General features: G+C 41.2%; 1 protein-coding gene and 6 non-coding genes across 7 annotated transcripts; 2 read left to right on the top strand and 5 right to left on the bottom strand.

The window, feature by feature from the left end:
- Window positions 1-7,827: 7,827 nt before the first annotated feature.
- On the top strand, window positions 7,828-13,273 carry POM121L2 (POM121 transmembrane nucleoporin like 2). Its single transcript, XM_070585113.1, has one exon. The coding sequence runs from the start codon at window positions 7,872-7,874 to the stop codon at window positions 11,673-11,675; it is 3,804 nt and encodes a 1,267-aa protein (XP_070441214.1). The 5' UTR covers window positions 7,828-7,871; the 3' UTR covers window positions 11,676-13,273.
- Window positions 13,274-24,341: 11,068 nt separating this feature from the next.
- TRNAS-GCU (transfer RNA serine (anticodon GCU)) lies at window positions 24,342-24,423 on the bottom strand. The gene has a single exon. It is a non-coding gene; the product is annotated as a tRNA-Ser (tRNA).
- A 2,388-nt stretch (window positions 24,424-26,811) lies between these two features.
- TRNAQ-CUG (transfer RNA glutamine (anticodon CUG)) lies at window positions 26,812-26,883 on the bottom strand. The gene has a single exon. It is a non-coding gene; the product is annotated as a tRNA-Gln (tRNA).
- Window positions 26,884-33,180: 6,297 nt separating this feature from the next.
- TRNAI-AAU (transfer RNA isoleucine (anticodon AAU)) lies at window positions 33,181-33,254 on the bottom strand. The gene has a single exon. It is a non-coding gene; the product is annotated as a tRNA-Ile (tRNA).
- A 5,009-nt stretch (window positions 33,255-38,263) lies between these two features.
- On the bottom strand, window positions 38,264-38,336 carry TRNAV-CAC (transfer RNA valine (anticodon CAC)). The gene has a single exon. It is a non-coding gene; the product is annotated as a tRNA-Val (tRNA).
- A 17,442-nt stretch (window positions 38,337-55,778) lies between these two features.
- Window positions 55,779-55,851, top strand: TRNAV-AAC (transfer RNA valine (anticodon AAC)). The gene has a single exon. It is a non-coding gene; the product is annotated as a tRNA-Val (tRNA).
- Window positions 55,852-63,037: 7,186 nt separating this feature from the next.
- On the bottom strand, window positions 63,038-63,111 carry TRNAI-AAU (transfer RNA isoleucine (anticodon AAU)). Its single transcript has one exon. It is a non-coding gene; the product is annotated as a tRNA-Ile (tRNA).
- Between the last annotated feature and the right edge of the window lie 142 nt (window positions 63,112-63,253).

Here is a 63,253-nt window from a genome sequence, read left to right as displayed (position 1 = left end):
TAGTTCTCTTTAATGTTTTATTATTTTTGTTTTCTAAAATAAACTTTTAGGGTGCTGGCCCCATGGCTGAGTGGTTGAAGTTCTGCGCTCCGATTCAGTGACCCTGGGGTTCTGACCCGGATCCTGGGTGTGGACATACTCCACTCATCAGCCATGCTGTGGAGTCATCCGACATACTAAGAATTGATTCATAATATACGTATATACATATTGATTTATAACTTTCTTTAAGCTTTTTTGGAGGGAAATAAAGTATTTTATTTACTTTATTATTATTTTTTAAATTTTTATTGCAGCAGTAACATTGGTTTACAACGTAATATAAATTTCAGATGTACATCACCACATTTCGATTTCTGTGTAGATTACATCATGTTCACCACCCAAAGACTACAATCCATCAGCATACACACGTGCCTAAGCACCTCTTTTGCCTTCTTCCCTACCCCCCTCCCCTCTGGTAACCACCAATCCAATCTCTGTCTCTATGTGTTTGTTGTTGTTTTTATCTTCTCTTTATATGCGAGATCATATGGTATTTGACTTTCTACCTCTGACTTATTTTGCTTAGCATAATACCCTCAAGGTCCAACCATGTTGTCACAAATGGCCAGATTTCATTCTTGTGTATGGCTGAGTAGTATTCCATTGTGTATATATACCACATCTTCTTTATGGATTCACCCCTTGATGGGCACCTAGGTTGCTTCCAAGTCTTGGCTATTGTGAATAATGCTGCAATGAATATAGGGGTGCATATAAATATATATATATTTGCATTTATGTTTTCATGTTCTTTGGATAAATACCCAGCAGTGGAATAGCTGGACTGCATGATAGTTTTATTCTTAATTTTTTGAGGACTCCCCATACTGTTTTCCGTAGAGGTTGCACCAGTTTGCACTCCCACCAACAGTATGTGAGGGTTCCCCTTCCTCTACTTCCTCTTCAACATTTGTTATTTCCTGTTTTGTTAATTATAGCCTTTCTGAAGGTCATGAGGTGATATCTCTTTGTAGTTTTGATTCGCATTTCCCTGATAGTTAGTGATGTTGAACACCTTTCAAGTGTCTGTTGGCCATCTGTATGTCTTTTTTGGAGAAATGTCTGTTCAGATCTTTTGCCCATTTTCTAATTTGGTGGTTAGTTTTTTTGTTGTTGAGACATATGAGCTCTTTATATATTTTGGATATTAACCCCTTATCAGATATACGATTTGCAAATATCTTCTCCCAATTGGTAGGTCATCTTTTCCTTTTGTTTATGGTTTCCTTTGCTGTGCAGAAGCTTTTTACTTTGATGTAGACCCATTTGTTTACTTTTTCTATTGTTTTCCTTGCCGAGTCAGACATGGTACTTCAAAATATGCTGCTATGACCGATGTTGAAGAGCATACTACCTATGTTTTCTTCTAGAAGTTTCATGGTTTCAGGTATTACATTCAAGTCTTTAATCTATTTTGAGTTAATGTTTGTGTATGTTATAAGATAATGGTCTATGTGCATTCTTTTACACGTGGCTGTCTCTTTAAGCTTTTAAACAATTAATTTATAACATTTTTAAGCATACAAATCATATGGATAGGTAAATGAATTTTCACACAGGGAACCCACAAGTAACTTCCATCTACATCAAGAAATAAAATACTACCAACACCTCAGATACAATCTTTATGCTATCTCTCAGTCACATTTTCCTTGCTCTAAAGGTAATCACCATTCTGACTTCTAACACCAAAATTCAGTTTTTCCTGTCCTTAAAATTTATGTCAATGGAGTCATATTGTCTGTGCTCTTTTGTGTCTGGCTTCTTTTATTCAATTATATCTGTAAATTAATCTATGCTATTAAATGTAGCAGTAGTTTCTTCATTTTTGTGGCAGTAGAATATTCCATTGTATGTATATTATAAAATTTAGATATTCTGCGGTTGATAGACATTTATGTTGCTCTCATTCTGGGACTATTATAAGTAAACACAACAAAAGGAACATTTTTGAATATGTCATGGTTCACAAATGTGTGCATTTTTTCTGGGTCTATATTTAGAAGCGAAATTTTTGGATTAATGGGTATGCGTAGGTCCAACATTATAAGATATTGCCAAACAGACTTCCAAAACAATGATTTGCATTCTTTTTAATTTTGCTATTTTGCTAGGTGTATAGTGGTAACTTAATGCATTTTAATTTGCATTTCCTTAATTAATAATGAAGCTGAGCATATTTTCATATATTTATTGGCCATTTGGATACTTTTGTTTTGGTAAAAAGACCTTTCAAATCTTTTTGCTTTTTCTATTGGGTTGTCTGTATTTTTATTATTGATTGGTATTATTGATTTGTATCCATACATATTATGGATAAGAGACTTGTATCAGTTATATATGTTGGAAATATCTTTTCCCATTCTGTAGTTTGACTATTAACTCTCTTAATAATGTCTTTTGATAGACAGAATTTCTTAATTTCAATTTAACCCAAAATATCACTATTTTCCTTTGTGGGTAGCCTACTCAATATTCTGTTTAAGAAATCTTTGCCTACCCCATGATCATGAAGATATTCTCTTGTGCTACGTTCTGGAAGCTTTCTTTCACCTTTCATATTTAAGTCTAAAATCAATCTGGTATTGATTTTTGTTTGTATAGAGAGAGAATAGGATTCATTTTTCCCCATTAGATATCCAATGGATTCAGTATTGTTTATTGAAAAAAACATCCGTTCCCCCACTGCTATACAGTGCAATCTTTTTCACAAATTGTGTCTACAAATGTTTGGTTCTGTGGTTCTGTTTTTGGACACTATTTTGCTGCATTGGTCTATTTTTAGCATACTGTCTTACCACAGCATTGCAATAACCATTGATATCTATCTATCTACATCCTCTCATTTTGTTCTTTTCAACATAGTATTGGCTACTCTTGGAATTTTGCATTTCCATATAATATTTAGAATAAGCTTGTCAATTTTCACAATACTGTCTTTTAATTGTAATTGCATTGACTTTATACTTCATTTTAAGGAGAATTGTAATCTTTACAATACTGTCTTCCATTCAATAAATACAGTGTATCATTACATTAATTTAGGCTTTCTTTACATTCTCTTGGCAATGTTTTATGGTTTTCTGGATAAAGATCCTGCACAATTTTGTAAGATTTATTTCTAGGTTAAAAATGTTTTTTGGAGCTATTGCAAATGAATAATTTTTAACATTTTAATGAAGTATAAGATAGATATATACGTGAAACTCCACATATAAGTATAAGCTTTGATAAATTTTTACAAACTGAACATATTCACGTAAAGAGCACCCATTGAATTAAATAGGGGTGCGATCTCAGGACAAATTGCTTAGGGGAAGAAAGTGGGAAGAATTTATCCACCAGCCACTGTCTCCAATTGGTCAAAGTTTTGCTCCATGAACCATTAATAGCTTCATACAAAAGAAGAAGTCCGCTACGTTCCTGACTCTTTTTATATCTTTTTCTAAACACCTTAAAGATAATCATTCTTTTAAATTTGACTTTTACCATCATCTTGCATTTCTTTATTTTAACATTAGAATTTTTTATTAATATAATTTTCCACGTTTTTAGAATTTATATGTATGCTGCACTATATGTACTCATCTGCAATATCCTCTTTTATGCTTGAAGAGACTGTCATAGGTTGAATCAAAATGAATTAGCATTTCTCGAATTTTTATCTTGGTGTAGTCAGGACTACTGTCTATATTCACAACAATTCTAAAAATATCTTCTCTTGCAATTAAAAGAATTTTCATCAGGAATTTTTTTTACTGAGGTTACGTTGGTTCATAACATTATATAAATTTCAGGTGTACATCATTATATTTTCATTTCTGTGTAAACTACATCATGTTCACCATCCAAAGACCAATTTCCATCTGTCACTGTACACATGTGCCCTGTTACCCTTTTGGCCCTCCTCCCTTCCCTCTTCCCCTCAGGTAACTACCAATTTAACCTCTGCAGCTATGTGTTTGTTTGTTGTTGTTGTTATCTTCCACTTACAAATGAAATCATATGGTATTTGATTTTCTCTGTCTGACTTATTTTGCTTAGCATAATACCCTCAAGGTCTATCCATGTTGTCACAAGTGGCAAGATTTCATCTTTTTTATGGCTAAGTAGTATTCCATTGTGTATATATGCTACATCTTCTTTATCCATTCATCCATTGATGGGCGCTTAGGTTGTTTCCAAGTCTTGACGGTTGTGAATAATGCTGCAATGAACATAGGGATCCCTGCAAATATCTTTTTGCATTTGTGTTTTCATGTCCTTTGGATAAATACCCAGAAGTGGAATAGCTGGGTCATATTGTAGTCCTATTCTTAATTTTTTGAGGAATCTCCTTACTGTTTTCTATAGTGGTTGCACTAGTTTACATTTCCACCAGCAGTATATGAGAGTTTCCTTTTCTCCACATACTCTCCAACACTTGTTATTTCTTGTCTTAACTATACCCATTCTGATGGGTGTGAGGTGATATCTTATTGTAGTTTTGATTTGCATTTTCCTAATAATTAGTGATGTTGAATGTCTTTTCATGTGCTTATTGGCCATTTGTATATCTTCTTTGGAAAAATGTTCATATCCTTTGCTCATTTTTTAAGTGGGGGCTTGTTTTTTCCATTGAGTTGTATGAGTTCTTTATGTATGTTGGATATTAAGCCCTTATCGGATATATGACTTGCAAATATCTTCTCCCAATTGTTAGGCTGTGTTTTCATTGTGTTGATGGTTTAATTTGCTGTGCATAAGCTTTTTAGTTTGATGTATACCCATTTGTTTATTTTTTCTTCTGTTTCTCTTGCCTGGTGAGACATAGTATTCAAAAAGATACCACAAAGACTGATGCTGAAGAGTGTACTCCCTACGTTTTCTTCTAGAAGTTTTATGGTTTCAGGTCTCACATTCAAGTCTTTAATCCATTTTGAGTTAATTGTTGCGTATGGTGTAAGATAATGGTCTACTTTCATTCTTTTGCTTGTGGCTGTCCAGTTTTCCCAACACCATTTATTAAAGAGACTTTCCTTTCTCTATTGCATGTTCTTGGCTCCACTATCAAAAATTAGCTGTCCATAGGATTTCTCTCTCTCCCTTTTTTTTTTTTTTTTTTTTTGGATGCAATAGAAAGCTCTATGGGGAGCAAGGGAAAATGATCATATTTGAAATGGCACAGGTAGATCTGGAAACTCTATTATCATGCTTAATCAACATCAAAGCACATATCACTGGGTAACAAGATGAAAGAAAACTAGTGGCATTCTCCAGCATCAGGTTTTTCTCATATATAGAGGACATATGAATGGAAAGACACAAGCTAGTTCCATAAAAGAAAACAAAGCAGCTCACCAGCAAGAGGACAAAATGGGTGGCTTTAGTTTCAGGAAAAGATTGTGGAGAGAGGCTGGTACTGTGAATATGCAAGATGACCTTGTGATGCCTGAACAGGACAATCACCATGTAGAAACTGGCCCAAATCATGAAGAACAACAAGAAGACATCTTGAATAAATATGACACTTTGAAATAGCATTTCATGATGGTATATAAACTGTCTTGTCTTACAGTACCTCAGAGAATATAAAAGTCCAACATTAGTGGAATTTCTGGTGGCAATGCTTATGATGACCCACACATTGATTAGCATGTTGCTCATCCAGGAATAAATCAACAAGGGCAGAATTTGTGTGAAGATTTTGGGTTTGAGCCATGCCCATTTAGAATAAGCCAGACTGATAATAACGGCCTGAAATATACTCACTAGAGAAGAAGTACATAGAGAAGCACCCCATGTCACTTTATAAATGTATAGCACTGCTTTACAACCAATATCCTGCAAAATATTTCTAATTCCAAAGGATGACATTATATATGGAATGCGCCTGAAAACAACTGTTATAACATTAGCCAATGTTAGCTGAGTGAGAATCACATCTAAGGGCTTCTTCTGATGAGGTTGAATGAATAAGATGACATATATATAATGAAAAGCAATAAGTTCCCCATAAGCCCAATACCAGTTTGAAAGATAACTAAAATTCCCAATATTATGTCACTTGAAAACAAAATGATCATGGTTTTCTTAGAACTTTAGATTGAAGCCAGAATAGCTTAAAGAGTCACATAAATATAATCCAAATATGAAAGCAATCACTGAATCCTTGGAAAGAAAGTTCAAACATTCAACTACTCAGGAATTCACAGCACATTTGTGGCATTTCCAGAGGCTCGATGTCGTGTATTGTTCTAACATCTAGAGAACAGATTAGGTTTATGTAACAACTGAACTTCACATGTACACTTTCACCATTTGTTCTAGCCCATTTTCCAGGAGTTGTCTGTTTTGTTTTAAAGAAAACTTTGCATATAATGAAAAGCAATTTTTCTTCCAAGTCTAACATTGTATTTTAATTTTATCTTAAAATTTTGCATATTTTGCCCTTTTTATCAACAGCAATCTTTATAACTTATAAATAGTAGTACATGTATGTCAATCCACTTTTCAAAATGATAATTGCACCACACTGTTCTTTCATGAATAATAAAACATATTTAGAGCATATAGTTAATAACTATTGCATCATTCCTGCTGTTAAAATGCTAATTTTGCTTGTTATGAAAAGTTTCCTTTGCTTAGGGAGCATATTTATTGTGTTTACAAATATAGTGATGGTTCAGTTGAAGTTGATAAAGTGACCAAATGTAGTAAGGTATTAGACAAATTTACTTTCCAGTCAGCCAACAAGACAATGAAGTGTCTATCATTTAATTAACAAGCAGCCCTTCTCCTGAGACTGAATTACCATTTGTAATTATATAATTCTGCTTCTTCACAACAAGGTATATTTAAAAGTCTGACCTCAAAAAGTTATGTCTTCTTTTGTGAAACTAACGCCACCCATGTTGTCCTCTTGCTGGTGAGCTGCTTTGTTTTCTTTTATGGAACTAGCTTGTGTCTTTCCATTCATATGTCCTCTATATATGAGAAAAACCTGATGCTGAAGAACGCCACTAGTTTTCTTTCATCTTGTTACCCAGTGATATGTGCTTTGATGTTGATTAAGCATGATAATAGAGTTTCCAGATCTACCTGTGCCATTTCAAATATGATCATTTTCCCTTGCTCCCCATAGAGCTTTCTATTGCATCCAAAAAAAAAAAAGAGAGAAATCCTACGGACAGCTAATTTTTGGCAGTGGAACCAAGAACATACAATGGAGAAAGGAAAGTCTCTTTAATAAATGGTGTTGGGAAAACTGGACAGCCACAAGCAAAAGAATGAAAGTAGACCATTATCTTACACTATACACAACAATTAACTCAAAATGGATTAAAGACTTGAATGTGAGATCTGAAACCATAAAACTTCTAGAAGAAAACTAAGCCAGAGTCAACTAGGTAACTAACATTCTAGAAAAGTCAGAAACAGGGAACTTTTAAAGATTACTAAAACAATTCCTTCTAATAACAATAAAATAGGCACGAATTGAGTACGACTCTTTCAAGAACACGTTAAGGTCATCCTTGAACTAGCTCTCTTCAAAACCCACTCTGTCCAAAAGCGAGTCCAGACATCCCCCACTTCTTGGCTCCGCTCCAGGAGCTCCGACCCACTGGGCTACGTGTGGACTGTGAGTGGAGAGATCGTGGGGGTGCGCTGAGCTAGGGACTAAGCCCGGTGGCTACCAAGGGCTCAGGTTCTGGGTCGATAGACAAAATATCCCTTCGGCCTCCTGCCGAGCCTCGAGTCCCCGCCAGATGGCGATCTTCCTTGCATTCTCAAAGTGCAAACAATCGGAAAGCGACCCAGATTCAGCCTTGGGGAAGCGACCCTGGATGGGGCCGGGAGGTGGCAGCGTCAGGAGTTTGCATTCCCAGCAGATGACTGGCGCCTACTGGCTGCAGAAAGGAAAGGGCAGCGGGAAAGGAGAAGTGCGGGAATCGCCATCCAGCAAATTAGGCCTCGAGTCTTCCTGGCTGCTGGTGCCACGAACGCCACCTGCGCTGCTAGGGTCCTCCCGACCGGGTCTCCAGTCCTGCTCCGCGACTCACCCTGCCAGGCTCAGACTGCATTCCGCACTCCGACTCCGGGGAACCCGCGGGCGGAAGGATCGGTGCCGGGGCCGGGAGCCCGGAAGCCCGAGGCTGGCCGCAGCCGGAGCCTGGAGATGCCGCGCCCGCTGGACTCTAGCTCAGCGCCACTCAGTGAACTCGGCCCGCGCGGCTCCAGGCTGGCGCTGCGGAAGCCGGGCGAGGCGCCGCGCGCTGCCGCCAGCGGAGGTGAGAGCAGAGGTCCGAGCGCCCGGCTTCGGCCTCAAAATAATACTGGGGCTGCCGCGGCCCTGCGTGTCCTCTTTCCCACGGGGCGCTGACCTGCGAACGCGGAGCCTAGGGGGTGTCGAGCGCCCAAAGGTCCTTGCCCTTTCCTCGCGCCCAGATCCCAACCGTCATCCGAACACTACGCCCTTCGGCTCAGGCTGGACCACCAGACATCAGAAACTTCGTGAGTCAGGAGACGAAACCCTATTCAAAGTCACAGACCTCGCCTCATTGCTCCTCATGGGCAGTTACCTGGGCAAGCCGGGACCCCCGCGGTCGTCTCCAGCAGAGAGGTGCACAGACTTGCCCCAGAGGCCGGTGAACCGCCGACCAGCTCAGTCCCTTCACCAGGTTCACCGCGTTCAGCACATCCATCGCGTCCATCCTGCCCCGCGGCATAGACCTGCGAGGAGACCGATGAACTGGGATCCTACCAATCCCACTGCGAGGGTGGTCAATGAGGCTTGGAGGCGATTTCCCATGAAAAGGTCCCAGAATTCCATCATGGGGCCTCTTCCCTCAGACTGGTGGGAAAGTTACTTCAGGCGGAGTATCTGGTCTCTTCGGCACCCCAGGGCAGTATGGAGCCCGGTGACCATCAAGATCGCTCCTCCTCAGCGGGGAGTGCCCCCCTGCACTTCCCCAGCAGAGGTAATAAACTCTGCAGGGTCCTTACCCTCTGAGAAGACCCCAGACCCATGTGCAAAGGAGTCAGTGCTGAGGGCCCTCAGAGAGTGCAAGAAAGGGAAAGTGAGGCTGGAAGACCCGCTATTCCCTGAGAGCTTGGATAGTAAAAGAAGGAGTGCAGAGACGAGACCGTCTGCATTTAAACTGCTGAGGAAGAATGGAGTCCTCCCTTCTTTTGTGCCCAGGCCTGGTCCTCTGAAGAGAAGCCTCAACTCCTGGAGTTCAAACCACAGCTTGAATAGGAGGCCCAGTTGCTACTCCGTGAGCTCCTTGGCCAGCACACACACAGGTGGCCTCATCAGCTCCAAAAGAAATGCTATTACAAGCTCTTATAGCTCTTCTAGAGATTTGTCTGTTCCTTGGAAGAGAAGTGTTTCCAGTGTGTCATTCCAGATACCAGAGTGGCCAGTAAAAAAGAAAGAAAAAAGCCGTCAGTCTCACTCTCCACTGATACCACTATTGTCGAATGAGTCCCCAGCAGCATATGGCAGCTCTGGGCAGCAAAATCAAGAGATTCCACTGCTGCTTTCTAGCCCCGGGAACCTGCTGTCTCTGAGTCCACCTCCCCAGCTTGGTAATGCAGTCCCTGAAGAGATCTTGGCATTAGGGAAGAAAGCTGGACTCCAATGGAGCAACAAAGCCAGAGGGGATACAACTGAGGCCACCACAGATTCTGTCCCTGAGACTCACTCTGCCATTCAGCCTTCCCTGTCTCTCACCGTGCGTTCTGTAGGCACAGCTCCAACCCAGGGCAAAAATCCTCAGTTGGAAAGCTTAAAGAAAATGCAGAAGTCTCCAGGTCCACTGGCCTTCCCACAATCTACTGGAGAGGCAATCAGTGTAGGACATTCACCTCTGAAGACACCCAATCTACTGTCTCCACTTGGGTGCTCACAGACAGAGCCCCTTTCAGGCACCTCTTCAGACTCTAGGCCCACAGCTAGTTTCATCCTTCTGACCCCTATTTCTCCCACATGGCCACCTTTGACCTCTCAGACTAATAGGTCTGCCATGCCCCCAGACCCACCTGCCATTACCTCTGCAGCGCTCATTAGGCAAAGTTCTTTGTTTGGAATGAATAACCCAGCTTCTCATCCTGCATCTGCATTTCCTGCTGCAACTTCTGCTGACCCCATGTCAAAACCCATTTTTGGTCTCCCACCCAACGGTGAGATTGGAGGCTCCTTATATTCCAGAATTTCAGTCACAGCTGCAGTATCTTCAACTCCGGGTATCTTAACTCCCACCTTCAAGCCTATCTTTGGCAACACAGAACCACTTAAAACTATGCCCATGATAGCTCCTTTCTCTTTCAAGCAGACCACTTCTCCAGCTACTCCTGCTTCTACCCACCTCTTCCATGGCCTGGTCAAGGCTACCTCTGTAGTCACGTCCACCAACTCAGCTAGCACATCTGAAGACTCTTCTTTCAAGCCACCTTTGGATTTTGGTATAGTGAATGTTACCAGTCCCATGGGCAACGCTTACTCCATCCCTTCCACTTGCCACACTCTCCTTCTTGGGGCTGCCCTTGCCTTCAGAGCCAGCTTCTCCCCAGCCACAGGCTTCATTTTCCCACCACACCAACGTCCTACCATTCCTACTGTACATACAGTCACCATTTTCAGCCGGGTTCTTCCCAGTGCTATCCAGATATCCTCTAGTAGAAGCACTGCCAATTTTAGAAGTATGGGCAGCCCTCTGTCAGCCTCAGCCCTAGTAACCACAAACCAGCCTGCACTGTTGTCCAGTACCTCCAATTTGACCTCCACATTTACAGTTCCCTTGGGGTCAAACTCAAGGCCACCTTTCTCACTATCCCTAGGAGCCATGCCCCCGCCTGCATTTGGGGCTGCAGATGGGCAGAAGCAAGGGGCCCCCCAACCAGCCATTGGCCCAAGCTTCAGTAGCTCTTTCATGTTTGGAAATTCAGCAGTGGCATCCCCAACCCCAACCGCAGCCCAGCCAGCCTTCAGCAGTACCACACAGTCAACCGTCGGGGGTTTGACACCCTCAGCCTCCACCTTTCACATCCCTGCCGGCATCTGGCCAGACATTGGCAGCACTCCAGCAGGTTTTCGCTTTGCTCAAGCTAATACAGCTGGCTTTGGAGTTGTCACCCAGACCTACCATAGTGGGGCTTGTGGCTCAGTGTTTGGCAGCACAGCCCCACGACCTTTTGCCTTTGGGGGCTTAGTGACTCCTATGGACTGCGGGGAGTCTGGAATCAGCATGACTGCTCCAGACACGAACTCCAACTCTGGAGCATTCAATGTTGGAGCAGTGCCAAGTGGGAGTACTAGCACCATCACACCCTTTGGAAAAGGCTGGAGCCAGAACTCCCAGGGCTTGACCAGCCAGAGCACATCTTTTGTGTTGGGGCGGGCTAGCATTTCCTCAAGAAAGGCTATGTTTGGGGGCTCCTCCATGGCCCCTTTTGCTCAGAGTACCCTTGTCCCTGGGCCAGTTGAAACAGGCCTTGGCTTTGGGCTGCCCTCTCCTCCTGCCCGGGGCTCTGGTGGAAGAGGATCTTTCAGATCATCAGCTCCTTCCTTTTCCATTGGTACAAAATCAAAAACCCCAAAGAATCGGGAGCAAAGGCGTTCCCGAATGCATCATACCCACAAGAAATAGCCTGTGTTCCCTGTGACCCATACCCTGATTTGGACCTCAGTATTGTTGTGAAGAGCTTTAGTCTCTTCCAATTCTCTAAAGCAAAAATACCCCAGATCTAAGGTTAGGGTTTTACATGCTCACCTTGTGGGTCCTAATCTACATTCTAGAAGAAGATGGAGGACCAAGGCTTCTAGTGGTGATAGCAGAATGAAACTGGGTGGAACCAAACCTTTGAAATTGAATAGAACCTTGCCTTCCCCTCCCTGCCCACTCCTCTCTGTGTCAGGTGTGAACTCAGGACACTGCCTCCTGCTTTTTCCCAGATATGCCAGGAAGCCGGCAAGTACAGCCTATATCCTCTTGCATCTTTGTGAGGAGGAATAGATTCTCTCTAAATCCTAACCTGCTTTATTTGGCTCTAAGAAGTGGTTCCCTTTCTCTGGTCCCCTGGGGATGCCAGTTCCTCATTTCTTGCTGCTTTATTGCTCAGTGGATTCTTGGAGGAACTTTTGATGTAATTTGACCTTGAATCCAGCTTTTCCTTGAGGATCAGCAGTCAGCCCTTAAGGGCAGCCGTGTGTGCTGCTCTTGAGGGGCACCCACACAGGCTGCCCTTGCTGTGCCACTTCCTGTCACCAAGTTGTTTTAATCTTTGCCCAAGAGAAGCGGTGTTCCAGTCCCATCCTTGTCTCTGCCAACTTAGCCCTAAGAGATTGGCGAGTCAAGACTCAGCCTGTCAGACCCCAGAAAATGCCAACACTTAGCCAGCCTCCCGCCAGGCTTGGAGCAAGCGGCTTGGCCTTTCCTGCTTGCAACTTCATTTGTCTCTCTTTGTGTTGGGGCGGGCTATCATTTCCTCAAGAAAGGCTATGTTTGGGGGCTCCTCCATGGCCCCTTTTGTACATTTATATAGAGACTTGTTCTCTTCAGTTTGTCTGATACTGATGTGTATTTTGTGCTTTCAATGGAGTTTAGAGGAGAAATGACTTGCGGGCGTGGTTCTATGTTGATAGAGCCAGATTTAACTGTGTAAAGCTTCTGGGACCTGGCTAACTGGATGAGGCAAGCAGCATCAATTAATGGCTACAGGTGCTGATTCCTGAATTTACAACAGTATTTTGACTTTAAGGAATGACATCTGAAGAAATAATAGGGTCCAGAGAGGGAAAGACAGGGTGGTGCAACCTTCTTCTTCTCTCTCCGCTATAGGTCATGAGCCCTCCAATATAAGCCAGAGATACTCAGTTAGGGAACCAAAGCTTACACTTCAATTTTTCCTTTAATTTCTACCTCATGAAATCACTCCTCCACATTCACATCTCTCCCAGATATACGAGGCAGGGCCGGAAGCCTCTTGGGCCTGAGAACAGAGGGAGAAAAGGAAGAACAGCGGATTCCCAAGCTGACTTCTGCTCTGTACCCAATGGGCGGTCTCTGAGTGAGCTGTGACATATTCCTCGGCACTTCTTATCATCTTGATGGAAAAAAAAAAAAAGGCAAGAATGACTCCCTGAACACATCTATCTCCTGTTTTACGGTTATCTTGGAAGACGCCTAATTGCAAAAATAAGCAATTTTAAATTGGCTGGTACAATAAAAATAAATTGTTTAAATAAGTCTATGGTATAGGAATTACTGTTAAACTCATCAATTTGGAGGCAGAAACCTGTGAAGAAACTTGCCCAAGCCCACTCAGTAAAGGTTAGATTCAGGATCAAACTCCAGTGGCTCCAACGTCTGTGCTCACTTCTCCCTCACTATAGCAAGTTGCCAAAGTTAGAACTCTAACCTGGGTATGTCTGATTCTAAATATCCATGCCCTTTCAACTTTTCCAGGCCTCCCATGACCCAAGATTGTCATCTTACAGAAGGGGACCAGAAGAAAGTATTAGGCATTGTTTACTGCTGTCTACATTATAATTTATTTAACATTTATCTAGTGATGACTATATGTCCTGTATTGTGCTTTGCACAGGACATTCAGAGGTGGAGGACAACTTCTGTTTTGGAGATTACAATTTAGTGGGGAGACTGATAAGTAAGCTAGTGATTCCAATACAAATGACAAGTACCAGGGGAATGGAAGCAGGGCAGAGGGTCATCTTACCTAAGACTTGAAACTTGACTTCTGTCTTAAAGTGTGTGTTCTGGGTATCAAGTAGAGAAGGGCATTTCAGGCCAAAGACAAAACATGTGCACAAGCAGGTCTGGAAGATAGAGCAGATCTATTGAGAAAATTTCCAAGGAGTCAGGCATAGCTGGGGAGCAGCAGGGGGAGATCATGGATATGCTTATAAACCATGCAGTGCAGTATGGACAGTGTTCTAAATACAATGGATAGTGATAGAAAGATTTTAAGCAGGAAAGATAAAAGCTTGGACTTAGACTACTCTGGCTGTCACGTGAGGGCGGAATCAAATAGGGACAGACTGGAGCTTTGGGAACTGGTGGGAGACTGTGGAGACACCAATGAACATTAAAGATGTGAGTTTGAACTAGGTAGTTAACGGTGATTGCTAACCAGGTAGTTGACAGCTGGGATGAGGAGACAGTAGGGAGAGGAGGAATTAATGAGCAGAACTTGGTGACGGATTGCATGGTTCAGTAGAAGGCACTCAGAAAAGATTTATTGAAATAAAAAACTTCTATTTTACATAAGTTGTATTATATATATGTATTTTAATACGTTACTTTTTATTTAATATTATACACATTTTCTCACTATGACAAATGTTCTTTGAAAATATACTTCTAAAAGTTCCATATATTCTACTGAATACAGGACACTTAGGGACCATAAGCTTCATGTCTGTTCTGAGCCCAGAGTAGAAACAAATTAGGCTCACAAATATTTGCTACATTGACCTGAAGATTATAGTTTATTTATACATTCCAAATATTTTTACTAATATTGCTAAGATGAATATCTCTGCCTGGAAATCTGCTTCTACATCTGTATTTCCAAAGGATTGAAGCTTGAAGTGGAACTATTGGGTATATATGGAAGAATACCTTTAGACTCTTGCTTTGCTTATTGATTTCTAACTTCACTCTGTTGTAGTTAGAGAAGATGTATTGTATTATTTCAATCTTTCTAAAATTTATTGAGACTTTTTTTTGTGGCCTAATGCAAGGTCCATTCTGGAGAATGTTTCATGTGCACTTGAGAATGTGTATTTTGAGGTTGTTGGGTATAGTGTTCCGCATATGTCTATTAGGTCTTGTTGGTTTATACTATTGTTTAAGTTCTCTATTTCCTTCTCAATCTTCTTTCTAGATATTCTATCCATTATTTAAAACTGAAGTCACCAACCATGACTGTAGAACTCTCTATTTCTCCCTTCAATTCTGTCAATGTTTACTTCCTATATATTTGGGACTCTGTTTGTTTGATGCATATATTTTTATACTTGTTATATCTTCTTGATGAATTGATCCTTTATCAACATATAATGTCCTTCTTTGTGCATTATAGCAATTTTTTGACTAAAGATATTTTGTCTATGGGCTAGCCCAGTGGCACAGCAGTTAAGTGCACACGTTCCACTTTGGTGGCCCGGGGTTTGCTGGTTCGGATCTTGGGCGCGGACATGGCACCGCTTGACAAGCCATGCTGTGGTAGGCGTCCCACATATAAAGTAGAGGAACATGGGCACAGATGTTAGCTCAGGGCCATCCTTCCTCAGCAAAAAGAGGAGAATTGGCAGCAGATGTTAGCTCAGGGCTAATCTTCCTCAAAAAAAAAAAAATTTTGCCTAATATTAGTATAGCCACCCCAGCTTTCTTTTAGTTACTATTTTCATGGAATATCTTTTTCCATCCTTTCACTTTCAATTTAGTTGTGTCTTTGGATCTAAGGTGAGGCTCTTGTAGACAGCACATCATTGGATCATTTAAAAAAATTCATTGTACTAATCTCAGCCTTTTGTTCAGAGAATTTAATCCATTTACATTTAAAGTACTGATAGGGAAGGATTTACTTCTACCACTTTGCTATTTCTTTTTTGTATGTCTTATACCTTCTTTGTTTCTCTTTTCTTCTATTACTGCTGTCTTTGGTATGTAATAGATTTTTTGTAGTGTATCATTTTGATACTCTTCTCATTTCTTGTTTTGTGTATTTTTTAGATATTTTCTCAGTTGTTACCATGGAAATTATGATTAACATCCTAAATTTATAACAAGATGGTTTGAGTTGATACCAACTTACCAACTCAGCTTCAATAGAATACAAAAACTGCTCCTATACAGCTCTGCCTCTTCCTTTATGTTGTTGTCGCAAATTACTTCATACATTGTGTGCCCTTTAGTACAGATTTATAATTATTGTTTTATGCATTTGCCTTCTAAGTCATTGGGAAATAAAAATAGGAGTTACAAAAAAATATATAATAATACTACCTTATATATTTACCTATGTAGTTACTTTTACTGTTCTTCTCTATATCCTCATATAGCTTCAAGTTGCTGTCTGGTATCCTTTCATTTCAGCCTGAAGGATTTTCTTTAGCATTTCTTATAGGGTAGGTCTACTAACAAGAGGCTCCTGCAGCTTTCATTTATCTGGGTAGGGACCAAATTAACAGAGTGCATTGGAAGCTGTCTAGCAAGCTACATGACACACTATCCCCTTTTGGGGACACACAACCTTAATGGCTACTTTGAACTACAAGTCCCTGTGACTGATAGTTTTGCTGGAGGGGGTCTCTGGAAAAAGACAGCAGCCCTCACTCAGAGGTACTCCTTGGGGTGTTTGACTCACTGCCTCCCTGGCAATGCTGTCAGATTCACCCTTTGTGAACAGCAGCTACTAGCTTGTTATGGAGCTCTTATTGAAATCGTATGCCTGATCCATGGAGCCTGATATTCCCATTTTGGTGTGAGTCAACTCAGGCTCAACAACTAACAAGGAGAAAGAGACAAACAAGCATTGCATGCCAAATGGAAATAGTATGTTCAAGGACACAGCTATTTTGGCCCCAATAACATCTCAGCTTTAGGTGAAAAAATGGCAGCTATCCCTCTGAAGAAAATGTCATCCCCTTCTTTAATACTTGAAGCTGGGCCATTGCCTCAGTGAAACCCTCAACTCACAGAGATTTCCTTAAATGCCTAGGCCTGGACCACTGATGGTTCAGCTAAGCTGAAACCCCGTGGTGTCTACAGGTTACTGTGGCTGTTAAAACTCAGACACAGCTATGTAGAACCAAAAATGTATGTGGTTACTCAACTCAGTAGGCAGAACTCAAGGTCATTCTCATAGCTCTAGCCAGTTGTCTCCTCAATGAACCTGACTGTTCCAGAGCATGATATATCTTTCCTTTCCCTAAGAACAGCCCCAGGGTGGCAGCCTAGACAAAAGGGGATTTAGGGTATGCAAACTTAATTCTGGTTCAACAACCTGAATTCTCTTGTTGGACTGACATGCTCTTAGATAAGGATAATGAACACCTGGAGGAGTATATTGCTTGCCAAGTCTCCCTACAATGATCCTACATGTGGGAAAAATGGGAGACATAATATGTTCCTGTGTTTTATAAAAGTACCTTTGTCCCTCTTTCACCTTAAAATGACTCTTCCAAATGAAATGTCTGAGTGTGAGTAAGAGGTGATTGACAAAAAGGGAAAGTTATAGCTACCTGAGTGGGATACGCTGGAGCGAAACAGCTACTGAGGCAACTTGGAAAAGAACACCTTTGACTTGGGGAGGCACTAAGGAGGAAGGGACATTAAGGATCTTTTCTCTCTCAGAATTGTCCCTTTTGCCCTCCTCATGGATGAAAATGCCTTGGAGTGGCTCTCTCAGGCTTACTAGCTACTGGCTTACTTAGATGGCTCTGACCACAATTTGGTCACCACTCCTGGTAAGTTTACCAAGAAATTTATTGGAATCTGCCACAGCTCCTGCACCTCCATGCAAAACACCTGTCAACACCTTCAAATATCTTCCCAGCCCATTTTTCTATGATCATCCCTCTGTCATTCTGTGGATCCAACTCTATGCTTCAGATTCTCCTCCCTCATGCTACCTCATTAGCTTGCTCTGAACACAGGTATTCTCAGCCGAAGGTGAGGAACTGAGGAATGAGTCTTTTAGCAGAGCTATGCTCCAAACCACCTGCCAGTGTTCAGGATAGGTGCACCACAGGAACTCCAGCCTGAGAGCTAATTTCGTGACTCTCATGTTGGATCTGTGTTCCTAACCCTTTGTGAGCTTCAGGCAGGGAGAAACGCTGGTTTTTGGGGGGCATATTCAGCTTCTTGTGAATTGCTCCATCTCTGGCCTTGTAACCACAGATCTGGAGTTGATGATGAGAGCTGTCCAAGCCCTCCCTCAGCTGTTTCCTTTTCTACTTGTCCTTGACTTCAGACATGCTAAATCCTGCAGTTTTCAGAAATGATTATCTCCTTTCTGGGAGGTGCCACATAGCAGTTAGATATCAGATTACAGATCATTTTAGAATCAAGCTAAGATGTCGTTGTTGCCAGGGGGTTGAAGGTGAGAGTCTCAAGACAGGTCTTCATGCCAGTGAGGTTTTTGGTATCTGGGCTGGAGGCATCTGGTCGAATCTTATCTTAAATGGCATCTTTTTTTTTTTTTTTTTCTGATAAATCAGTTCTCCCGGGAACCACTAGTTCATCACAAGTGAAAGATTCATCCTATTTTATGACCCCATAAAAGATAGACTTTCTAATGCAGTGTCACTTTCAATTACCTTCCTTTTTCTCCCCACAAAAGCAATTATTTGCAATAAGGGTGTGACGTCTGAGCTAGTTGGATTTGTTGGATTTGCAGACGTTGTTTTATCAACAAGCCACAGGAAAGACAAAAAAATTAACAATAATAGTCACAATAATACAGTTGGAGCCCCCGGTGACCTACCAGACCACTCTTTTTGATTTAAGAGCTTTTCTGATCAGCTTTGTACCACTATTATCTTTTAAATACAGAACTAGTAAGTGCTATTATAAAAAAATGACATCCTCATGTCTAGATTGTTACAAACAGAAAGTTAGCCTTTGGCAAACAATATATCTTTAAAGGCTCAAATTTTTTCTTAAACCATGCAAGCCTATGCTACATGAAACACACTTTTCTATTCTTCAGAAAACTAAGTTTCCAGTGTGGTTGTAACTTCTCATTTTTTTATTATTCTTCCATAACCTGAGATTTCTGCTCAAGTAGAACATCCTAATAGAGTCGAGACATATATCTGTCAAGTGTAGAGACAAGATTTTTTGTATTTTAGGGGTCTCATTTTACAGGAGTCTGGACTGTACCATAAAAAATACAAATAGTTTTCATGCTAAGGAGGAAGAAGGAAATTCTAACCAAGGTGATATTGTCCTCACAGGTGTGGCCAGGGATGAAGCAGACAGCTTCATTTTGCAACCTTATAAATTAAAGCATTTTCTTTGGGCATATGCAAGGTTCTAGTCACATCACATTGGGTTAAGTTAGGGAAGAAACTATGTGAAGGGCATTTGGCTATGTAGAGGGCCATATCAGGATTGGCCTCTTCACTATTTCTTCTCTCCTCAGTATTTTCTCCTTACTCAAATGTCTGCATTATGAAGTACCACACATATATATATATATATATATTTTTTTTTTTGGTTTGCTTTCGCTCTACTCTTTGTGGCTTCCTAACAGAAACCATGAAGCTAGACTTTAGAGACTCCCTAACTTCTCAGAGGTGGCATTACAGAGTTTCTGAGCATGTGCCTTTGGGCAGCATTCTTTATCAAAGGAATGCAAGACCAGCTTCCCAATTCAGCAACCACTACTTACAGCTTATAGATTTCCTAGTGTTGATGGAATTGTGACTTGTGGACAACATAGAGAAAACCTAAGTCTGTCTTTGCATACATAAGTCTTGAAAATATGTTTAGCTGAATGAAAGGACATAATTTTCACCTGTCTGAGAATGTGCTTCCAGAAACTGAATACTCTTGTTTTAGTTTTGATCGTCCCTATTTCACCTCTTAGAATTGTTATGAAGGAAATGGATTCCTGAAAGTAATACTTTAAAAGTAAACTTCCTTTCTACTTATTTAGGAGAATGCTTTCAAATCTATCAGAGCCTGCATCTCTATTAAATCTGTCATTGTTTCATGCATTAGGGGTTTTGAGGAAACCTACCATCCTGGGAGGAAAGCAAGGTTTGACGAAGAGGCATTTTGCATTGAGAAGGTGATGTCAGCTGGAGGCAGTTTCCCCAAAGAGTGTTGTGAATTTTCTCCTGCTTCTAAGGACCACTTCATGGTTCTACAACTTAGTTTTGGAAGTTGTCCTCTGGTGGCCTTAGCTACCTGAAGTATACAAAGAAGGTACTTTCTTTTCTTTTCTTCCTTCCTTCATCCTTTCCTTCCCTTCTCTCCCTCCTTCCCTTCCTTTCTTGGTTATTATGTCTCTGTGGTTCCCGTTTTTCAGTACTTTTTTGAAGTATATTTTGCGTGCAGTAAAATGCAAAGATCTTAAGTGTAGAAGAGCTCAATGAACTTTGCATATGTATACTCCCGTGCGACCACTACCCGGGTGAAGATTGAGAACATTTCCATTGCTCCAGAAAAATTGCATTATGTCTCTTTACCCGTCAATACCACATCCTGGAAGCTAATCACTATTCTGATTTCTATTACCAGATAGTTTTGCCTGCTCTTGAACTTCACATAAGTGGAATCATATAGTATGTCCTGTTGTGTAGCATATCTTTGCACAGCATGATGCTTTTGAGATTTACAGTTATTTGTGTCATTACATGTATGATAATTCACAGAGGTTCATTCTTCTTACTGTTAAATAGGATTCCATTTCGTAAACAAACCACAATTTATCTATATAAGGAAATATGAGATAGCTGATGATACTACAATTAAAGGAAACAGTAGGACAGGAAAACTAACAAGCAGAGTGGCGCAGCGGGAGCGTGCTGGGCCCATAACCCAGAGGTCGATGGATCGAAACCATCCTCTGCTATGGTTGCTTTTGTAACACAGAGATTCTTTCTCCAGCATTGCAGGTAGAAGATAGTGGGAAGAAAGTCAATTTGCAGCTGTGCGTCCTTGTTTGACCACTCCTAAAATGTATTGCCACCCATCACCTAATCTCTAATAATTGTTAAGCATCTGCTTTTCCTGTTTTTGGAAAACCCACCCTTCTCACTCATTTCAAAAAAGAGACAAATCTCTCTCCCTTCTTACTCAGGAAGAGGTGACAAATTTACCGTTAACTTCCAAATGATCAGTGTTATGTCTTCCAGCGAATGAAATACACTCTTGTCTCTGGTTATGGTTTTATATTTTCTTTACACTTGAAAGAAAGACATATTTATTGATTTCTGCCCAATGATTATATTGCATTTTTACTTGGGCATCAGTCTCCTGCTCATTGTCACTTCTTTATTCACTCCTATGCATGATTTATCAAATTTAGATCAAGGTAATGGGAATGTTCTGAGAATCCTTCTCTAAAGCAATGCATGTTGCAGTAATCATGAAGACACCATTTTATGGACTTCATGCGAAAAACAGAGGCAAAAATCTGAAATGGTGAGAAAAATGGAAGGAATACATTAAAATAAAAAAGTTTGTGCATCAAGATCCCATGGGCAAACTCAGGGAAAAAAAACTGCAAAACAAAACACAGAAGTCTTAGGATATTTGCAAAAAATTGTTTAATTAAAGTGTTCTCTAGTGAGTCCCTACATTATGACAAGAAAATATAGATTCCTCTAAACAAGAAGCACCTTAAATAATGAGAATTTTAAAAAATCAAAAGGAAAAGTAGAAATAAGGTGACAGGGGAGAGACCTGTGTTGTTCCTTTACTTTGTTGCTTTGAAGATGTTCTTATTTAAAGGTCCCCTAAACTAACAGTCTTCAACTTATTTTGCCTACTTACCCCCCAAAAGCATTTTGACTAACTTTAAGTATCCAGGATTAGGAGATTGGATGGATAGCTTTGGTACATGTACACAATGGAGTACTACAAAGGAGAATGAATAAAAAAGATGTCCATTAACTGATATGGAGTAATTTCCAGGAGACATTAAATACAGAAAAAGTAAAGTGCAAAAGATTATATATCGTATATATATACATAGAAAGATAAATCAGAAAACACTGAAATTGATTACCTAAAAGGGTCGTGGTCATGGGGAAGATGGAGTAGAAGGGATGTGGGATGGAGTGACACTTCCCTGAGCATGTTTTTTTTTTTTTATTATGAGAAGGTGTAAAAATACCCTAAAACAGAAGGCAAAGTGAAAGAAATGAATCCAGTTGTGTTTGCAGTGAACACCATACCATACATAAGGGTAAAAAAGAAAGTACCAACGAAGTTATTTATTATCATGGAAACTGAGGCAGGGAGAGAAATACAAACAAATCCTGGATTCTTTCTAATTGTTTTCTTTTCTGTTATCACATGGACAAAGCAATTTTGAAGCTATTATAGGTGTATTATAGGATAGAGTTCATGAGTAAATGTGCTGGTGTCACTTTAACCAGTGTTCTCATTGTAGAAAAAGGAACATCCGAATATGAGGTGGAGGGAAGATAAAAAGGAATCCTGTGGGAATGGACTGGAATTGGAGATAGTGTGAACTCATGATTACTAAAATATGCATATGTATGTGCATATGCATACACACATATATATGTTTGCATGTGTCTATACATTTATTATGCATGTGTATGCAAATGCATACATTTCTTAGATATTTTTGCTAAAAGGTCCTAGAAGCAAGGACACCCCAGAAGCAATAAGCACACCCAGACCCTGGATATTGGTCTCTAACACTATTCCTCACTAAAAGGGCACCTCTAAGAAATAACTGACTTTAGGACTGGGACAGAGTCAATGCAAGTCGAGCCTGGAACAACTTATTATGCCAGATATTAAGAAAGTCCTCAAAAACATGATCATAGACTGTCAGAAGGACACAGTAATCAGCTTGAAGGGCCTACCACTGACCAAAACTGAGTTAATTTGAGTACCAAAATAGTTAAAGGCAATAATGATTGTAAACCACCAGAAAAAACAGGATTTCACCAGCCCATACTGAGAATAAATACATAAATAAGTGGAGGTTGAGGGAGAACTCTTATTTGCAATAGAACGCCAAAGTGCAGATTGGTAAACGTGAAGAGAATGCTGGAGTTGAAATATAATTTTGCAGCTATCATAATAAAGATTGGTTCAGGTAAGAATCCTCAATAGATGCTAAATCTGAGGGGTAATTTTGATGGGGAGCAAGATATTTGTATGGTCTTAAGATGTCTCCTTCAGATTGCTTATTAGTTGCAAGGGGGGAAAGTATACTATGTATCACCTTAACTGTGTGATCAGAATTAACCCCATTAATGAGAAGCAATGGACATTGCATGCCTCCAGATTTGATACCCTGGAGAAGGACATATCACTTACATGGTGTTCTGGCTGGGGGATGCATAACCTGAATGTAATTATGAGGAAAAAAATCACCAAAAGCCCAAATAAGGAGTGTTCTATTTTTGAAAAAATATGAGTGCTTACTGTATTCTTCAAAAATGTCAATATCTTAAGATACAAAGAGAGGCAGTAGAGTTGTTCTAGATTAAAGGAGACTAAGGGGCTACGGACAACTAATGCAATACCTAATCCTAGATGGAATCCTGTACTGGAGGGAAAAAATGCTACAAAGGGCATTATTGGGTCAATTGACAAAATTGAAAATTATTTTAAAAACAATATCAATGTTAAATATACTGAACCGATAATTATACTGTTGTTACGTGTAAAGAATATCTTTATTCTTAGGAAATATCCACTTAAATATTTAAGAACAAAGGGCCATGATACATACAACTTACTCTTAAATAGGTCTGAGAAAAATAGAGAAATACAGAGATAGAGATAGAGATTGAGATGGGGAGAGAGAGATGGAATGGTATAAAATGTTAATAGGTGAATCCCAATAAAAAGCATATGGGTGGTCTTTGTACTATTGTTCTTTTTATAAGTTTGAAGTTATTTCCAAATAAAAAGTTTAAGACCCTTTTAATGGAAATTTGAAAAACTAAGAAGAATGGTATAATGAACACTCAAGTTCCTACCAACCAGCTTAAACAATTAGCGATGTTTTGTCAGTGTTGTTTCTTCTACTATTCGCTAATCACCAACTAGCATTTTGAAGCAAATCGAAGACAGGAGGTTCCAAAGCGCTTCATTGTAACAATAAGCAAAGAAAGGTAGGGATTACTCTGACTTGAAGAAATGAAGAAGGTGATATGCAAACTTCTGTCAGTTGTTCAGAGGAGAGGGTAGCCAGGGTTCTGACTGAAGCCTGGGCTCCTCTGGCTCCGTGATTTGAGCCTCGATGTGATTGTGACGAGGGATTGCGCCATGGGGACACCTTTCCAAAGAGTCCCCAGGACAAGGTCACGGCACATCCATGTGCCTGATGTTTGGTAAGTTACAAGAACAAGCAGTAAGTGGTGTTCTAAGAGTAGAGTGTATTACACTCAGCCAGACATGCAAGAACACTAGAATATCTGAGAAGGAAAGGAAACTACCCGATTGGGGGCAGAGGGAGGAGGGAGGAAGCGAAGCAGGAAAGTTTGTACTTTTCTTTGAGCAATCAACTCAGAAATAAGGAGCAGAAAATGTGTGTCTCAACTCGTGTAAGCTGAGAGGAGGGGTCGACGAGGATGGGATTCGAACCCACGCGTGCAGAGCACAATGGATTAGCAGTCCATCGCCTTAACCACTCGGCCACCTCGTCCCACAGGAACGTGTGTCTCTTGAATACTCATTTAAGTCTTCCTTTTGGAAAACACTTGAACTTTGATCCTCATGTGTAGTATTGTTCTTCAAACTGCAGTCATGTTAAAGAATTTTCACACAGAACCAGTTCTTTTCACTTTTCTCAAGGGAGTATTTCACACATTGACAATCTTTTCCTAACCTGCCAGCGTCTCCAGCCTCTATCGTCATCCTTCCTCAGTACTCACACTTGCCTTTCAGTCGCGATGAAATTCTTTCTATTCTCCCCGGGCTCCATAATCTCCTCTTTTCCCACCCTCGACATGCTTTAGTCTTCTTGCTCTGCCCTCACTTCACCTGCCTTGGTTCTCTACTCATTCATCAGATCTCAACTTAGGCCATACATCCTCTTCCCCCACCCTCACCCCCTTTTTTCCTTACAGTCCTTTTTACTAAGCCATTACAGTTGAAACTTTTTTGAGAATATGTTTTCTCTTGCAAACATATTTTCATTTCATTTCTGCCACAGAATTTTATCCTAATAGTATGTATTTTTGTTCTCAAAGACCCTATGATGCCACTCTGTAACAGAAAATACTTATATAAATTGAAATTTAATTTTTAGTTATTTCCAGTGACTATAAATCTCTGCTTAGGAGTTTTACTTCTAACTTGAATTACCTTCACATTTAAAGTAGCATACAATAAAAGATATAAATAGATAGTTTTGATAACATTTATTATATATGTAAAGTAGAACTGCATTGGAAATGCATCTTTTAGTGAAAGGGCTGGGGATATTTGTTCCCATTAATTCATGTTTCTGGGGATGAAAATTTCTTATGACTGGAATAAGAAGAATTCGGTGGAAATAAATAGCAAAAAGACCACTAGTTTGTGGTTTTGAATAAGTGTGGGGCTTACAAAAGGTGCTTTTATATTTAAGTTGCATTTTTTAAAGTAGAATCTTCAATACATTTCCACTAAATGTAATAAACAAATAAAAATGATAGCTACCAGGGGACGTGCAACCACGTAAAAATATAGTTTTACAAAATATGGATATCTATTTTCTTTGACAAAAGTCAATGGGAATAATTTTCTCGTCTGAATAATCGTTAAAAAAAATTAAAGCACTAACTTTCCATGATATGCGTATGTTCCCTTTCTTTAAGAGTGTAATGTTGTTAGTCGAGAGTAGACGAAGAATTTGTCAACTCCTCCTCCATGAAATCGCGTAAAATACACAACTGAGGCGGAGCCGTGTCTTGTTTAGGGGTGAGACTTCAGAGACACCAATATTTCCAATTGTTCTTGCTTGTCGGCAGGGAATATTTTTACCCCTGAGGTAACGTAGCCACAGTTAAAATGTTGTATAAAAAGTAATAGAACAGCATCATTTGCAAGGGAGTGTAAAAGTAGAGATCGTTCACATCCATGAGGAGCGGGGGCGTGGTCAGGAAGGCACAGTTTAGGAAAGTTTCGCTTTTTCCTGGTGGGTCTCGCGATCTCCGGCCTCCCAACGTTGCTGCCAAGTTGCTCCGCTGCCCGGCGCCCTCGCTCATCTCATCTTCCTGAACGCTAGAGCTGACTTTTCCTGTCCGCATTTCTTCTCTTCTCGCCTTTTCCGCCGCTCCCGTCTTCCCTCCGGGCCTCTCTCCAAAACTAAACGGCCCCAGCAATTCCTGGGGCGACTGCGCTTCCGCAATCTGCAGAAGAGGGTCCCAGCTCTGGGGGAGCCGAGCAACTGCAGAGAGAGCCGAGGAGCCCCGCGCCCAGCAAAGTCCCCCGGACCCCTCGTTGGGAAAGGTCGCGGCGGCGTGGAGTCAACACGTCTGTCCTCCGAAAGGAAGTCTGTTAATCGGCTCATTTCCCCGCTTCTCTAACAAGAAAAGCTTGCTCGTGCAAACTCGAAGCAGCGTGTCCACTGACTATTGACTATAGCCAGTTATAGCTTCCCGTCCCCTGGTCAATCGACCCAGACCTCTGAATTTGGGCTGCGATCCCCTTGTGTCTTGTCCGCGAACAGTTTTCTCTCGGCCTCCGTCGACTCTCTCAGACCCATTGCCTGGGAGTAAATCCGTTTCTAAATTTCTCTGCCCACAACTACCGCCGCATTTCCTCTCGCTCTTCTCACCTGCCGCTCTTCTCTAGAGATTTCCAGCTCCAGGAAAGCTCAGGCGACTTCCTTGTGCATTTCCTTTCGAGATTTCTCTTTTTTTCCCTCAAGAAGTAAGTGGTGTACAGTAAGCATTAAGTTGTCCTTTGGCTGGTGACTGCTGAGGCTGGGTTCAGCAGATTTGACTTGGGACTATCAGGAATAAAATCGGGCGCAGAGATTTGTAGAACAAGACAACGGGCTGCAGAGAGGTGATGGGGATCGAATAAGAAAAAGAAAGAGAAAACTAGGTCCCACCGAGATTTGAACTCGGATCGCTGGATTCAGAGTCCAGAGTGCTAACCATTACACCATGGGGCCCAGCCGTTCATAAAGTTTTCTGAAGACTGAGATGACCTAGTTCTTCTTCCTTAAATGTGGTTATTTGAAAGGTCAGTACATTTGGTTTTTCCTCCTCTGGATTTAAATCATGGATGGTTACCTGTTACACGCCAGCACACAACACCTTTTACACCAGAGTTTTAATGGAAAACGCCGACTTCCAAACGTCAGGAATACTCCCCCGCATTTCCTCCCAAGTGTTTCCGGAACCTTGTGACCCGGGGCCTCTCTTTCTACACTGGAAAACAGCGGAGTCCATGAACAAGACTGCGCCCTTACGGTGTTTATGGCTTTGTGACAGGTGTTTTGTTAGCTCACCTAAGGCTCACAACTATCCTGTGAGATGGGGACCGTTATCGCTGTTTTACGGGTGAGGAACCCGAGGCAGAGACCTGAGATCCTTCACTCTGCTTCATTATCAGGTCTTATCTTTCTCGAAAATCATCTTTAACTAGTGTGATATCTGGCACTTTTGCGGACGCGTTGAGGAAAGATTTTACCGGCCACAGGAGAGACGTTGGCGTTTAGGGAAAAATCGAAATCAGTGTGCTTGAATGACGGGGCTGGAGGAGGATCCCAGAAGCTCTGAGAGCGCAACTCCGGGGGCGAAAAGGAGGGAGAAGGACAGAGCGCAGCCCGCCGTCCTCCTACTCTGCCCTCACCAACCGGAAATACGAGCAGGAAAGACCCCCAAACGGACTCAGAAAGATTCCCCGCCCCTGCCTCGCATAGCCCTTTCTGGCACACACAGGACCATACTGTGAAAATCCACAAAACAAATTTCTGTTCCTGGGATGACTTTCATTGAGGGTCCTGTTTCAGCATCTTCGTAAACTTCTTCTGCTGACCGTTAACTGGCTTAGAGCGCGAAGGTTCTCCGTACAAGTTTAACAATGAATTTTGAGCAATTTCTTTGGTGGTATAACAATACACAGCTGTCCTCAAAGTCGTTTACTTGGGTTGCATTCTCGCTCAATGAGAGCGGACCTAGTGGGATTTGAAGTCTTCTGATTTTAAGCACCTGAGGCCAGGAGTCGAGGCCTGCGCGCCCCCTCTTGGGCACCGACGGTAAAGCGCAAACACAGCCAGGTGCCGTTCAAGAGCCTTACATGTTTTCTCATTGAATTCTACAAAATCCCGACTAGTAAACATCATCATCATCATCATGGCCTTGTACATTTTACGGATGAAGAAACATTGCCTCGATCCAGGAAATGGCAGAGCTGGGCATTCAAGCCAGGTTGTCTGGCTCCAGAGCGAACTAAGAACGCTAAGAGCTAACAATTACTATGTGACGTGGTCTCCCTTGTTGGACTTGGAGAAATATTGTTGGAAATAAGTATTTCTGTGTCTAGGCTTGGAGAATTACTTATGTCTTAATTTCTGTTAAAAGTGTCATCAATATTAATAATATTTTTTAAACATAGGGAAAAGCATGAAGATTTAAGAACCCCTTTTTACACATTTTTACCACAAATGCCCAGAATGGGATGTTTTTACACTGCAAACCCAATGACTTTATTAACAATGTGTTGAGAGGAACAAGTTTGTGACCTTGATGTCTACTCTCCTCACAATCACCTTAGATTGTCCTTCTCCCTTAGCTCTGGGGCCCACTCCTCCTGCCCAGAGACAGAGCCCAGGACACTCAGAGTCAGTGTGACCAAGCTCAGAAGCCAGGCTACTTTCTCAGAGCCATCGGAGCCCAGGTCTAGGGTCTGAACCGGCAGACCCTGATGGAGGCCAGGTTTTGTGGAAGGGTGGGGAGGAAAGTTAAGTTCCTCAGATTGCCTCCTGTCAGTCTTGTGGGACAAAAATGTTAATAATTGCCAGAATTTGCTGAGTGCTTTGTTTGCTCAGGTAATAAATAATTACAGACCAGAGACTTGTGATATACATATACTTTAAAAATGATAAAACTGTGACTTACAGTTTTTAGAGACTTGTTCAGGGGCTCACAGCAAGTAATAAGTCAAACTGCCAGTAGCCCCTCAAACTGAGGTGTTTGATGCTCCCTGACTAACCCAGGGTGGCCTCTATGTTAACACCGCCATGATCACTCCAGTTATGCATGCAAAAATGCTTGGAGCTGCCTTCTCCACATGCTCTCACTCTCTGCCCTCTCTTCCTGCATCACACCTGAGCTGTGGCCTGAGTTTGCGGTCCATACGCTCATTCAGGATTCACGGACAGACATGCTGAGTTCTTCCAGCTGCCTCCTCCCACATCTCAGCCTCTAACTCCAGATGCAAATCCTTTGTTCACCGATTTTTTATTCATTTTCTTTAAAATAGTAAACATCTTAGCGGCTTCTTATAGTATATAATCTTTGTAGAAAATATGAAACAATAAAGGAAAGATGAATGAATTCCTTCCAAACCTACTCCAGTACCACAGAGACAACCACTTTATTAACAGGTTGGACTATACTCCCTTAACCTTGCTCTAAGCCTATGGAAAAGAACTTTATTTACACATCTATAACTATAGTCATACATAAATAAAGCCCAATAAACCTAACGTTATGTAATTTTTAGACTTATGTGTCCTGGACACACTTCAAACATCGATACATAAAGGTCTGCCTTCTGTTAATTATTTAATTCTATACTGTAGCATAATTTATTTAACTAGACCTCATATGTTGGACATTCAGGTGGTTCCAGTTTTTCTCTCTCATAAAGAAGTTTCACATGAACACACCCATGCCCTCTGCCACTAGATCTGCCACCTGCTGTCTGTCCTCCCAAGGCCGACCCCTAATTCCTCACACAGGTACCCGGCTCCTGGGTCTCCTGGCTGGACCTCTGGCTGGCCCTCTCTGACCCTCACAGCCTGCTGCTAACCTTACCTTTGCCCCCTGGCTCCCATCCTTATTACCTTTGGCAGGGGCTCCTTTGTACTCACAGGCTGGGGAGCCCTGGGGCTGACGTTTTACTTCCCTGGGTTGTGGGAAATTGGGCCTGGCGCTCCTGTGTAGGATGTAGAGTGGGGTGAAGTGTGGAGGGGCTGCAGGCACAGAACCCCTCCTGGAGCCCTTTTCCGAGTCATGGTTAGAATCTCCCAGGCTCCAGGGTAGGCAGCAGAAGGGAGGACAGCAGCTTCTGCTTGACTCTTGGGAGGAGGCGGGGAGAGGGAAGCATAAGACCACGATTCTCTCATTTGTATAAAGGAATATTTTTCATGCCTTATAAATGCAAGCTTGGTCTTGCAAGTGTGGAACATACAGAACTCCCCTCTCCGAGCCCCTGTCCCTCCCTAGGGCACAGAGTGAAGTTGAGGGACCTGAGAAGAAAGTCATCCACAGAAAATCACTCATGAGAGGTGCAGGGAGAAAATCTGTAAACTTGACTTCAGACAAGTCCTGAGAGGGATTTTCTTTCCCCCGGGTCCTTCCCTTCCTTACAGTTTTCGCCTGATGGGTTCCTCTCCCGAGACCGAAATTCATGCTGTCAGCGCTCTGTCATCCTCCTGGCCTACTGAGTGGAGCTCTCCTCTTAGACGTCCCTCTGGCTCCACCTGCTAGAAAGTCTTTCTCTGTGGGTCCTTCCCTGCCATCCCTGAATGCAGCCTACCCCACTCCACCCCTACCTGCTGCAGGCCTGGTCCTCTGAGGAGTTTCCAGCCTGAATATAACAGCTGGTGGGTCAGGAAGAGGGTTCCCCTTCTGTTCAAGATTGAAAAAGGGCAGGGCGGGTGGAGAATTTAGTTGATAGAAGTGCAAGGTGAGGTGAAAGAGCAGGGGAGAGAGGTGCGCGAGACCACGCCTGAGGATGCCATTTCTGCAAATAGATGATGCGGATCCTACTCAACTCCAGGCTTCAAACCCCTGGGAAAAATAGTTGTGAGCTGACCTTGTGATTTACTGACTATGATTTCTTTATTTCCACTCATATATTTCTCATATAGATTTATTTCTAAAATAATCTTCATATAGCTTCCATTAAATAAAATATAACTAGTTATTTGCATAGAAAAAGTAGCTAAAAAGGTAAATAAAATGAAAAATTATTGTTATTTCCAAAAAGATACATCATCGATTTACAAAATTAGATAGATGAAATAATTTTCAATGAAGGTAAGGAAGTTCTCAGCTTGTAGTAAAAATGGTACATTAAATTTTCTGCAAATATACTTTAAAATTAGAAAATCAACTACTTGAAATGGTGAACATAAGGTTTCTTATCTCGATAGAATTGTAAGGCAACTAAGAACATCAATTTTTATACTAAATACCGTAAGGTCTAATTTAATGAGCTAAATATCTATGTCAAAATAGAGTCAACTGGGATGTCCTTATTCTCCTGAGAATTTCAAAATCAAATAGTACACAAACTACACTTTCTAACAACACAGTACAGGTTGAATGTGACTTTTACGAGAAAGGTCATTTAAAGATCATTGGCAAAGAACTTGTTCCCTCAAGACCCACCCAGGCCACAGGCAAGTCCAACCATGTCCCATCTCTCTGTATGCTCTGATGTGGACAGGGACAGGGACGGCCTAAGCCAGGGACTGAGCAGGGTCCCTCCAGTGGACTCATGTGCTAGGCAGGTCCCATTCATTTATCCACTTGCAGCCTCTGAGGCTGTGTCAGGTGACAATCACCGCCAGGCCTCCTAGGGGAACAACCAGAATTCACCCATGTCGAGGCACTGATGGAGGAAGGAGGTGTTTTGATTCCCCGCAGGTGAAGGGCAGTGTGATGACAAAGAAAACGTATATGATCTCGCTTACCCCAAGTCTTAGATAACCTTCATCAGAAAATCTTACCTTCAGCCTCCCAGCCCAACAGAGATCTGAATACTTCTTTTGGTTGTACTGTCCTCTCAGGAACCCTGGTCCCAGGCCCTACTCTCTTGCAAGCACCCTCCTCTCCCCTACCATCCCTGGCACACAGAAATCGTGGAGAAGATGATCTGACCTGTGTTGAGGCCTGTAGCCTGGACCCTACAGACAGGTTGACCTAGGTTGAGCCTGGAGACCCAGTCCAGTACCTGTGCAGACTTCTTGCCACAAGCAACAGGGGGCCCCAAGATTCCTAGAAAGGCAGTGCGAATTGCCCCAAGACAGGCCACTGAACTTACCGACGGACCCCTCTCTGCTCTCAAATGCCTGCAACCGGGAGCAGAAACAGCAGAGGCCTTAGCTTCCCCTTCTTTATCCTCCAAACAGTGGGGAGACTGGTTTCCAGTCAACATGGAATAACAGGGATCAGACTTACCATCCTGCCTGAAAGAACCAAAACCTCACAAAATATATGAAATAACAATTTTTAAGACACTAAACATCAGGTAAAGAAGGCTAGTAATCAGTGAAAGAGAAAAAAATGAGGTCATTGTGGGGGAAAATAAATTGAGAACTAGGATTGCCGCCAATGCACTGCCTTTAGAGAGTTTCTAGGGCCCATTTCAGGAAAGGGGGACCCAGGCAGAGGCTGGGAACTTCCTGAGCTGAGGAGAGGGAGCTGATAGTCCAGGAGACCAACACAGCCGGAGTTGGCAGGACAGAGTAGCAGAAAGGGGAGAGCTGTGAGAACAGGAAACTCCGGAAAGAACTTCCCATTGAGCTGAATACTGATCGTCTCATGCAGGCAGGGAAACTATACCAGGCTGATGAAAGACTACTTGCAAAGGTCAGAGGTAACTGTGATATTTAACTGTCCTTTCAAGTCAGAAGCAATGATGCAAGATGCATGTCTGTCTACTGATCACAAGAATCTAGATTGGACTCTTGTTCTAAAGAAAGAAAGTCTGTGTTCTGTGTTTCTTGTTCAAAGTGATACAGACACGTAGGCAGAGGAGGTCTCCTGAGCCAGTCCTTCACTTTCCCTGGTGCTTCCGCACAGGGTCATCTCAACTGTCAGCGAAACCTTAAAGAATCTTCAGAGACAGGGAAAGAACAATCTTTTAACTTCTCTTTACTTGTATCTCTGGATAATTTGAGAAAGGAGATTGGTTGCAAAAGTGCTTTGGAAAGACAATTTAAAATCACATAAGCTTTTTCCAAAAAGTTAGCAGAAATTTTTTCCACTTTTTTTTTCCCATTGGGCAGAGCTCCCACTCGGGCTTTCTGCCCTTGTGGGGCTCCCTGCATTGCTTCTGGAGGATCACTGCCCTGGGTAAATACTCAACTTGTGGCAATCCGAGAACTGAGATGGGTTATGAGTGGGTTATAGGAAAATGAGGGGAATGGATCTGGAACTTCTTAGAGCGTTGTAGCGGGTTTCTCTGAAAATAATTAACAACCTCCGTTTGGAGGTTAAGAAAAAGCCGATGGCCCGTACGGGGATCGAACCCGCGACCTTGGCGTTATTAGCACCACGCTCTAACCAACTGAGCTAACCGGCCCCCGGTCACTGTCAACGTCCTATTTTTTTTTTTTTTTTTAACTGTTCAGTTCAAACTAATTGTTAGAGTTATTTGTCTTAGGAGAATTTCTTTGCTGCTTGTCACCCTTAATAAAAAGAACGAGATGCTTTCTCTTACAACAAAAACAAAACAAAAGAATTGAAGAACATTGCTTTTAAGTCGCACTCATACACTTGAAAGGGGAAACACGCTTTTCAAATTGCGGCTAGTGGCCCGAGAATTCCTGGAAGTATTTGCTGCTCTCTACACGGCTGGTGATCAGCACGTGCAGATAATGAACCTGACGCCCTGAACTACGAGCGAGTCCAGGCTTCGGAAAGGCCGCTCACTAGTAGATAACACTTTGTGTCTGAAGAATATTCCCACAGGTCTGATTCTCGATTGTCCCAGAGTCTCCCAGGTCGCACTTGCCCAGCGCCTCCGGGGTCAGACTTGGTCGCCATTAGGGAGCCTTCCCATTTACCAGCTGCCTCAGATTTCCGGAGTGACCTCAAATTGGAGGTCACTTCAGGAGTCTCGGTACTGTCCAGTTCTAGAAACGTGGCTCTGCCACCGTTCCAGAGGCCGTTGAACCAGATTTTTCTGCCTGCTCAACCTTTCTTAGCAGTCTTCGTCCCCAAAAAATGTTAATATTGTTTTCAATATCTTGTTTATCCTTCCTGAGATTTTAAATGCACATAACACTTACATATATATTTTTTCTCTTTACAGGGAGTGGTATTTTATCCACATTTTTTTGTCTTGCTTTTTTATCTTTTACTTAGAATGTATTTTTGTGATCTTTCCATATCAGAACAGAGAAGTGTTTTTCATCTTCCTTTATCTCTGCATGGTATCCAATTACATGGAATGTACCACAGTTTAACAGACAGTTAGCTTAATCTTCCCCATCCTGCTGTTGCAAACACTGTTCACATCTCATGTGTGTCACGATGCCTTGCAGACATGCTGGAAAATGGCATCAAATAATATGTTCATTGGCAATTTTCATGGACGTCGTCTGATTGTGCTTCAGAGAGCTGACCCCAGTATTATTTTTATTTCTTTTAACTATATTGAGCGCAAATAAATAGGATCCTGGCCACATTCCCTATTCCTTCTTCTTTCTGAATTCCCTGCTACATACTACAGGTCTGAAGCAAAACTAGACAGCCAGTGAAGATGTGGAGGAATTCACAGTGCAGGCATGTTTAATTTGGAAATACCACCTTCTCGCTGGTAGATGAGACTTTGGGGGTGCAGTTAATGGTGTTTGACTAAGGGAAAGTGATAGAATCAGACAGAAGAAGGAGGGAGCTAAGTGGACAGCCAGGAGAAGGGCCAGCAGTGGCTTCCTTTTTTTACATCTCAGAAAGAACAGCATGGAAAAAAACACCTGAGGAGAAAGGAGCTAAGACGTGCTGGTGTGTCTGGAGAGTAAGACTGAACTGCAGAGCAATGGGGGAGAGTAGTAGGGGATCAGGCTAGAAGAGAAGAGAATGTGTAGATGATGCTGGACCCTCTAGCAGAATATAATATCTAAATCAGGGTACTTTTGTTGGTAGAGAGAGTGCTGAAAATAATTAATAGTCACTAATTGATCTGCATCAGATGTAAACTAAGAATAACAGGTGATAAATGATCTACCTCAGGTGTAAATTAAGAAGTATTGGGCCAGCTGGTGACGCAGTGGTCAGGTTCACGTGCACTGCTTCAGTGACCCAGGGTTTACTGGTTTGAATCCTGGGTGCAGACATATGCACCACTTATCAAGCCATGCTGCGGCAGGCATTCCGCATATAAAACAGAGGAAGATGGGCATAGATGTTAGCTCAGGGCCTGTCTTCCTTAGCAAAAGAAAAGAGGAGGATTGCCAGTGGATGTTAGCTCGGAGCTAATCTTCCTGAAAAAAAGAAGAAAGACGTATTATTTATAGACAAAATTAAAGATTTTTGAATTGATTCTAACAAGAATGAGAATCCATGGAAGATTTTATGCAGAGCAGTCACATAAAGAGAGTTTCAGATGATCTCCCAGTTTCAGGTACTTGGGAGGCGTTAGACAATTACAGCAACAACATGTTACTACTACGAACAACAAAAAAAATTCTGCCTTCATAGAGGGTGGAAGCAGATATAACTAATAAACATGAGAAAAATGGGAATTTCATAATGTATACAGGACTGTAAATGTGATTGAAAAAATAGAGTTAGGTAGGGGGAACTGTAGTGTTGGGAGTAGGTTGGAATTCTAAACAGTTGTTAGTGTAGGCTTATTAAGGTTTCGGTAACACATTTGACTGGAAGAAGATGGCAGAGAGCACAGCCAGTGCAGAAGTCCAAAGCTGGGTGCTTGCATGGAATGTTTGAGGAATAGCAGGAGGGCCCATGTGGCCAGAGCACAAGTGAGGGAGAGAATAATGGAGATGAGACAGAGAGAAATGGAGGGTTAGAATGTGTAGGACCTTGTAGGAGATCTTGGGAATTTGGCTTCACCTCAAGTACAGTGGGGAGCTATTGGATAATTCTGATTTTAGGAGAGACAAATCTGACTTATGCCTTAAAATAATGTCTTTAGTAACTCTTTTGTGAGTAGAGTCTAGAGGAATGTATTAGACTGAGTTCTCTGGAAAACAGTCTCTGGGGCGTAGTTTTTATGAAGGAAGTTTATTGGGAAGTGTTTTCAAGAACAATATACAGGAGGAATTCAGAGGATAGAAGTATGAACTGGGATGTTATTGCAACAGAGGTGTCAGCCAAGCCCATGGGGAGCTCTGGAGTTGCAATGACCCTTGAGAGTTGTCCTGAATTGAGACACAGGAACTGACTTGTATCCACTCAGAGACCTGTCTTTAGATGTAGGCTGCTCTCAGAGAGAGGGTGTAACCTTAGACAAAGTAGTTTCCTTTAGTTGAAGCAATTCCTGGGAGGAGCTCAGCTTTGACCTATCAGCAAACAACACTCCAGGCTGCTGGGAGAAATGTGTGCCTTGCATTAGAAAGGAATGTTTCTGGATGGAACATCCATCACAGCCACTCCAGTCCACCACTTGTTCTACTCAGAGCCCCTTCCTTCACATAATGAATTTATCCCCTCTGGGAATATCTTCTCTTGGACTCTGGTTGATCTGGTTGCTCACTTTTCCTGAATGAACCGATAAAAGGCAAGTGGCTGCTTGGTCTCCTCCAGAGAAGCAGCATTGGTGTGTATTGTTGGCAGGTTCAATGTTTGGCAGTGGCAGTGACTTGATCAGCCTTCATGAATGGGAACCCTGGTTATTGGGCCATCCCTGCCACCAGGCTACTCCATTGATGTGACCAATTTGCCAGCACTGGAGTTGCTAATTACTAAGGCTGGCTGACAACAACTGGCAGAATCATTCTGGTTACTTGGTTGTTTAGTACTTCTGTGGTGGATGCACTCTGGTGGAAGTTAACGTGTGATAGAAAGATCTTCACACTTTGTGCTCTCTCTGACCAACAAGCCAACCCGTTAGTTGCTATGCATGAGTTCATGTCTATTCTGATATCCGAAAGAAGTAGATGTCTAGATCCACCACCCAAAGCTCTGTCCACTAGGAGGATCCTCCTCTCACTGCTCTCTTTCAGAGATATTACAGGATGGGAAGTGGTGCATCAGCACTTCTTTAATGCTGGTAGCCTGATAGAACTGTTAGAGAGATTCATTCAAGAACCTACTTAACACTCCCAATGAGGCACTTTAGTTTTAGGCTTGAAGAAAAAAAGACAGGGCTGTTTTTAGGTCTAAGAGGCAAAACAATAAAGAAAGACCCTGAATATTTTTCCTAATGTTTTAAATCGATTCACATTCTTACTAAGTCCAGGCTCATGCCCCAGCAAAAGGGACTTTCTTGTTGAGTTGAACACGAGCCAAAAGGGAGCTACTTATGCGGACTTTGCACTCAAATGAGGATACACATGATGGACTCAGCCATTTGCAAAGAAAGACTGTCCTGCATGGTCTGTGTTCTTGAGTAAAGTATGAGACTAACACACACAACCAAGTCACTATTAAACCTTTCCCTGTGTTCTTCCTCGCCTCCAAAAAATCCCAGTAAATGACTCCACTTATCTAGAGGATGCCGACTCCCTCCTCCTACCGGGAATGGCCTTGGTCAGAGCTCAGTGATCTCCACCAGCTGGATGCTGAGTCCTGGGAAATGTCCAGCAAGAACATCTGCAGGTCCAGGTTCCTTGTGAGGACCCCAGCGCACAGACACGCAGGGAAACGCACCCTAACCCCCATCCTAAATCCACCTGGAGCGTCCTGGACTAAGTGGAGCTTCGCATTGATCCCACTGAAGCTGAGCCACTGAGTCCTGGCGCTGCAGGCAAAGCGTGAGTGCCCTGAGCCAAGCCTTGGCCTGGAGGGGCGGGTTCAACCCAGGACTCCGCTCCACCGCAGCTTTCCGCAAAAGCGCATCCCAGGAGAAAGCCGTTGATCAAGTTGGCTGCGAACGGAGCTCCTGAGGTCTTCGTGGGGACCAGGCAGTGGGCGCATCCAGACAAGGATTCGTCAAAAGAGGCAGGGTCAGCTGTAGGGTCTGCTCCACTGACATCTCCCTGCAGAATCTTGTTTTATCCATCTCCCTCCCCACGATACCCTATGCCCCAAATGTCAAGAGATGCCTGAAAATATTCGGCAATAAATAAATTGCTGGAGATTGGTGATGTCCACTCAAGTGGCCATCAACACTCGATTTCGGATCTTTTCCTTTTAGAAATCCTGAGATCCCTCAGAGGGACACTTCAGATTCCCAAGAAGACGGAGAAAATCTCCCTCCACATCTGCTTGGGCGCCTCATTCCATTGACACCCGGGTGGACCACGGGCTGGAGATGGACACCTGACGGAAGAACCTTCTGTTTTCTAGCCAGCACCCTACTCCCCGCCAGCAAAGAGAGCCAAGTATCCTACTGTAGTGCAATTTTAAATACGACTTAGAGGAAATGTAGGAGAATCTTCAAAAGCAGATGCGTTTGGGCACAGTTGTTTCCGCCCGGTTTCGAACCGGGGACCTTTCGCGTGTGAGGCGAACGTGATAACCACTACACTACGGAAACCCGAACGCTTGTTTCTTCCTCTTCTCCAATAGAGAATAGATTTTTTTCTGGCTACCTCAGGTTCAGTAACATTGAACTGATCTTTTCTTTCGAGAATTTCTCAGGGCTACTGCGCCTTTCTATTTGTTCAAATCAATAATATTGGAGGCAATTAGTCACACCAAGGAAATACTACGCTTAGGGTTAGAATCGCTTTCTAAACGTAGGACAGAAATTTTAGGCAGCCTGGGGATATGGTAGATTTCAGAAAAATTCTTCGATTTTGTCCTATTTTGGTTTATCCGACCTGAGAAGGTTCTATGATGTCCATCTCTTGGGTGCCAGAAAATGATCCCAGGAAAACAACCGGGGTCCGGTGGACTGGAACTCTGGAAACTGCCCATTCTGTGCCAGGCTGCATTTAACCTACAGAAACTGGGGGGCGGAAAGGGGGATGTGCCCACTTGTCTGCCAGGCAGAGCTAGGACTGTGCATGGAGAAGGGAGGATCGTACTTCCTATGACTGGACTCAGAGCCCAGAGCGTCTAAAAGACGTCAAGTGGCCCCCTGACATGGAATGTGTATGCTCAGTGTCCACGTCTGTCACTGTTTTATAACAGGAGGAGGACCACTGTGATAACTGAAAGGCAGACCACGACTCAAGGGGTCTTGCCAGCAGCCTTTGGAATGGTGACTGGAACCGTATTTCAAAACCTCAGCAGTACCGAGACCTCGGAAAGAGATCTCATCTGATGCCCATGAAGGTTGCGATTTGAGGTCGCTCGGGAAATCTGAGGCCAAAAGGCAGGGCGACTGAATGGCGTCCAAGCCTGGCCCTGGACGCGTGGGCAAGGGAGATCGGAGGAGGAGGAGAACCAGCGCAAGGAAAATGAGACCCTTCAGAAACCCTTCCACCTTGGCATTAGATTTCCAATTTGTGGGGTGCCTGTGCATCCCAGAGTTAAAAGAGAAACAGAATGAAATCGCACCCAGAGGATCCGGTAGATCCTGGAAGCCAGCCCAGCATGACTTATGATCAATTTGCATAATTCATGTTCGTTTACAATTTTTTAGTAAAATGACAAGATAGAGCAAGTTTTCTCTTTCGAATATTTTATATGTTATGCTAAAACTGTGCTTCCCTTAACAGTTTCACATTCGTGTGGGAGTTTTTTGTTTTTGTTTTTACAAACTAGTGAATTTTTTTAAATGAAAGTTTATAGTTAGTTCAGCTTCTCACGCTTCCACCTAAATTCTCACATTTCTTTATAGACTTATACTGGAGACCAATGGTATGGATGCATCAACAATTAACATCTGAATTATTTTTAAATTTACTTAAGAAAAATAACCTGAGAGCACTGGAACACACTTTTAAATAAATCATAATATATTTTCACTCTGTCAGAAAAGAATAGCTCATTAAGGGGGAAAACCTTTGTTGATATGTGAGATAAAATCATTCAGCAGATAAAAGCGCAAAAATAAAAAAGTAAAAATGGAAGCAAGAATTTAGCAAATTTATTTATTTTAAAAATTTTATTTGACCAAGAAACTATAGAAAACTAAATCTAAAAAATTATAAAATTAAACCAGATAAGTGAGGCTGACACAAATTGCCTTGAGAATTTATATAAAGTTTGAAGGAGAAGATCCTTGTAAGAGTGTGGTCTTGGGGGATGGGAGGCAGCATGGAATGTCTCCAGCAGCACTAGCTCTGAAGCCAGACTTCACTGATACTTGATATCAATTCTGTGATTTATTTGCTTTGTAGTTTTGAGCACATTGTTTAGCCTCTTTCTGCCTTGGATACTCCCCTGTAAGAAGCCCTGTGACAAATGCTTGCCCCAGGGTATGGATTATTATTATTATTTTTGAGTGTGTATGTGTGGGCGCTTTATTTATTTATCTTTTTTTTATTGCAGAAACATTGGTTTATAACACTATATAAATTTCAGGTGTACGTCGTTATTTATTTCGATTTCTGTGTAGATTACATCCTGTTCACCACCCAAAGACTAATTATAATCCATCACCACACACGTGTGCCTGATCATCCCTTTCACCCTCCACCCTCCCCACTCCCCTCTGGTAACCACCAATCCAATCTCTGTTTCTACGTGTTTCTTTGTCGTTGTTTTTATCTTCTACTTATGAGTGAGATCATATGGTATTTGACTTTCTCCCTCTGACTTATTTCACTGAGCATAATACCCTCAAGTTCCATCTATGTTGTCACAAATGGCCAGATGTCATCATTCCTTATGGCTGAGTAGTATTCCATTGTGTATATATACCACATCTTCTTTAGGTATGGATTATTATTATCCCAAATAGGACTGGCTGCATAATTTGCCACGCCTAGTTCAGAATAAAAAATAAGGGTGCTCTATCTGGGGCTGGGGAAGCTAATCTCCCCTTCCCACAGGCTGCAGCCCCAATTCATGGCAAGGACTGCAACCTCAGTGCAGAGACTCACTCACTACTCAGATATGGGTGGGAAGGGGCGAGCCTCACTTCCTACCTAAGGAGGGGTGACGTTGCCATCTCCACTCTGGGTGGAAGTGTTGGACCCAGAGCCTGGGCCCCGCCTGAGGTGGACGGTGGCAGCAGTCATGGGGCTAGGCAGGGCAGGGCAGGGCAGGCCAGGTGTGTCCCAGGGCCAGGAAGCAGAAGCAAGTGGCTAAGAACATATCCCAGGGAGGCAGGGAGCCAGCAGAAAGCAGACCGTATGCAAATATCCAAACCCACAGTGCATGCTTCACTGTCTCATTAGACTTCACTTAAAAAATACAAACTGAGGGGCCAGCCCCATGGCAGAGTGGTTGAGTTCCTGTGCTCAGCTTAGGCTGCCTGGAGTTTCCCTTAGGCAGCCTGAAGTTTCCCGGTTCAGGTCCAGTTTGGATCCTGGGTGCAGACATGGCACTGCTCATCAGGCCATGTTGAGGCAGCATCCCACATGCCACAACTAGAAGGACCCACAACTAAAATATATAACTAGGTACTGGGGAGATTTGGGGAGAAAAAGAAAAAAAATACAAACTCAAAGAGAAAATTTTTAAGGATTTCAAGACAGTGACCTCAGAGCATTAATCCCCAACACAGGGTCCTTCTGAAAGTGAAGATCTGTGCACCTGCACTGGTCTCATCCGCGAAGCTGATCTGGAGATCAAGATCTTTGATCCCAAATCTGAATGGGTTCCTCCACCAAGACAAACAGTACAGCTTCTATTGCTGCCATTTATTGCTTTAAGAAGGCTGCTTGTACCCCTTTTGATTGAAAGACAAACTTTATTTCCAGGCATTTCAATATTTGGAGTTCCTGGAGCACTCATCTGAAAAAGATTCACATTCTTCCTCCATGTCTAACTTGCAACTTTTGAAAACACCTAGGAGAAAACTTGGAGCCCTATGAGCCACTCATCAGGCCATAAAATTGGTAGGAGTCACATTCTAATAGCATCCTTGTGTCTGGAGAAAGAAATGAACAGGTTATGGATTCATTCCCACAACGTATTGAGCGCACCTGTATTCCAAGTGTGTGAAGGTTCTGAGATGTGGAAAGAATGAAGAGAATTTGGAGACTGCTGCAGCTCCTAACACTTGCTTGTCCTTTCCTCTCAAGCAGTAAAAGGATAGTGAGAAGGATGAAAACTTTGACGCCTACGGAGCAACTTGCTTAAAGCTTCTGGTTCCTAAGGTCGCTGAGAAACGAAGACGTAATAAAGTAGGTCTGCCTGGAATTTCCTCTAGTGGAAAAGAATCTGCACACTAGAGGGAAACTAAGTCTTCCAAGCTCTGTTGGCAGATCCTTGGCCCAGTTTCACTCTGATTTCATGGTTTTGAACATCTTCTCTTTTGCTGTGAGCCTTCCTGGGACTAGAGGAATAAGCCTCCTTTGAAATATTTATTTTGTTCTTGGGTCGTGACCAGAGAATTTGGGTAAATTTCCCCTGAGAGGTGAGGTTCATTACTGTGGGAGTTGAGATTTTTTTCTTTATCTTCTCACCAGGGGAAGGGATTAAGAAGAATGTGATTTTGCTGTTGTCAAAAAATAACCTGAAGAGACAATATCGTGGACACAATTCTATAGATCGTAAAAAGGAAGAGTTGTATGGAGAGCACTGCTGGCAAACTGGGTTGTTAGATTAGAGAGTGGTTTGATAAGTTAAAGTCAAGGGTCAAAGTGAGTGCATTTTCTTTACTTCTGCAACAGAATATGTAGTTCAGGCTGGAAACAGCAGGGAAAGCCCTCCTGAGAATTTACCCTTTGGTCCTAAATCTAGGTTTCGTTAAAATGAGACACACATCAAGTATGCCTTATGCTAAGTCATTTCCCACCTTCTCCAGCTTTTTAAAACAAGTATCATAAAATTAGTTTACATATTTTCTCGTTAAAAAAAAAAAACCAGCAACAACAAACAGGTTTGGGATGGGGGTAGAATTGAGAATAGGATTGCCCAGTGTTGGTGTGTGTGTGTGTGGTGGTCACTCTCCATTAAGCACCTGGATCCTCTCTCTTTCTTAGAGTGTGAGCGTTGATACTGAGTGTCCACGTGCCTGTCCAGTGCTTCCCCTTTGCCTGGTGAATTAGTCTGCTTGAGACGACATAGCAAAGTACCACAGACTGGGTTAAACAACAGAAATTTACGTTCTCGCCATTCTAGAGGCTAGAAGTTCAAGATCAAGGTGTTAGCAGGTTTGGTTTCTTCTGAGGCCTCTCTCCTTAGCTTGCAGATGGCCACATTCTCAATGTGTCTTCACGTGGTTGCGCCCTCTGTCTATGTGTTATCTGTGAACCAATCTCCTCTTCTTAGAAGGATACTAGTCTTATTGGATCAGGGCCCACCCCTATGACCTCATTTTATGTTAATTACGTTTTAAAGGCCCTATGTCCAAATACAATCTACATTCTGAGGTCCTGGGGGTTAAGAATTCAACATATGAATTTTGAGGAGACATAGTTCAGTCCATAACATCTAGTCTTTGCTTGTTCACCTCCACTGTCCCTCAAGTTAATGGACAGCAGTTCAAACTGATATTCCTTACGTCTTTGTTTTAGGTTAATCATTGTAGAACAAACTACATATGTTACTCACTTATTTCTTTGTTAGTCTGCCTCCACCAGGATGTGGGCTTCACAAGGGCATGGGGTGGGTTTTTTTGCTTCTTTTTTTTTTAACCCTGTCCTATCACATGGCTTAGAGCAGTGATGACTTTCAAACAGAAAATCAGTAAATATGTCGCTCATCCTCCCCAAAAGTGTGTGTTATTAAACTTTTGTATGTTTGCCAATCCAGACTATGAGAACAAAGATGCAACCACAAAAAACTAGGAGTCATATGCAACCAAGGTCATCATCTGCTCAAAAAAAAAAGACTGTAGGGATCCTTTATTTTACGTAATACACACAGAAGTGCAGAGAAGAAAAATAAAGTGACAAATATATGCCAAGAGGGAAAGATATTTAAATGTTGCAGATTTGACCAGAAGATATTTTGACTTGTCTTAGTAAAGAAAACACCAAATTTTCAAGATGTTTGTTTTGTTCCTAAGAATGTTTGAAATAGACATCCCTGTTCTTTCTCTGAACCTCTCCACATTGTGGATGCTTGCTTGCTAACTCTCTAAATCAAGAGTGAGATAAAGAACAGAGATGGAATTAAGGTTCACTTGAGGAATGAGACAGGACTTAAAGAAGTAGTAATGAGCAGGGATGGAGGGACAGTCATTAACTGGTGAAAGCAGAGAGGAGATAAGGGATGGAAATGTGTATTGAGCACATTGCCTTGCAGGAAAAAAATAATTTTAAGTTTGGACATCTCTACTTAAATGAGCTACATCCAATTACTTCATCAAAATCTTTATTTATTCTGCTACAGTTACACTGGCCTATTTACTAATCCTTCAATACCCTAGGCATAGTCTTACCTCAACATTTATTATGCCCTTGCTGCTACCTCTTCCTAGAAAGATCTTGCCCAGATATCATTAAGTCTCCTTTCATCTTGCCTTCCTTCCTTCCTTTATTACTTTCTTCCTGCTGGTCCTATGCTCATTGACACTTTCAATGAGAATCCTACTCAAAATTCCAAACAAACACCACACTTTCAATATCACTTCCTTGATTAACATTTGTCCACTTCATTCATCAAGATCTCTATGTGACTTGTTTTCTTTACTGTCTATCATCCCTCCTCTGGAATGTAAGATAGATATTTTTGTCTTTTTTGTTCACAGCTCTATTCCCAGGAACTAATACAAGTGCTTGACATGTAGCATAAGCATTCGATAAATATTTGTTGGATAAATGAATGAACAAGTTAGTGAATTATGCTTTCTTCACAGTAGAGTAGCATGCCTGCCTAGCAAAAGGACCTACACAGGTATAGTCTGATTTCTCGTTGTGCTGATGAGGCTACTGAAAAAACTGGCAAAAAGTTAAGATACTTTTAGACTCAGATGAAAAAGTAGCAGGGCCCAAGTCTGGCATAAGGGATAGAGGGATATGCCATGAGCCTCTTTTGACTCTGTATGAAACACTCCATTGGAATTTTCATGCAATGTTTTTGTCACTAGGCCATCAAAGTTTGATCAGAAAAACAAACTTTAATTAAATCAAATCCAAGGTGACTTGGTGCAGTCCAAACTTCTCTTCTCAATTTTACTCACTCCCTGCCAGATCTCGTGCAGTCTCATCATTTAAATACTATCTATATGTTAGCAGCTCACTCATTAATATCCTCAGCCTGAAACACTTCTTTAAACTCCAGACTGGTATATCAAACTGCCTAATTGATATCTCCAGTTGTGGGTCTTATAATAGGCATCTCCAACTTAGTATATTCAACATCAAACTCTTTTTTTCTTCTTTTTTTCCGAGGAAGATTAGCCCTGAGCTAACATCTACAAATCCTCCTCTTTTTTTTTTTTTTTTTTCTGAGGAAGGCTGACCCTGAGCTAACATCCGTGCCCATCTTCCTCTACTTTGTATGTGGGACGCCTAACACAGCATGGTGTGCCAAGTGGTGCCATGTCTGCACCCCGGGATCTGGGCCAGCGATCCCTGGGCTGCCGGAGCAGAACGTGTGCACTTAACCGCTGCACCACCAGCCGGGCCCAGCATCAAACTCTTGATCTCCCCCCACCCCAGTACCTTCCCTCATTTTATTCCCCTTCTCAATTAAAGACAACTCCGTGCTTCCAGTTACAAAGCCAAAGGGATTGGAGTCTTCTTCAATTCCATTCATCTCTCACTCCCTATGTAGAATCTGTCTGGCTGTTTCTTTAAAATGTGTTTAGAATCTAACCATTTGTCACTATCTCAACTGCTACCATGCTGGTCGAAACTACACTATATCTGGCATGAAATGCTTAAAAATATCTTAATAGACTTCCTGCTTCACCTTTCCCCTTCTACAATATTCTCCATGGAGCAACCATAGAGAATCTTTTAACATTAAGTCACATGAAACCATTCCCTTGCTGAGAAGCAAACAATGGCCCTTGTTTCACTCAAAGTAAAAGCCAAAATCCTTACAATGATGTGCAAGCTTTTCCTGCATAGCTCATTATTTCTCTAAGCTCTTCACCTTCTCTCCCCTTACTTACTCCATTGCAGTTCCAATTGACTTGCTTGCTTCTCCTTGAACACAAGACCCATTCCCGCCCCAGGGCCTTTGTACAGACTGATTCCTTTCTCTAGAACAGTTTTCCCAAATATAGACATGCCTTGCTCCCTCACTTCCTTCAAGTCTTAGTTCAAATGCCACCACATCAGTTTTATTTTACATGAATATTACTCCCAGAATTCCTTTTTTACATTCTTGTTTTATTTTTCTTCATAGCACTTATCTTCTTTGAACACATTACAAGATTTGCTTAATTTTTTCATATACCATGTTTTCTCTGCACTAGAATTTAAGTTCTGTGAAGAGATAGGGACTTGTTTGAGGTCTTTTGCTTATCCATCTCTGTATCTACACAGTGCTGGCCACATACTGAAAATTCAACAGATATTTGTTGAATTAATACACCAAGTTTAAGGTTCAATTTTGTATATTAGAAAAATGAAATTCCAAGAGGGTATTGACCTTCCTGGAGTCATGAAGATAATAAAACTCATGTTTCAATCTAGATATCTGCATTTAACCCCATCATGATTAAATGTAGCTGGCTGGATTTAATGCTTTTCAGCTTCTGCTTGATTGCTGACCAACCATGGTGACCTCTCTTTTGTTTTTTTAAGACTGGCCCCGAGCTAACATCTCTTCCCAATCTTTTTCTCTCTTTTTTTTCCTCCCCAAAGCTCCAGTACATAGTTGTATATCCTGTTTGTAAGTCATTCTAGTTCTTCTGTATGGGATGCCGCCACAGCGTGGCCTGATGAGCAGCGTGCAGGTCAGCGCCCAGGATCCAAACCAGCAAACCCCAGTCACTAGCCACCAGCCACCCAAGCAGGGCATGCAAATTTAACCACTAGGCTGGCCCCCATGACCTCTCTTTCTTATTTGTCATACGTTTGTCTACTTCAAAATCCTAACACTCTTCTGGCACAGTTTTTGAATTAGAATCGTAATGACCATTATGGGAAATTTTAGCATGTCAAAAATAATAAATATATGTAAGAAGAACTCTAAAAAAACAGTTAGCACTCCTCAGAAATGGAGTAAGTGCATTCCACTCATCTCTCTTGAATGGAACTAAGTCTAGGACAGAATGCATGAAGCAGCTATCTGAGGACTGTGAAAAGTAAATAATAGAAGCAGATTGGGGAAGAAAGCCAGAACTAGTTTCACCAAACTGGCTGTGAGTTTCTCACCTCCTTTCCTCCAGTAGCTCCCAGACTAGAATCAAAGGTGGTCTAAAACCCAGAGCTGCTCCAGCCCTCAGGCAATCTCTCCTGTGGTTGGTGGCAATGGCAACAGCAGCTATGCAAGCATAAAACTCTGAGGGAGGGGAAATCTTGACTCTGACCAGAGGAACTGGTTCCAAGAGCATGGAGGAGATCTGAATTGCTTTTACTCTCTGTCTTCTCACTGCGTGACCCCAGAGGAAGACTCAGCTGAGTAAAGTGCCCAACAGAGCAAGAAAACTGAATCCCGAGTCTTCTAGCCAGAGTACTAGGAAAAGGATCCACTGAGAGCTGGAAAGTGGGAAATTGCAGAAGGGAACTCAGAAATGTGAACTCATAAAGTTGTGTATGAACTTGGGGACTCAATTCTGAGCTGCACATGCATATATCTAACCCTAAATGGCATATGAAAAGTATTTTTTAGCAGCTATATAGAGGTGTAATTTACCATAAAATGGATCCATTTTAAGTGTACAATTCAACGGGGTTTTTTTTGGCAAGTCTACAAAGTTCTGCAAATGTCATTACAATCTAATTTTAGAATATTTCCATCACCCCATGACAAAGAAACTTCATGCCCTTTTGCAGTCATTTCCCATTCCATTCCCAGCCCGAAGCAACCGCTAAACTACTTTCTGTCTTTAAGATTTGATTTTTGGTCATTTCATGTTAAAGGAATCGTACAATATGTGGAGTTTCGCATCTGATTTCTTCCATTTGGCGCAAGTGCTTTGGGTTTCACCTATGTTTTAGCTTACAACACAGTATTTTGTTCATTTTGTTGCCAAAAAGTGTTCATTGCATGGATATGCTACAGTTTGGACACCCATTTACCTACTGATGTATATTCAGGCTGTTTCTACTTTGGGGCTAACATGGGCAATTCTCTTACGAACATTTGCATACAAGTATTTGCATGGACATATGTTTTCATTTCTCTTGTGTAGATACCTAGGAGTCGAATTACTGCATTATATGGTAAAATTATGTCTAACCTTTCAAGAAATTGTAAAACTATTTTCCAAAGCAGCTGCACCATTTTATGTTCTCTCTCTGAAACCTATATGAAGGTTTCAGTTTCTCTATGTTCTCACCAACGCTTGCTGTTGTCTATCTTTTATAGTATGGCCATCCTCGTGAGTGTGAAGTAGTACCTCATTGTGATTTTAATTTACATTTCCCTAGTGACTAATATTCATCATCTTTTCATGTGCTTCATGGGCATTCATATATGTTCTTTGGTGACATGTCTATTAAACTCTTTGCCCATTTCTTAATTTAGATTATATTTTTTTCTTGTTATTGAGTAGTAAACATTCTTTATATACTCTGGATCCAAGTCCTTAATTGAATATTTCACTTGCAAATATTTTCTCCCAGTATGCTGCCCATCTTTTCACTTTTTAAATGATATTCTCTGCAGTGCAAATGTTTTAAATTTTGACAGAGTTTAATTTACAATTTTATGCTTTATATGCTTTTGGTGTGATATCTCAGAAATCTTTGCCTATTCCAAGGTCACAAAGATTTATTCTTATGTTGTTTTCAAAGAGTTTCATAGTTTTAGCTCTTACATTTATGTCTAGATCCATTTTGAGCTAAAATTTACAAAAATTAATTACAAAATTAACTCAAAGCTAATTTGAGTTAATTTGCAATGAAGTAAACTGGTGTTTTTTCACATGAATATCCATCCAATTGTCCTTGCACCATTTTTTGAAAAGACTATCCTTTCCCTCACTGAATTGTTTTGACACTTTTGCTGAAAATCAATTGACAATACCTGTAGGAGGTTATTTCTAGACTCTCAATTATGTTCTGTGGATCCATATATAGACCCTTATTGCCAGTACCACAGTCTTGCTTGCTGCAGCATTGTTGAAAGTTTTCAAACCAAAAGTATAAATCCCCCACCCTGGTTCCTCTTTTTTCAAGATTAGTGTGCCCCCTGGGTCTTTTGCATTTCCATATGAATTTAAAGATTAGCTTTTAAATTTCTGGAAAATAACAACCTAGCTGAGATTTTGGTAGGGAATATTTTTATTTTATAGATAAATTTGGAGAGTATTGTCATTTTAACTAGAGTCTCATCTATGAATGTATGATGCCTCTCTATTTATTTAGCTCTCTCCTAATTTCTTCCAGCAGTTTTGTGTAGTGTTCTGTGGACTAGGAGCGCACTTTCTGCAGCCAAAAACAAGCATATCTGTCTGGAATTATCTTCAGGAGTGAAAGAGAATCTGCGCACTGTGCGCAGGAGCTGAGTCCTCTGAGCCGTGGAGGCTCCTGATGCGCTTCCTCTGATGTCAAACCTTTAAGCAGCTTTGGGTGGGTTTTTCTGGGAAAGAGGAAAAAGGAAGAAAGCACCCCAGGTAGATGTTTTTCTGTGTCTTTTCAGGCCGGAATCGCAGAGTTTGAGAAAGGCAAAATTTCCCAGTGAGTGAAGTTTATTCCAGCTGAAGGCGAAATATTTTCTTTCTTTTTTTTATTTCTAATAAATTGGGAAGGGTAACATAAGAAAAGCACAAAAATGTCTAGCTTTCTTTGAGGAGCTACTGCGTGAAATCAATATGAAAACTTTTAAGCAACATCATGAAAAATAGCGTGGCTAGTTGGCTACACTTATGCTCAAAAGAAGACACTTCTTTTAGTGGATCTGCAAAGAAAAAACAGAGGGGAGAACGAACCATGTCTCATAACTCTATATAGGAGGTATCTACATTTTTTATTCTTCATCAGAGAACTGTGTTTTCCCAGATGAATGTAAGCCCCTATTCCAAACACACTGACCCTGATTGTCCAGGTGAGGGCTTCAGGTCTGGAACCAGAGGAATGTTGATACTGAGACAAACTCCCCCAGGAGTTAATTTGGAAAACCTCAGTGCAGGCAAATTTGGAGTTTGAATATGCGACATTGGCTTTAACAAGGAAGTATTTTAACTAAGAGTTCCAATGATCCACTAAAGAAATCTCTTTCCTGAGCATCTACTACATGCTAGGCACGAGCCAGGTGCACATAATCTACCACTTCAGTGAGACCCTGCCAGACACTGCAGGGATAGGTTAGTGGGTTGTTTAAGAACTCATTCAGGCAGGTCCCAGATCGGTGTTTAGGGGTTTATGTTGAAAGTCTGTGAAGTCTCCTGGAAACAGAGATGAAATTAAATCCTGAACTAGGGTTTGGAGAAGAATCAATTTATAAACATCATAAAACATCTATTTAGAGCCACCAAGATAAATAAATAGATAGATTCTTCTCCATCATTTTGGTTACCAGGGGGAAGAATTGCAACGTGAGACGCCTGTATCAGCTGTATCACACAAGCTTAAAAGGTCCGAGGACAACTCTCCCCAGGCTTAAAATCAATGATTCCTCAGGAATCTGGCTCTTGTTGGTAATGCACAGAGCTTACTAAGTTCACAAACGTGTGCCCTCTAATACCTCCATGGGAAAGGAACATGAGAAAGGAACATGTCACTCGCTTCATTGGTCCATCCAGCTCAGGGCTCTGTCTCTGGCCTTTTAGATCTCTGTGCAGTGAGCGAAGAGATGGCATGAGAAATTCTTGCCTTTGCACATTGAAGGAAGTCCAGGCTTGTCAGTGCTTAGGCTAGAGCTGGATTGGGAGGAGCGAGTAACAGGGGCAAGAAAAGGCATATCAGACAAAGGAGTTCCCGGGCATTGGCAGACATGGGAGTTATTATATTACTCTGTTATGACTCTTAGCATAGAGTAAAATCATCTGTGGTGTTTATAAAATATATTTATCTAGAAAGTGTAAATACATAAATGTAACCAATACAGATTAATATAAATATATATAGAAAAATATCTTTATGACCTAAAGGACAGAAAAGAACTTTAAAAAAAAAGCTGTAAAAGCACAAACAGTAAAGCAAAACATTAGTATAGTTTATTTCATCCATATTAAAGATATGTTCAACGACCGCCACAATGGAAAAGTAAATAGACAGGGATGACAAAAGTGGAAGATATTTGAAAAGTTCAAAAATGACAACTTAATCTATATAATACAGTAAGAAGCCGTGAAAATCAGCAAAATCAGACAGAAAGCACAATAAAAAATGGGTAAAGAACAGGGACAGGATACCTATCGGAGCCAAGATACAGAAGAAGAATCTGAAAAGATTAACAAAGACTTTAAATCATTAATATTATTAATAATGTATAAAAAGTCAAAATAAAATGAGATACTATTCTACCTACATTAAGTTGGCAGAATTAGAAAGCTGCATGTGTCAATTATGCAGGAATCAGATATAATACCCCTCATGTCCTGCCTATGGGAGTTTATTCAACGCAGCCATTCTGAAGAGAAATCTAACATTTTTTAACCAAGCTAGGATTATTCATACCCAATGTTCCAGATATTCTGCTCCTAGGTGTGTATGATCCCCCCTACACACACAATTCTCACAAAGGCACAGGTTGTATCATATGTGTATGCTAACTGCAGCATTATTTTGGGTTTTTCAGAACCAGATTCAAACTTGATGCCATCATTGGACAGTAGATAGGCAAGTGTGGTAAATGCAAAATATTGAATATTGTGCATCTAGGAGATGTGATAGAGTAGACGTACATGGAACAACACGTGTGAACTTTAAAAATAAAGTTTTAGAAAAGATATTTAACACAATGAACATTTTTCGTTTATTATACTAATCATTCTGCTCTCTGGTCTTCAAAATCTTGCTGCTGCTCTCCACTTTCTCATGTTTGTCCTTGTGCATTTATGCCTTCAAGAACCCTAATATTTCCTATGGTGTAGTTTGAGATAGAGAGAAAGCAAATGCTGTGCTTAATTTGCCATAATTATAATTAGGCCCATCTCTGACTGACTGTGAGACCCCAAGGATTAGTAAAATAGTAGGTGGTGATGGTGCACCACCATTTATTTGGAATCAAAACACTAAAGAGGCTAGAAATGAATTTTTATGCCAAATTTTCCTGTCTCTCATTTCACCACTGACCATTTCTATGTAATGAGGTTAAGCTGAAGCAACAAATGGCACATTCAGGACATGATCAGAACTTCATTGGCAAGCTGTTGCTGTTTCCGATCACTCCTCCCGAGTTCTGAGAAATGCTGGCTCGGTTACCACCATCCTCCCTCCCCTGCTGCTCCAACTCCTTAGAATATGGAGCTAAAGGAGAGGACCCATATGAGCTCCACTTTTAGGAGTCATAAATGAGACTATCTTTTATTCCTGAGCATTAATTTCTCTGCTGGAGCAGTATTTAAGGCCTGCTCAGGCCATCTGAGTCCCTAGGCTCCTCTTTGTTGGCTGAAGCTGGCAGCATGCCATATCTCTATAGCTTCCACAATAGTCCCCAAGATTAACCATTAATTCTGTGTTCTGACAATATTTGGCAATTATAGGCACTCAGGCTTTGTTGAAAATGCTTTTAGGTGGCTCCTTAAGTCAGCCAGAAAGAAATGAGGAAATGCAAATGTGAATGTGATCTCAGAACCCTGCAGTCCACTGGAACAGGAATCATCTTGGATGGGAACGATTGTGAAACAACTTCTTGATCTCGCTGTTATGAAATAAAAACCCAGGAAAGAGGGATCAGTGCTTGGTTTACTTTGAATCTAGTGGGGAAAAAACCTAGGGCCTCTGCGTGTAACACACAAGTGATAACCACTACACTAAGACCCAATGTCCTTCCTGAGGATGACAGGGACAGACAGTAGAAACAGCAGGAAGCCAACAACAAATTGGCTTCAGTTAACAGCTCCATGGACAGTCTCATCACAAGCTCAAGTAAGGAGGATATTTTAAGTGCTAAGTAACCTTACAAGCATCTCACTGGGTACAAGTTTAAAAGGCCCATCAGTTAGAATACATTAGGAAAAAGTAAGTTTAGATGTCCAAAACTGAATTCCTGATTTTTACCTGGTCCTTTTTTATTCATTCATTAATTTATCCATCCACCCACTCTTTTGGAATATTAATTGAATTCCTATTATAAGCCAGAGATTTTTAAGTAGTTGGGATGAAGGTAATGAAGACAACAGACAAAATATCCTTTTCCTCATGGAACTTATGTTTTAGTTTCAAGCAAATAATAGTTGCTGACTAAGTATGCCTTTCTTTGATGAAAATTGTAACCACGCTTAGCAGAACTTTTTTTTATCAACTCCCCTTTATAGGATTGGTGAAATTTGGTCCCCTAGATACTGTTCACAAAGCTAAGTTGAAATATTTAGGCATGAGGAAGCTGCCAATATGTGCATGAAACTATAATGAATATATAGTGTGGAAAATGTAAATCTACACATAAGTGTACATATATACATGTATATATTTGCTTCCTGGTAATTGGTCCTAATGAATAATTGTTTTCTACCTTGATTTTAAACTTCCCAAACCCATCTAGGCTCTTTATTTCTTGTTGTACACATTTGCCTGAACACCGCCCCTGTCTTTGTTTTCAACCTCAGGAAAACGTCTAATTTAGGAGTGATACAAATGGATGTCTGACTCTTACTACTAAGATCCTGACAGGCTACCAGCATAAGGAAAAGTACAATCAAGTTGACGTCCTGTCTGATAAGATTTTAATTCTTCAGGCAATTCAGCTTCAAAAAGAAAAGAGCCTATGAGGCCATTTGTCCCTTAGACAACAGAGAAGAACAATCCTAGGTGCTCAAAAGAAAGCGAGCCCAACCTGCCCTGGAAAGATGGCTTTTCAGTGACCTCCCCCCACCCCCCCAACTCTTCACAAAGGCTAAGGCTCTCAGAGATTGCTCTGGAAGCAGTGCCAAGCAACAGATTCATCCCAGGGGCAAGGGATATTGTCAGGGAAACATTGCCTTTTGCACAGAAGTGCTCAGCAAAGAAAGCTGAGGACCAGTCTCCAACAAGTAAATATGCATGTGGTGTTCACTGCACAGTTCTTCCAAATGTTACGAATGCTAGAAACATTTATCATAAAATATTGGTCTCCTTCATTCATTGTTTATATAAAAGCCAAGAGGTCTTTGGATCAAAATGGAAAATGTCATGTTCCTCTTTAAACAGTCAATTCTTTCCCACCCATCACATCCGAATTAAATCTAAATTCCATCCTGTGGAGGGCTTCCTTTATCTCCCTGATCGAGTACATGTTATTTTACTTACAGTCAGTGAATAAATTTCCATGAGGAAAAGTAATAAGTGAGGTTTCACTCTGATTCAAACCTACAATTGGAGCTCCTCACACCGCATTCACCCTCAGTCCCATGTTCACCCCAATGCAAGAAGCCCCTCTCCATTCAAAGCTCTTCAACCACCTCATATTTTTTTTTTCCATTAACTAAGTCACATCATTTCCGCTAGCAAGTGTTTCCTGACCATTAAGCCTGGAGGGGATGTTTCTTTTCCGAGCTCATGTGAGAAAACTGTGACTTTTCTAGTTGTTGTTCCATGCCGTATTCTCATTGTAACTAAATTACTATGTGCAAATTTATCATTATAATCAGCTTAGGTCCCCTTTCCCTCCTTCTAGTTTGTCAGTTCCTTTAGGGCATCAGATGCCTCCAGTGAGCAGAATGGGACCGGGCTATTTAATAGTTTCTTTAAAATACACATCAAACCAAATTGCTGAGAAAGGTTAACAAACACACATATGCGTTATCCTAGTAGCTCTTTATCTTACTGATCTGATCTCAAAGCAAAAAAATGTTGGCCTAGGATTGTGCCAGTGAGAACCACGCCTCTCTCCTTCGCTACTCACAGTATTTCCATCAGGTCACGTTTTAGCTGCCACCAGAGGGAGCCAGTCGGGGATCTTTCTTAAAGGCCCGGAAACCTTGGTCCTGTGACTAGTTTCTCACGACTAGTTTGGGGACAAGCACTTTTTAGCAGCTGAGCCCCTTTACAGGGCCTCAGCCTTAGAACCTAATAGAAGGCAGATCGCTTTCAGTGTCCGCGGTAAGAACAGCGACCTAGGATGGTTGAAATGTGAATAACAAAGGAGAGTTAGGTAAATCACAAAAATCATCTTCCTGTTATAAGAAGTTAACGTACATCACACATCGAGTTGACATGTTCCAGAGCAGTAAACATGAGTGATGCAGAACAGAAGAGAGCTGTTCATTTGACGTCTACTGGACTCACTCTCTGGATTTCACTTTCACAAATTTCCTAGCCACCCACACCACCTTCTCCTGGCAGACAGCTGGGCACAGTCCGCCACTCTGCCCTCTGCCCCTCAGTCTCTCCCTACATTGCCGAGGAAGTCCCCTGAGCTCAGCCAGTCGGTTCTAGTTTCTAAAGGATAATCTTCAGTCATCGAGAGATGAAGATCATAGCGTCTTACAAGCACAGAAATGCGCGTAGAACCTATCAAGAAATTTCTTGAAATAAAATTTCCCAGAAGCCACCCTAAGATTTCTCTGCCTGATGCTTGTAAAGTAACTGGGGCTCTGGAAGTAGCATTTGCTTGACTATGAATTACTGAGTTTAGATGTCGTTGATTCTAAGAATTGGAAAGTGGAGAAGGGAAAACAGTGCCTCAAGTAAGAATATATCTGGAAGGAAAGGATAAATTTACGATTCATTTTAACTAATTCAGGAATGTAAGAGAAAAAGTCAGGGGAGTTTCCGTAGTGTAGTGGTTATCACGTTCGCCTAACACGCGAAAGGTCCCTGGTTCGAAACCAGGCGGAAACAACTGGCATCTCTTTCCTCAAAGCCAGGGTTTTGCTCCCTCAATCTGTCTGCCTTTCCACCAACGATTAATCTGTTTACATTTCCGACAAGTCTCAATCTTCGCGCTCCTTTTGCAGCCCAGCAATCTCAATTACAAGAATTATGAAACAAGACCAGTGCTGAAGCTTGCTTCTTTGCCAGTTCAACAAGTAATTGCGCTATATCCTTTCCTTTGCGTTGGAGAAGATTCTGCACTTCCAATGAAGGAGCCGAGGTCTCCACCTGTTGTGGGCAGGAACAGAGTGAATACCCTTAAGACAGGGGTGTGGTTGATGTACGCAAGGAGGATAAAGAAGCCAACTGTAACTGCAGCAGAGAAAACCCAGGGAGACTAATTCGTGTAGGCAGAGAGGTAACAGAATGAATAGGACAGATCAAGTGGAACCTTATTTCTTAAAGGACTTTGGCCTTTACTCTGATAAAATGAGGAGACGTTGGATTTTAAGCAGGGAAGTAACTTTATTTGACCTGAGTGTTTTAAGAGGGCTCCTCTGCCAGTTCTCTGGAGAATGTTCTGTATGGAGAAAAGAATGGACTCAAGGAGATCTATTAAGTCCGTCTCATCAGGCTACCAATCAGAAGTAACCATGGCTTGGACAGGATGGTCCTATTGAGTTGGTGAGGAGGAGTCACAGTCTAGATACATATTAAAGATAATCCAAGAGAAATTCCTGAGAAAATGGATGTGAGGAGTAAGAGAAAGTAGAATCATTGATCACTTTGAGGTGTTTTGCTGAAAAGTGGAAGAATGGAGTTGCTATTAACTGAAATGGAGAAGACTGGATGTAGCAGTATTATTAGGGAAACAATGGGAGTTCTGTTTCACACGTGCTAACTTTTAGATGCCTAGTATAAAACGATCAAGTGTAATGCTAAGGAATGGTTGAATATACAAGCCTGGAGTTTAATGGAGTGGTCTAGACTGCAGATATACATTTGTGAGTTGTAGTCACATAAATGTTATTTAAGCTATGAAAACAGATGAAATCACCAGGTAGTGAGTGTGTATAAAGAAGAGGTCAAAGGACCAAGCCCTGAGACATCCCATTATAAAAAAGTGAGAAGAGGGGAAGCAAAGGATGTTGAGAAGGAGAAGTCAGGGAGATAGAAAGACAATCAGGACAGCAGTGTCTTGGAAGACAAAAGAAGAAAATGTTTTAAGAAGCATAATGTACCCATGGCCCCTGAGAAGCCAACAACTTCGAAGAGATCATTAATTTTAGACATTTAGAGGTTACTGGTGATCCTGACCAGAAGTTTCCAGGAAGTGGTGGTGCCAAAAAACCTGAATGTAGTGAGCTTGAAGAAAAATAAGAGGAAAGAAACTACAGATAGTAAATCTGTGTATTTCTCTAGAGATTTTGTATGAGGTCGTCTGAGAAAGAGGGCAGTAGCTAGAGGAAACTGTTGGGGCCTTTTTAAGATAGGAGTCAAACAGTATATTTGAATATGAGATTCATGAGATTAATCCAATAGTCAGGAGAAGATTGTTCTAGTCAATGAAGATAAAACTTTCTTTTAGTCATTAGTAATACTGATAGGAATACAAGAAAATTCCTCCCCATGAAGAAACAGAAGAATTTTCCAAAAAGTCCTGTGGTAGCAACATGTCACAAATAGATTTTAATTGCATGTTTGTCTTTTATGTTATTTTCTCTTTTCAAGACAAAGATACATGAAGACTGTTTCTAGAACTATCCTAAAATTTAAAATATGGAATTTAAAATGATGGAAGGGATCACGAGATATCTACTTTGGAGTAAGAGATTTGGCAGTCCACTAGCTTCCCATGTCATTAGTTTCATTTAATAAATGCTGCTCCACTGTCAGCCTGGATCACAAAAGTGCCATATGCTTTTGGAGGGTGGCCATATTTTCTAACATGTAATGCTGACACCCAAAGTCTGGCCATAAATGACTGGGTCAGAGCTCTTAAAGGCAGTCAATCCATGGGCTGGCAAGCAACCTGTAAGAAGACCTCTAACCTGATCCTCAGTAAAAATCTCTGCCCCAAAAGTGGTTCGATTATTTAGATATGTGGTCCATATGGATTTTTTAGGGGGTAAATTGGAACTGGAAAAAGTAAAGATAATCAGACTGTAGACAGATGAGACGTAATAGATTCAAAGAGAAAATGACACTGAGAGACTTATTCATTCACATTAATTCCAGATTTGCCAGCATATAGATCAACGAACTACTGCCCTTGAGTAGGTTCAAGATAATCTAGACCCTCTATAGATCTTGTTAAATTTAGAGACTCTTCTAGCTGGAGTATAGGTGACCTTATCCCCAAAACCCTAATTGGGTAACTCCCACTCCACCTAGGTTCTAGATATGGAAAGAGACTGGAGATGGAGAAAACTAACACCAAGTGGGTCCTCCTTTGAACTTCCAGAAAAGGGAAATGTGCCATTTTTGTTCTACTGGCCCAACATCTCTGGAGGGCCAGATCTAAGGTGATGTTGGCTTCTCTCTCCGATCCTCTCTTCAAGTATGTGTCCTCTTTGCTTTAGACAAATAAGAACTTAATCACTCATTGTATTTGAGTATACTATAAGTCAGATACTGCACTAGTCACTGGGACAACAGCTGTGAACAAAATAGACAGAAATCTCTTTCCTTTCTAGTGGCAGTTTTACAGAATTATTTGAACAGTTGAGTTGCAAATATAATGCTAGATGATATGAGCATAAATGTTAAGGAGAACAATTAATCTTGGAAGGATTAGGGGTGAGTTTTTATTTTCAAATTCTAAATGGGGTATTGGCGACATTTGAGCAAAAATCTGAAGGAAGAAAATGAATGAGTCACGGGAATATCCAGGTAAAGTTATTCCAGATGTAGGATATAGTGCCCACAAAGGCCCTGATGTGGCATTCACTTTGTATATTTGAAGAATAGCGAAGAGGCTAATTCTGCTGGAGTAAAATGAATGATATTTTAATGTACATATCAGTTATCTATTGCCACAAATATACTGCTTGACAAACCATCCAAATTCAAGCTTAAAAGCAATTAGAATCTAGTTAGCATGCTAGTCTATGGTTTACTAATATAGGTTGGAATTGACCAGACTGTTTATGTTCCAGCTGGGCTGACTCACATGTCTGGTGAACAACAGACAATCAGCTAATCTCCATACATTATTTATTTTCTGGCATGCCAAACCCAGGCAAGTTCTCATGAGAATGGTTCAGGGCAAAAGCAGTCAGGGGAAAACAAGCTCCCCTCCTGTAACGAGTACATAAGCAATTATAGCAATGTTGTGGGATACCAGGTTAATATACAAAAGTCAACAACTTTCCTATATACCAGCAATGAGCATTGAAATTAAAAACACAATAAGATTTACATTAGCATCCCCTAAAATGAAATAGGTATAAATCTAACAAAAGTTGTATAAGATCTATATGAGGGAAATTACAAAACTCCAATGAAAGAAATCAAAGAACTAAACAAATGGAGAGATATTCCATGTTCATGAATAGAAAGACTCAATATTGACAACATATCAGTTCTTCCCAACTTGATCTACAAATTCAACACAATCTCAATGGAAATCCCAGCATGTTATTTTGTGGATATTGACAAACTGATTCTAAAGTTTATATGGAGAGGGAAAAGACCCAGAATAGTCAACACAATATTGAAAGAGAAGAACAAAGTCAGGGGTCTAACACTACTTGACTTACTTACTTATTTTATAAAGCTACAGTACTCAAGATACTGTGGTGCAGGCAAAACAATAAATACATGGATCAATGGAACAGAATAGGGAGCCCAGAAATAGATCCACACAAATACAATCAATTGATCTATGACAAACAAGAAAAAGCAATACAATGGATAAAGGACAGCCTTTTGAACAAATAGTGCTTGAACAATTGCACATCCACAAGCAAAAAAAGTAAATCTAGACATGGACCTGACACCCTTCTCAAAAATTAACTCAAAATGGATCATAGACCTAAATATGAAACACAAATCTATAAAATTCCTAGAAGGTGACATAGGAGAAAATCTAGATGACCATTGAGTCTAGTGATGGCTTTTTAGATACAAGGCCAAAGGCACAAGCCATAAAAAAAATCAATAAGCTGGACTTCTCTAAAATAAAAACTTCTGCTCTGTGAAAGACACTGTCAAGAGAATGAGAAGACAAGCCACTGACTGGGAGAAAACATTTGCATGAGATATAACTGATAGAGGACTGTTATCCAAAATATACAAAGAGCTCTTAAAACTCAACAACAAGAATATGAGCAACCTGATTAAAAAATGGGCCAAAGACCTCAGCAGACACTTTACTAAAGAAGATGTACAGATGACAAATAAGCATATGAAAAGATGGTCAACACTATACATCATTAAGAAAATGCAAATTAAAACAACAGTGAATTTATCACCACACACCTATTAGGGTAGCCAAAATCTAAAACACTGACGACGCTAAATGTTGAGGAAGATGAGCAGCAACAGTAACTCCCATGTATTGCTGGTGAGAATGCAAAATGGTACAACCACTTTGGAAGACAGTTTGCAGTTTCTTACACAACCAAAAACACCATTAACAACCATATGATCCAGCAATCCAGTTCCTTGGTATTTAGCCAATGAGGTGAAAACATACATCCACAGAAAAACCTGCACACAGATGTTTATAGCCGTTTTATTCATAATTGCCAAAATTTGGAAGCAACCAAGATGTCTCTCAGTAGGTGAGTAGATAAATAAAGTGTGGTAAATCCAGACAATGGAATTCAGTGATTTAAAAGAATGAGCTATGAAGCCATGAAAATATATGTAGGAACATTAAATGCATATCACTAAGTGAAATGAGCCAATCCAAAAAGGCTAAATACTGTACGGTTCAACTATATGACATCTGAAAAAGGCAAAACCACGGAGACAGTAAAAAGATCAGAAGTTGCCAGGGTTTAAGAGGGAGAGAGGGATAAATAGAGCACAGAGGATTTTTAGGGCAGTGAAACTATTCTGTATGATACTATAATGGTAGACATATGGCATCATATGTTGGTCAAAACCTATAGAATGTACAACATCAAGTGTGAAACCTCATGGAAACTATGGGCTTTGGAGGATAATGCTGTGCCACAGTAGGTTCATCAGTTGTAACAAATGTATCATTCTGATTTAGGATGTTGATAGTGGAAGAGAATGTGTGTAGCCGGGGTGGGGGTTTGTGAGAACTTTCCAGGAAATTTTGATGTGAACTTAAAGCTGCTCTAAAAAATAAAGACTACTTTAAAAATCAGACGAAAAACTAAAACATCAGTAAAAACAAGCAAACAGAAAGAGCAAAGGGCTTATTCAAGAATCTCCTTTGTCAAGTTTGCTAATATCTCTTTGGCCCAAGTAAGTTGCAGCGCTCAGCCCAGAGAGAGTGGGAAGGTACTCCAAGGTCACGTGAAAAACAGCAGGGAAGGGAGAAGGAATGGGATCATTAAGGGAATAAACCCACCACCAGCAGCTAATTATTTCTGGTTGATTTGATGCAGAAAGATCAAAATAAAAATCATCTTTTTTATTACCCAAGTATGTGCTCCACATATTCCAGTTTGTTACCCCAATTCCATCATCACCCCAGCCATGATCATGATCCATCTGCCAGTTACAACATCCCTAAGACTCACCCATCCCTCACGCTGTCCTTACTCCATCTCTGCTATTCAGCCCATCACTGAACTGAAAGTTAAAGTGCCTAAGACTGATTGAGAGGCTCAGAGATAAAAACGGTGTTTTTATTATACATTACTTGGACATTGAAAGAAAGAAAAAAGGAAGAAAGAAAGAGATAGAAAAGAAGAAAAGAAAGAAAGAAATGATTTTACTTGTAGATCACAGTAAAATGTTGAGAACATAAACCAATCACAAACTTAGGACAAGACTGATTGTTCTGTAGCCATGATAACCGTAGCCACCAGAATAGATTCTAAACCAGTTCAGGCTATCAATGATAAAGCCATTCTGTGAACATACTTTTGCATGACATCCAACCACTGCCAACCCTTTCCTTCTGACAGTCAGCCAGCCAGGGATGAACTCACGTCAATAAACATGACTTTGAGCGTCAACCAAACAACAGCATTCTCTCCCAAATAACCAGACTTCCATAGATTCTGTCAGTGAACCCACTCAGCCTCTGAAAGTCCTTGCAACTCTAAACTTTTTCCCCCAAAGAACGTCATTCATGGGCTCTCTCAAAGGAACTGTGCTTCACCAACACAGCTCTCTCCTTAAATGAGCTTTGACTTTGTATTTCAAGTATTGAGGGCTGGTTTCCTCATCCTTTGAAAGTACCCCTTTGTCAAATCTGATACATCTAAATTTCATTTTTTGCTGGGGTTATATTCGTCATTGTTTTTTCATTTCTGAAATTCTTCTGTATTCTATACAGTAACATGGCCTGTACAATCACAATGTGTTGTCATAAATGGTGATTTTGGTGGGCTTTGGTTCCTTTGTAAGTGTATTAACCAAATTTGGCAAACAACATCCCAAAGTTTGAAAACACACTTTGATGGTGAGGCTTCATATGTTCACCCCACAAATATTTACCGAATGCCTACTTTTTGTTCAGAGCTGTTCATGGGCGGAGAGATCCAGAAGAAAAAAAAAATCTGTTGTCTGGTAAAAGCTGACTAATAATTTAAATGGGGGGCTGGGGAGGAAAATCTGCAATGGTGATTATTTTAGCAATAAGCAATAGCGACTTCAATAGTGTTGAAAAGGCAGCGCAGAGGACCAGGAGACAATCAGGTAGATGAAGCATGTAAGAGCCACACGGAGCCTGGGTGGACTGGATTCTGGGAAAAGCACAAGGAAATCTGGGCGCTCAGAGGCTCAGGGGCCATCAGACACACATCTCCAATGCCACCTCTACTCTCATACCATAATTTACTAAAATTTCTTTCTGAAGGTTTTATGCCACTTTTTCCACAAATTGTTTTTGTTTTTTTTTTACTTTTTCTTGCCTTGAAGAGGGAGACTAAGATAAGCGTCACTGCTGAGGATTAAGAAATGAAGTCGACGTTTAATCCTAATTTTATATCGGAGAGGTTATTTCCAATGTGTAAGATGACTGAATAAAACTAATTTTTATTCAAAAAAAATCACACTTCCTTGGCCCGTACGGGGATCGAACCCGCGACCTTGGCGTTATTAGCACCACGCTCTAACCGACTGAGCTAACCGGCCACGAGGCGAGCCCCACCTTTCATTCAGAAGGGAAAAAGCGTGTTCACATTGTGTTTAAAATTAAAGATCTTTCTTGCCCCTTTCGAAAGGAGACTTTTTCGTTTAACTTCTTTTTACCAAGATCAAGTCATACTGTTTCTTC

The sequence above is a fragment of the Equus przewalskii genome, chromosome 19, assembly GCF_037783145.1.
Source record: "Equus przewalskii isolate Varuska chromosome 19, EquPr2, whole genome shotgun sequence".
In the NCBI taxonomy this organism is placed as follows: domain Eukaryota; kingdom Metazoa; phylum Chordata; class Mammalia; order Perissodactyla; family Equidae; genus Equus; species Equus przewalskii.
The sequence above is the reverse complement of the archived record's forward strand: the minus strand, read 5'-3'. Positions and strand labels throughout refer to the sequence as shown.

Excerpts from the sequence above, each read along its gene's own strand:
- POM121L2 (XM_070585113.1), top strand. The coding sequence starts at position 7,872 with ATGGGGCCGGGAGGTGGCAGCGTCAGGAGTTTGCATTCCCAGCAGATG.